The following is a 60,948-nucleotide window of genomic DNA, read 5'->3' as shown; positions in this document are numbered from 1 at the left end:
GGATCCTGGAACAGCAAACTGAGCCACATATAATGGTCAGAACCCAGTTCCCTGCAGTTCCCAACACTTTTTTTTTAACATAGTCCACTCTCCCTTAGTTTTCCCTGGCCTTATTTCCAGCATCTCGCTTAGAGATAAGCATCTATAAGGACAAAATCTCTTTTTTTCTTTCTCTTCAGGAGTCCATTTGTTCCATTCTGCCTTATGTTGACTGGCATTGGTGTACAGCGCTGTCTCCCTAGTTTGACTGTAAGCGTCCCAAAGGCAGGACTTGCATATTCCTCATAGTGAATACAAGATACTGAATAAATGTTTGTAGAAGGCAATGTAATTCCTTCTTCCAACTGCCCTGTCTCCTAATCTTCACAGAAGTTTTCCATGACCATAAGCACATTCTCAGTTTTGGTCTTTCTGACTGTCACTCCCATTTCTTTCTCCTCCAGGAGAACAAGGTATATGCAAAGTGGCAGGATGTTTTTAGGCACTTAGTTATTGTCTCCTAATCCCAAAAGGTTACTCCTTCAGCAGCATATACTGTGCCAGATCTTCCTCACCAAATCGACCTGCCTGGTGATTCTTGCCTTGCAGAAGCCTCTGTACTCATTGAAGGTTTCAGAGGCAGCGTATCTGGATTAAACAAGAAAAGACTCTCAGTAATCACTGATTCTAAGGGAAGATATGCTCTCTGCAAGGACAAAGGACTCTCATCTTATCAGATCACCAGATGGTCTGTGCTACCTAACAAGAGAGATGTGTTCAGTCATTTTTGATTCACAAGGAGGCTAAGCACCAGTTCCCACATAGAGTATTGGTGCAAGTAGGCAGTGGGACAAATGGACTATATAAGCTAACAAACTGAGCACCTCCCAGAAGTGGAAGGTACCAGAGATCTCTGTTTCTAGGGCAATGGCAACCTGCTAAGATCTCTTTTTTTTAAAGGCTATTTATTTATTTATTTTTAATTTAATTTTATTATTTGGCTGCTTTGGGTCTTGTAGCACATGGGTTCTTCATTGTGGTGAGTGGACTTCTCTAGTTGCGGTGTATGGGCTTCTCTAGTTGTGGTGTGTGGGCTCCAGAGTGTGCAGGCTCAGTAGTTGCAGCACGTGGGCTTAATTGCCACGTGGCCTGTGGGATCTTAGTTCCCTGACCAGGGGTTGAACTTGTATCCCCTACATTGGAAGGTGGATTCTTAACCAGTGGACCACCCGGAAAGTCCCGCAACCTGCTAAGATCTTCCTTGAGAAAAAGAACATATCAGCATGATATACAGTTTTGCAAATCTTTCATAAGTAGTGTAGTATAAAGTTCAACTTTCTCTACATCCCTTTATTTTTGATTCTGTTATCTCCCAGGGGAGAACCACAATATCACTCCGACCTTAGGACCCATTTCCTCACAGTTTAATTTTTGACATCATAAAGAGGAAAAGGTATGGTACCTCCACAGACCTCCTCTAAGCCCCTGTGCACACATTTTATATGGCACTGACATCACTATATTTCAATTGTTTGTTGGCAAATTGTCTTTCTCACTAAAATGTAAGTTCATTGAGAGTAGATCAGGTTAATTCAACAAGATTTATTGAATATCTTTTATATCCTAGGCACCTTGACAGATATTGAAGATATAGAAATAAAAACATCTCTGACCTTGAGAAGCTTATATCTAGTAGGAAAGACAGATGTAAACAGATATTTTTCAATACAATGGTAAGTGCAAGGATAGAGGTATGTATAAGTTGCCTTGTGCTTAGAGCGCAGTTCTTGGCTCAGTCTGAGGGGACAAAGATTTCTCAAACTGGCTACTGATCTGAATCTTGAAGTCTAAGTAGAAATTAGCTAGCAAGGCAGTTTCAGTGCAGGAGGGGTCTGAATTCTGGGAGCAGTGGGTTGCTGAGTGTCTGGGTTTAGGAATCGAAGACAGTGAGTGTAAATTATTTTTCCCAGAAGATTAGTGACAATAAAAATGATGTTGCAGGACAGTGTGTTGAACTCCTATCTTGTTCCTTACAGTGAGTGTGTTTGTTAGAAATCCTAGGAGGTCTTGATGTTTGTTGTCATAAATATTTAGTTCCAGTGATTAAAATGGAACTAAGGCTCAATAAAAATTGGCTTTCACATTTAAGTTCATCTTGTGAAGTCATCCTTCACGTATATGTTAAAGAAATAAGTAACTTCATAGGTGGTAGTCACCCAAGTGCTTCAAAATACAAATAATGATGAAATGCCTGCAACATCCATTCTCTCCAGACTTCCAACAATTTAGTACTTGCAGTAATGGCTCCTTTAAATAACTTTAAATGTAAGTTAAAGCCTAAAAATAGTCCAAACATCTGATTTAGAAGGGATTAATATTTTTAAGATTCTACTTTCCTATATCTCTTGAATGAATCTCATGGAGTAAGAGATTTCCTCCATGGCCCTTCCCCCTTTAAAAATAATTTCCCTGTTGCAGGTGTCAGTTGGCTGTCAAACAAGAAATTGCAATATTGTATTTGAAAGGAAGACCTTAACTACAATTAATGCTACTTATAATAGATAATTGATGGAAAACTATATGCTATGGGATGTAATTGACTGAGGTTCTATACAGTGGAATTTATGAAATCTGAGGTCTCATTAGAACTATATTCATTCATTTAAAGAAAGTGTGGAATTATGAGAAATGAAACCTTATTTCCTTCCCCAAACAAAGTTCTCAGACTCTCTACTAAGGAATTCTGGTGTCATTGTCTTTCCTCTAATGAGATTAACCATTAAAATATCTTGTTTGACTTGTATTTCTAATTACTGACTGTGATTATCGGTGAAACTGCAAAATCTTTATCACAACACTAATGACCTCAGGCTAATCAGACTATCTCTCAGTGTGAAAACAAAAGGATTTTCTTAAATGCCTAACTGAAAATGTTTAAGTACACTATATAAAAATCAGGAAAAGGTCAACTTTAAAATCAGTTTCAATCAATCTGATGCAATAAATATAAGAAATCAAATTCATTATATAGTAGATGAAAAACAAATCAATAGTCAATCTAAGAAAAATATGGAAAATTTTATTTGAGCCAACCTGAGGATTACAACCTGGGAAACAGTCTTTTAGAAAGCTCTGAGGACTGTTCTATCTGTTAGAGGTCAAAGTACAGTTATATAAGTTTTTGAGACAAAGGTTATATGTCAAATGATGTACAGTATTGGCAGTTGATACAATCCAAATCAGCTCATACAAAGTGAGTAGTGGATCATTTGAAAGGAAGATTAAAAGGGAAGTTTGTTTCCTAAGGAAGTCTGATTAATGCAGATGCACAACACACACTGAAGGGGAGGAAAAAGGCCCAAACAGGCAGAGGAAAATTTTACGTTCAAATTTTTCTTGTCTTGCTATAAAATATGAATTTTATTTCATCAATTTCCCCTTTTTGATCATGATTCTTTTGATGGACAGCATTAGGTGATCCCTTGATGCCAGGATGGTTGATTCTCTGCCCTGGGTCTATCATGTCCCTTGATGTTGGGACTTAATAGCCTGGTTCTTTCCTTCCTTTCAGGGGGTTGTACTACTAAGATGTCTGGCAAGAACTAATAGTAGGACTTATGCCAATTTTACCACACATATGCATGTTCTTTAATTTATTGAGAACTATGAATGTGATCATAGTTTCAAGTTGTTTAGATATCATTATCTTAGTAGAAATAGGTAATATACAGCACAAAAGGCAAGAAGCTATCACTTTATAAGTTACACAAACTGTAATCAAAATTGCCAATAGAAGTTAACAATGTCATTAAGTAAATGTTTAAGCCAAGATCCTTCTAAACCAAACCATTTTCCTAGTATTCCCCTAAAATGGGAAGACGATCATTCAGAGAAGAAATCTGATTCTTCATATGTGTGATGAGTTACATCAGAAGACACATCAGATATAAAAACCCAACATTCAGTATGCATTATATCACAACTTTCCCCTTGGGGAGCAGTTAGAATATGACCATGTGATTTTGTAGGACCACTTTCCTCATTATGGAGACTTCAGAACTGAGCAAGCTATTGGCTTGATGACTATCATTCAAAGTTTGCTCAGTAAATTTTGTTAAAACCACTATGTGATTAATGATCTTTTATTCCAAGTAAAGAAATGAATACTGGCCAAACAGTCATACCATTGGAAAATGGATCAAAATCCAACATGCTTACATCAAAAGCAGATTGTCAGGGGCTGTTTCCAAGGCTACACATAGGTGACCATGAGCCCAAAAGAAGCCAACTGTGCCTCTTCCTAACTGAACTGAGGAGACCCAAGGCCATAAACTTGTTTCATAAATCCACTGGTCCCATTAGGAGCCACCCAATATTTAACATCTAGTGAAAAGGCATATTTATGGCCAGGTTCAGAGCAGGTGTCATTAAATTGGCCAGGTAAGAAGATCCCACTTAGTAATATTGGCAGTAATGGTAGCTTGCATGGTTTCTTTCTTTTAAATTTCTAAGGACCATCCAATTAGAGTATTGGAGAGGAGAAATCTACCAAGGTAACATAGGAGTACTGGACATAGGTAATTGGCCACAAACCCAGGAACTAGGTTGATTTTTTTGAAACTTGCAAATGAGTGAGCCCAAGTAATAAATACATTTGGTTCATAAGTAAAATGTGAACAATTATCGAAGTAATTAGCATACAGTCTTGGTCCAGTATCTTGGCTCAGCTGTCTACTTCAGATGTTGTCTTCATCTCATCCTGGTCTGGCAGTGCTGGTCTGTTAGTTGAAGTTGGGTGTCAGAAACAGGAGTTACAGTTCATTAAGGAAACAAGGCCCAATATAGCCCCCCTCCAAATTGGCTATAGAGTCCTTTATCTGATGTCTTTTCTAATATGCATAATCTCCTGGATGCAGGTCATGGGACATCTGATCTTCATCCAAAGACACATTACTATGATAAACTTCAGAAACAAACTTCACAATAATGCAACACAGCAACAAGGAGCCAATTGCAAAAGTGAGTCATTGGTAGCAAATACAAAAAAACTTCAAAGACACAAGAATTTAATGTCCCCCGAAACATAATTTTTTTCCTCTCTAAAATTATCCTTATTTCTGCCAATTGTAGCCAAATTAAGACTAATTTATTTGCAAAATAAGTCTGGCTTCAATAAAATTGGCCTGATTATTTACATAAGTGTAATTGATCATATAGGCTCTTTTAAGTTGGCTGTGCTGGAAATTTTTAAGGAATCTCAAATTAAACTTTTAAAAGGCATCAAGGCTGGGAAAACCATGTCAAGGGCTTGCCATCAGATTCTGCCTGCAATATCTATAGATTCGAGTGTATTCCTCTCTTCTCAAACTCCCCAAAATATCTTGAGATTCCTGCACCTGCCAGGAGGTGGCCTTTTTTATCCACCCGATAAGGCTGCTGGGAACCTAAGAGTCTCCAATTTCTGGAGAGAACAGGTAAAAGAAAAGACAAATGTTATAATTCTACTTATAAATGTATAACTTACCAAATTGCTCTAAGTCATAATTATGAGGGGAAGGGTTTCCCTATCTGGAAAACACAGATTAAACACCATGAATACTTCAGATTAAAAAAATATACAACCATAGTCATCAGTTCCCTCAGTCCTATGTGACTAATCCTTGATCTTAATATTCTGTTAACAGTTTTATGAAGCCATCTGGTTTTCCATTAGTATTCTTTAATTTCTTACCCAATTCAGCAGTATGATCTAAAAGTCATCAGAAGTCTCTGTTTGCCAAAAAGTACTTTCTATGAATCTTCTTGAAGATAAAGCATTTTCTTTTTTTTGCTAAAGCATAAGAGTACACCAATAACTATCTATAAATGAGAAAAGACTTAAAAAGGCAAGGTTAAAGATCTGATTACAATGCAGTTGACAAAGAAAGTTGGTTACTGTTGTGGCAAACATTAGATAATAACTAGAATTATTACTGATAACATTTTACTAGGACATAGTCAACTTTTAGAAATTTCATATAATCTCTAGAATATTCATAATAATGACATTTACCCATACAATATAACCTAAAAAGGTTTATTACCACTCATTGGGCAATGTTTCCCACATAATTTAACATACCAAATAAGTCCAACTAGTTTAATATCTTTCCTTGGTAAGGAAAGAAAACAATTCTCTTGAGGTGTTCCAGGGGCCCTTTAGAAAGACTCAAAGGTAGCTAGAGGTCAAACAAACTCCAGTTGGAATTTGATCTTTGGGGAGTTTGTAAAAAATATCAAAAAGCTTTCAAAACAGTTAGTCAAATAAGATCACAGGTCGTTGTGGATCAATACCTATTTGCTTAACCAAAGTAACAATAAAAGATTTCAAAAGCTAATACAGAAAATCATAACACTACAGAAAATCATAACACATAAAAGTTAAAGAAACTTTATAATTTGTGGATCAATCTCTCATTTACATTCAATTTACTTAAAATGTTCATCATATCAAATTATTTTTCTTGTTGACAAATTTTGTAACAGGAATAATAAGATCTTATTTGACTTCCAGTTAAACCTAGGTACAATAAAAAGTATTATACTTAATATTGAGGACTCTAAAGACATGTCTGTATTAATTAAACTGACAACTTAAACTTGTTTTCATTCATTAATGATTAATCTTAGATCTTGTGATTCTGAAGTTCATTTGGTTTAGTTTTTTTTTAAATATTTCTTAGTATTTATATAAGCACAATTTCCTTTAAGCCAATTAAATAGAGCTCTTTTACAAATTAATTTTGGTAATACTACACATCTATAACACATGTATGCAGATAATGAGGTTGGGGTAAAAAAAAGTTAGGTGGGTAAAGCAGCATGCTGTGATGGCAGAGCACAGGAGAGGGAAAGGAACTGGAAGTGTATCAAGGAGTCTAGAAAAGTCATTTTGTCTATTTGGACCTCATCTGAAAAGGTAAGTTTTGGATTAAAAATCTAAGGAAGCTTTCAGTTCTACAAGCATTGCCAAATCTCCCAAATTCAGGCTTGGGTGTCCCATGTGCAGCCAAAACCAAACACTGGGACACTGGTGTGTGTAGATAAAGGTTTATCTGATTGGGCCAAAGACTAGAGAGTAAGACCTCTCTGCTCCATCTTAACAAAGAAGCTAAAGTGGGGAGTTTATGCAATTAGGGAGCAAGAGAGAGGAGGGGGTTTCAGGGAACTGAGGGGGAAATCTGTTTCTTTAGTCTCAGAAAACACCTGGTGCAAACAGACTTCTGGGTGCGAGCAGCTGGTCATATCTTCCATAAAGTCATCCATTTCTTCTGCAACACAAGCTCATTAATTCTCCTTGTGACCCTGGAGTTAATCTCCGCCTGCCTGACCAAAAGAGACTTCAGCAGCTAAAACTTATATCCTGAGAACAAGGGGTAATAGGCAGTGAGCAGGCCGTCAACACGTGTGAGCGAGCAGGCTGTCAACACGTGTGAGCAAACAAGGCCTAATCAGAATTTAAATCATTTGATTTCAGTTGCTAAAATGTTAGGGGGCACTAAAATCACAAGGGGCCTGGCCACAGCAGTCTATATTTCAGTCAAAATGGACATTTTAATAATGAAAAAAAGAAACAAGGAGTTAAATAATCTTTCCTATGAACAAACAAAACTAAAGAAAAAAGGAAACAGGATATCAGAAAAAGTATATCATGATCACTTAGATCACTAGAACAACAACAAAACCTGAAAGCAAAATAACTGACCATTCTCACAGAATGCTGGAATAGCAAACCACTTAAGGAACTATCACATTTAGTGGATATAATGATGTAGGCAGAAATGGGGAAAAAAAACTTGCCAAATGCTTTATATTTTTGCATCATGCCCAATGTTGTTTATATACATTTACCAGCCAACAGAACTGAGCAAAACGCTTCTCCATTAGCTTTGATAGGTGAATGTTTTCTACTTGTGCCTGAGGTTGAAAGAAAACTTACACTGATCAAAACAACATGTAGAGCTACTTATGTTACCTGTGCTATGCTAAGAATTTGAGAGAAAATGATGTCATGTTAGCAACTGAGTTATCTGCCAGATAAATATTAGACTGGCTCACCTCTTGAGACTTGCAGTCATTTTAGAAATATATTTAATTGTAAATTACGTGGCCCAAACACTCATTTATTTTCCCTTCCCTTAGTTCACCTTTCAGAAGGCATAACTATAGAGACAGCCTTAAAGAAAATAAAGTTTGGGTATTTTTTCCCAAATGATGTGACATTCTCTGCTCTGGATTTAAAAGATGCCAATTTAATGTGGGTTATATATAATTTAAAAAAATTTACAAATATATACTTATTGCAGAAAATTTGGAAAATACAAGATTGCAAAGAAGTAGAGAAAAAACATTCTCCAGCCAGTCAATGGAGGTTACCACTATTTACCTTTTATACTATATATACCTTATACTATATACCTACATTACCTATTACAATTTAGTCACTTTTTGTATCATGAGTATTTCCTTTGCTCATTAAATACTTGGTAGTTTTAAAGTGTCTGCACAGAATCTCATTTTATAATAATGCCATACTTTGAGATTTTTTAATTATCAAAAGTAAAATAAAGAGCAACAGCTTGTTACAAAAGACTACTTAAAGACCTGAATAGACATTTTTCCAAAGAAGACATACAGATGGCCAACTGGCACATGAAAAGATGTTCAACATCGTGAATCATCGGAGAAATACAAATCAAAACCACAGTGAGATATCCTCTCAGACCTGTCAGAATGGCTATCCATCAAAAAGACCCCAAATAATAAATGCTGGCAAGGATGTGGAGAAAAGGGATCCCTCATACACTGTTAGCGGGAATGTAAATTGGTGCATCCACTGTGGAAAACAGTATGGAGGTTTCTCAAAAAATTAAAAATAGAACTATCATATTATCCAGCAATTCCACTCCTGGGTATTTATCTCCCCAAAATGAAAACACTAATTTGAAAAGCTACATACACCCCAATGTGCATAGCACCATTATTTACAATTACCAAGCTATGGAAACAACCTAAGTGGCCACCAACAGATGGATGGATAAAAAATAAGTGGTATATATACATATATATATGTGTGTGTGTGTGTGTGTGTGTGTGTGTGTGTATATAAAATGGAATACTAGACAGCCATAAAAAAGAATGAAAATTTACCATTTGCAACAACACGGATAGACTTGGAGAATATTGTGTTAAGATTAGTCAGAGAAAGACAAATACTATAAGGTATCACTTATAAATGGAATCTAAAAAATAAAAGTACTGAATATAGCAAAAAAGAAACAGACTCACAGATATATAGAGAACAAACTAGTGGTTACCAGTGCGGAGAGGGAAAAGGAGAGGGCCAAGGTAGGCATAGGGGATTAAACGGTACAAACTACTATGTATAATAAGCTACAAGGATATGCTGTACAGCACAGGGAGTACACCTGAAACTGATATAACATTGTACATCAACTATATCCCAATTAAAAAAAAAGGATTTCTTAAAAAAATGTGCAAAAGATAAATGTGAACACAGAAAAGATGGTACAAAGTAACCTGACGACCATTAAATGGTGATAAAACAAATGAGAACAGCTCAATTAGAGGCAAGATAACAGGGTTAGCTGAGTCACATGATTTATTCTTGATGACAAAGGGTCACCCATCATGCAACCCACTTAATATTTATACTTGTACCTTGAGTGGAGGTTTTTTTTTTTTTTTAAATCAGAGAAAGTCGTGGTTTTATAACTCAAGCAAATACTGCCAACCCGTGGCTCAGGCTCTGTCGCTGTGGCGTTTTCAATGCTCCAATCCCTTCCGAGAGGACTTCGAGGTGAAACAAAAACCTGTCTGGTGCCGAAGCCACCCGCTCCTGGGCGGACAGGGATGGTCCGGACCAGGCGGGTGGGACGCGCCACCTTGAACGGCCGTCGCCATGACACCAAAGCTCTGGGCAGGTGTTGGCGAACAGAAGCTTCCGCGAGTGGAGCGAAAACGCGCCTATGGCGCAAGCGCCGAGTCCTCTTCGCCCCACCACCTCCCGCAGGACCGCGCATGCGCCAACGTAACTTCGCGCTCCGGGGATAGAGGCCCTCGCTTTGTCGTCACAGGGCAGATGATCAAGGTGCGTCCGCCTTTTCCCTGCCCCTTCTATCCTCCTCCCTTTCCCCTCCCCTCGTTCCTCAGTCTTCTCCCTCCTTCCTCTCTCCCTCCCTCCCTCTGGCATCCCCAGCCGGCTCCCGCTTCCGGTCGGCGGCAGTCTGCGGAAGGGTGTCCCGCCTCTTCCGCCTGTACAGCGGCGGTGGCGGCGGCAGCAGCGGCGCCTGCGCGTCTTCTGTCAGGGTCAGCAGGCGGGTCCCTAGGGCGGTCCACCTGCGCGTCGGGGAGCCGCGCCCTGGGGGTCGATGGCGATGAACTATAACGCGAAGGATGAAGTGGATGGTGGGCCCCCGATTGCTCCCGGGGGCACCGCTAAGAACCGGAGACCGGATAACACGGCCTTCAAACAGCAGCGGCTGCCCGCTTGGCAGCCCATCCTTACGGCTGGCACGGTGCTACCCACCTTCTTCATCATCGGCCTCATCTTTATCCCCATTGGCATCGGCATCTTCGTCACCTCCAACAACATCCGCGAGATCGAGGTGAGCGGAAGGGAAGCAGCGGCGGTGCGAGTTGGCGCCGCCGGGGAGCGGGGTCCCCTCGCCGTCCGCCTCCTTCTTCGGGTCCCGGGGTTTGGCAGGCGGGCCCTGCCCTCCCCCACCTGCTCTCTTCCTCACTTTCCTCTTTCTTTTTCTGCGGGTTTTCTGAATTTGCCTTTTTGCCCGCGCTTCCTCTAGCCACTTATCTGGTTAGAGAGGGAATGAATGTTTAATGCAGAGTGTGGGTCAGGGGAAGAACGCCCCTTTAATGGGCGGTTTGTGTGGTTTTAACTTCAGATGGAGGTTAAAAAAAAAAGACAGAAAAAGAGAAGTGGAAAGAAGTTATATGGAGATAAAACTTAAGGAGAGTTGATACGGTCAGAGTGTCATTACCTGTGTGGGGATTATCCCGGGACACGGCGATTAACACCTTGGCCGTTGTTGGGGAAAGGACCCCGAGTCATAGAGGCATTGATGATTTTTATGTAAAGAAGTTGTCGTGTTACCAGATAACATATTAGGACATACGACCGAAGTGTGTACAGTACCTTTCATTTTGAGCTAATAAATGCTTTTAGTTACAGGGCGTGCTACCGGTAAAAGGTAACGTGAAACTTCAATTCCGGTTTTGCTTTTAGGCTACATTGATTAGTAACCATGCCCTACATTCGCCCTGGTGTTTTTTCCCCCCCTCTAGACTTAAACTTAAAAAAAGTCAATGACCACAGACAGAGAATAATTTGTGAGTTGTCTACTGAACATTTTACTTTATAAGACATGATAGAGAAACTTGGGGAAGCATCTTGACTTTTGTCAGAGAAAAAATCATACTGTCTTCATCCATCTGCAGTGGTGAATATAGATTGATACAGAATGTAAGAATGTAAATACTTTGTGTAGATGTCCAGTGTTAAACATCTACTCATCCTCTTTTCTTGATTATCTAAGGGTACTTTTATCTGTTTGAGAGGGGAGGAGCTGGTACAAAGTTCTCTTGATTTCTTCTGTTTTATCAGATTATGTCATTTTTTCCCCTTCTAATTTTATTAAGTATTTTAAAATTTATGCATGCAACTTAGTAGGGCTTTCAAAGCAATTTTATTTCAGCTACAGGAATAGGCATACTTTCCAGTTTAATTCACAATGTTACCTGAAAAGCAAAATCATTATATTTTTTTAGTTGTACAGTGCGCATTTCTGTGTTAATAATAATAAGAATAGTACAATATCTACAGCATAGGTTTTAAATCTTTTACTAAACATTCATTTTCACTTTATTAACTAAAGTATCACAGTATGTTTTTTCAGCGTAAAGATTTGTTTTATCATTTTTATCTCCTAGTAGTCCTTCAGATGTAGTACTTCTTGTTCTCCCAACCATGCTAGGGTCCCACATATCAGGATATGAGCAAAGTGGTGTAATATAAATATAAGGACCATGGGCTCCAGGCAGGGGTCAGGCAGGGTTGGGTTTAAATTCCAGCTCAGCCACTAAGTAGCTCAGTTTCTTGGAAAACATAATCTCTCTGAGCCTCAGTTTCCTCGCCTGTAAAATAGGTAAATAATATCTATCTTGTGAAATGTGAGAATTAGAAACAATATAGGTAAGATTCCTGGCACTAAGTTTGTACAATAGTTAATATTATTGAGATAACTTTTAGTCAGGAGATGAGAAATGGAGTCAGAGGGGTTGGTGTTTGCTAGTAAGCTAGAAGAGTATTGTAAAATTGAAACCAAACCCAGATGTCTTGATTTTCAGTCTTAAGCTTTCACACTACACTAGGATCCTTACTGCAGTGTTAGTAATGAAGTTGAAGTAAATTTGACGTTAGAAATTTCATCATCTTATTTAAACTTCTTAGGATATTTTTAAAGGTTTTTTTTGATGTGGACCATTTTTAAAGTCTTTATTAAATTTGTTACGATATTGCTTTTGTTTTATGTTTTGGCTTTTCTACTGGGAGGCATGTGGGATCCCTGACCAGGGATTGAACCCACACCCCCTGCATTGGAAGGCAAAGTCTTAACCACTGGACCACCAGGGAGGTCCCCAAAACTTCTTAGGATAGTAAGATGAAAGTAGCAATAGTTTCAAATTTTATATGATGAGTATTTACTAAATTAAACTCAACTGCTGTCAGTATTTACTGTACTAGGAAGATAAGTGTTTACTTTCTTTAAAACTTTTGGATTCTGAAATAAAATAAATTTCTTCACACTAAGTAGTTGGTGAAATGGAAATTAAAAAAATTTTTTTTAAATTTTTATTGGAGTATAGTTGCTTTACAAATGTTGTGTTAGTTTCTGCTGTCCAGCAAAGTGAATCAGCTATACGTATACATATATCTTGTTTTTTGGATTTCCTTCCCATTTAGGTCACCACAGGGCATTGAGTAGGAAATTTCTTAAATAGTTCTCATGTATGTAATTCTAATTTCAAGTTGCCTGAAGAGTCTGCTGCAGCTTGATGGAGTTAGAAAGGCAGCAAAGTTAAGAGTCAAGGCATGAGAGTTGAAGTCCCAACTTTTATTCCCTAGTTTGTGATCTTAGGCATATTTTTGAGTCTCAGTTTTCCTTTTGCTTGAAGAGCCAAAAGATTCAGACTAGATGGTCTCTAAGAGGCTGTTCAACTCTAATATTCTATGACTTCCAACTTTTAATGTGATTTAAAGAAAAATGCATATTCAAATCGTATCACCTTTGGAACCAGAGGAAATGAAAATTAGGAATGATTAGGAATTTTGTACCAATGCTCACATACAGTTGTGCAAGTGGAATTAAATTAAAAAAAAAATTGTTGATTATGTAGAGAATTCGTTCAGAATTGGGTCTGGAGTTATTAGAAAAACCTGGAGAGTGTTCCCAAAACACACGTGCTTGTTTCTGACTGCTGTCCACCCTTTGTCCGCCACTAGTTTAGTATAAAATATGTTGAGGGTTATTAAAAGTAAATGTGTAACGAGAAGTTCTTGGCAACATTCACTTCCATACTATAAGTTGCTCACACCTCTTTAGCTTATTTCCTCATTTTTGAAAAATTTAAGAACTTTCATTGCTGTATTACATCAGATCACTAGGCGGAAGGAAACTTGTCCCATCAGTATGTTTTTTGTAATATAGCTTAAAGTGCTAAGATCAGAAATCCAGACTTTTTAGGTATAAAAATCAGAGGGTCTTCATCCTCTTCCCAGAAGCTTTATACTACAAAATTGTAAAGTGTTGGACTCTCTTAAAAAAAGTTGTAAAAAATATTATTTGGCAATTGTAGGAGTCAGGCACATCTTTCTAACACAAAGGTAATGTTTTTCTAGTTGAGGGCCCTTGTTGGTGAGGCAGAGATGTCAATTGAATAGGGCTAACTTGAAAAAGGTAGAACGTATTCTTAATTTTTGCAGTTCACACATTCATCAGTGTGAAGTTACATAGTTGTAAAGTAATGGTTAGAATCAGATGAAGACGTTATGCAGAGTGATATTCAGCATACATTTAAAACTAAACATTTATTTCAAATTAATGTTGCCAGTGTGTTCAACATACCTTCTCATTACATTGCAGTGGACTAGCACCCCCACTCCCACGCACACGTGTTTGATTGAGAAACCCCAGTTCTTCTCTTCTTCACCTTGGTATTGTTTCATTTATCACCTTTAACTATTTAATCCTGGTTATTTTCTGCTTCCCTAGTTTCTGATAAAAATATATCTTTTGCTTTTACTCTTGTGTAACTTGTATTCTCAGATTCAAAGATTTAAAGAGGATCTTCGGTATTTAATATTTGTTTATACTTAGCCTATAGCTAAGAGTCGAGGGAGAATAAGTTGTTTTATAGAAATGATTGTTAAAAATTAGGCAGTTTATGTTAAGTGTAAAGATTTTAACAGATGAATTGCAGTTGCTTAGAAGTTGACTCTTGGAAATTAAGAGGTTTGTGGTGTTAGTGTTGTTATTTGTTTCTCATGTAACTTTAGTACTTAGGGCAAGGCATGACAAAGTCAATATGGCTAGCCAGACTATTTCTGTAAAGGCTGGGAACTGAGAATGGTTTTACAGATGAACATTTGCAATTAAATTTGATGATAGCGAACACTAACTTTGAACTCCAATAATGTGAAATGTTATCTCCCCAAAATAATTTGATTCTTACTTGTAGACGTGTGTTACCAAAAAATTGTGCACAATTGTTATTATATTTTGAATTTCATCAATAAAAACTTGTGCATTTGTTTTCTCTCTGTTATATAAGAACCTACATAATATCCTCAACCTTGCCTCTTGGTTTGCAAAGCCTAAAATATTTACTTTGTGGCTCTTTATAGAAAAGAATTTCCTGCCCTTAACTTAGAGTTTTAGAGAAACTATTGGCAAATATAGCATTTGTTACAAAAATAGCAGCGTTTAGCTTATACATTCTAATCCTCAAAATCTTTTCAAAATAGGTGTAGTGATCACTGATAATTGCTTGTGTTCTACCTTCTTTGCACAAATAGACATAGAATACCTTAGCTGCATTTACCATTAGTCTTGGCGCAGATAATATCATTCTTCATTTCTTTCTCACAGTCAGATGAAGGTCAAGCAACTAAAGAAAATTGCTTTTGAAGTTTTTACTTTAGTTAACTTTTGTCTTCATTAGAGCCTCTAGAAAGGACAAATAATTCTTTTTTATTTTTATCTTTTATTTTTAAATTTTTATCTTTTAAAGATAAATTTTTTAGTGTGGAATCATTAATTCAAAGGAATACTTAAAAATGCCATTTTTAATTGAATCTAATTGATACCGAAAATGATTTACCTTATTACTCAGCACTTTGTTGCGTGACCTGTTCAGGTATTATATTGATTTTCTTTAAGACAGATTTACATTCAAAAATGGAAGTTGTCCAGTTCTTATACAGGGTAAAAATGGCATGTCCTTCAAATTCCTCCTTTCCCACCACATTAAATTCAGTCAGTTTCTTAGGAATGGGATGCATTTTTAGAGTTACTAAGAAGAATTGCCAGTTTGATTTAGGAGAACAATTACAATGGTAGCAAAACAAAGCTGAGAAATATGATAACTTTTAAACTAATCTAGTCATCTCCATCTGTTGTTCTATTTTGCCTCTGGCTCTTTGTGTTTTGAATTTAAGCTATTGGGCAGGTCTCCAGCTTTTCATTGTGTTGTGCACTGTGCCTTGTATGCTTTTGACATTTAATAGGCATTAATTTTTAAAAATAAGGGAACTGTAGTTCTTTTCCCACATGGTAGCCTCTTTCTTTCTAGGATAAGTTATGAACGATTATCTTTAGTGTAGGCTTTTTTTCCCCTACATTTATTGAGGTTACAGTTGACAAAAATTGTGTATATTTACAGTGTTCATTGTGATGGCTTGATATGTGTTTATACTGTGAAATGATCACCATAAAAAGCTAATTAACATGTCCATCACTTCCCATAGTTACTCTGTTTTTAAAAAGACAAGTGTTGGTGAGGCTGTAGGAAAAAATGAACTCTTATGGGATGTAAATTGGTGCAGCCATTATGGACAAGAGAATGGAGGTTGCTCTAAAATTAAAATATAGAACTTCCATAAGATCTAGCACTCCCACTAGGTATATAAATTTAAAGGAAATTGAATCAGTATCTCGAAGAGATATCTGCACTCCCATTTCACAAACTGTGTTTTTATACCCCCCAAAACTTTGTTTTTTATTACAATCTGGACATTAGGCCAGGCTGCCCTTGAATTTTAGCTCATGAAGGATATAGTGGTCTTTTGGTGGTAAAAACTCACAGACTGAGTTAAATTTATCAAGAGCTGTAATCAACATTAAGCATTTTCTGTATGTAAAGTGCTGCTCTGGGCATAGTGGGCTAGAGAAAAAGTGTGCGGACAGGGCGTCTTTTTTTTTTCCCCCCTCACACAGAGGATCCTTCTTAAGGAACCTGAACCTGCAGTCTTTTGGGGGGAAATGAAACATATGCATTAAAGGAAAACCAAGCATTGCTAGATGAGTGGCACAGACAGAATATGTCTTAGTAGTTCAAAGCAAGGCAAGATTACATCTGTCTCTGATAACCATGGAAAACTTTGTGGTGAAAGTGGGCTTTGAGCTGGAACTTGAAGGACAAATAGCACGTCTAAAGAGGAGGTTGGATGCATTCCAAGAAAGGAGATTTATATGAGCAAAGTTGTAATGATAGGAAATCAAAAGGTATGTAAAGTAGGAGTAAGGGTAGACAAGCTGGTTCCAGGTTGTGTATAGACTGGGTATTTGATAACAGTGAAACCGAGTAACTCATATTGGGACTTGAACCCACGGGCTGGGACTCAAACCTGGCCAAAATTCAGATTGGGACTTGAACTTGTGGTCTTTTAACTGAGATCACACACCTGGTCTCAGGACTCAATGAAGCTCAGGTTCTTGATGTCTCATCGAAGAAAGATTTCAATGAGAGGCAAAGTGATAGGTAAAAAGTGGATTTATTTAGAGAGAAACAGGCTCCACAGAATGTGGGCCATCTCAGCTGGAGAGAGGCCTTGGGAGAAACACACTGCACAGACAGAGTGGCAGCACCAGGGTATGGGGTCGTCTTCTTTTTTTTTAATATTTTATTTATTTTGGTTGTGCTGGGTCTTAGTTGTGGCTTGCTAGCTCCTTAGTTGTGGCATGCAGTCTCTTAGTTGTGGCACGTGGGATCTAGTTCCCTAATCAGGGATTGAACCCAAGCCCCTTGCATAGGGAGCGGGGAGTATTAACCACTGCACCGCCAGGGAAGTCCCTGGGGTTGTCAGTTTTTATAGGGGTGGATAATTTCATAGTCTAATGAGTGGGAGGAGTGTTCTAGCTATTTTGGGGGAAGGGGTGGGGATTTCCAGGAATTGAGCCACTTCCCACTTTTCCACCTTAATGGTTGGCCTTGGAGCTGTCATGACGCCTGTGGGTGTGTGGTTTAGCTTGCTGATGTGTTACAAGCTTGCTGATGTGTTACAATGAGCCTATACTGGCTCAAGGTCTAGTGGAAGTCGACTAGTTTGCCATCTTGGACCTATTTGGTTCTAATCAGTTTGTATTGTGTTCTGGGGCTATGTCATTCTTTTAAGGGTTGAGCCCTGCCCCGTTCCCTCAGGTTTCAGTGAGTTGATGGTGTCCATGTAGAACTGTTGCAGTGAAGAGCAGTTAGATTTAGGATGTATTATGAAAGTAGAGCTAATAGAATTTTCTCTCGGAGATGTATGGGGTGTGAGAGAAATTGTAATCAAAGATAACTCTAAGATATTTTGGCCTGCATGGGAAGGGTGGAATTGTCATTTTGTAACCAAACAAGGGCTTGTGTGCCAGGTTACAGAAAGCCAAACTCTGACAGCAAGTATTTGCAGCAAAGTGTGGGGGTTTATTTGCAGGGTGCCATATAAGGGAGTGGGAGACAAGTCTCAGATCCACTGCGACTTGGTCTTTGAGTTAGGGAAGTTTTAAAGAGGCAGAATGGTTTAGGGAATCAAGATGTCTTTGGTTTACAGTTCTCTGGTCAGGTGGCCAAGGCTTGGGGGTCTGTAGGCTCATCTTGCTCTGGAGAAACAACCTGAGTTTGTATGGTAATAATGATATCTACAGCAGCAATTTTAGTACATTAAGGATGTTATCGACAACAGTAATCTTAGTCATCTGACTGGATGATTAGTGTTCAGTTAGCACAGAATTGAGGTCAGAGGGGACAAAAGGGAATAAAGTTTTGGAGAGAGATTAATCATAAACTCTGTAAGGGAACATGGTTTTAGGGGAGCTCGACTTCAATTTATCAAGATGAGGAAGACTGTAGAAAAAGTTTCAGTGTGATAGTAGGGGGCTGAGATGTGAGAAGCTGAATAAAGAGTTCTGTTTTTAACTTGTTACATTGAGATGCCTTTGGAACATCCAAGTTGGAAATAATGAGTAGACAATTGAATATATGAGCCTGGAGTTTAGGGGGAAGGTTGAAATTGGGGTTAAAGGTAGTAAGGACTCATCAGTGTAGATGATAGATAAAGATATAAGATGGAAGGAAGTCAGAAGAGTGATTATGGGTCAAAAAAAGTGAGAACATCCAAAGAGAGCCCTGAGTCACTCCAGTGTTTATAGAAGTTGAGGAGATGAGGAGGAACTAGAAAAAGGAGACTGAAAAGGAGCAGCCAGTGAGGTAGGAGAAAAACAAGGGAAGTGTGGTGTTCTGGAAACCAGTTTCAAGGTAGAGCGTGTGAATAACCATGCCCAATGCTGCTGCTGATAGTTCATATAGGTGGAGGACTGAGAGCTGTCATTTGAGTTAACAACATGAAAAGAAACAGTCTTGCAGTGGATGGTGTCACTATCCGCATGGATTTTCAAGCCAGAAACCCTGGACTTCTACCTAAACTTATTTGTCATCGTCCCATCTGTAGGTACTAAGTTCTGTAGGTTTTATTGTCCCTATATTTTTAAAATCTGTCTTCCTATTTCCACTGCCTTTTTCTTAGTTTATGTTCTTAACATTTCTCATCTGGATTACTGCAGTAGCTCCTTTTTTTTTTTTTTCTTATAGCCTGGGATTTTCTTCATTGTTTCTTCACGTTGCTGCCAGAGTGATTTTTTTTTTTTTTAAATAAATTTATTTATTTATTTATTTTATTGGCTGTGTTGGGTCTTTTTTTGCTGTGCACAGGCTTTCTTTAGTTGCGGTGAGTAGGGGGCTACTCTTCGTTGTGGTGCTTGTTGGGCTCCTCATTGCCGTGGCATCTCTTGTTGCAGAGCATGGGTTCTAGGCGCGTGGGCTTCAGTAGTTGCAGCACATGGGCTCAGTAGTTGTGGCACACGGGCTCTAAAGCGCAGGCTCAACAGTTGTGGCGCACGGGCTTAGTTGCTCCGCAGCATGTGGGATTTTCCTGGAGCAGGGATAGAACCCGTGTCCCCTGCATTGGCAGGCGGACTCTTAACCACTGCGCCACCTAGGAAGCCCCAGAGTGATCTTTTTAAAAACCTAATCTGAACATTTCATTCTTTTGCTTAAAATTTCTTCTATGTCTCTCTGTAGCATTGAGGATAACGTTCAGAGCCCTTAACGTGGAATGTAATTTTCTTCATGATAGGTTACTTTCTGTTTCTCTGGCCTCCTCTCCTGCCGTTCCCCTGTCCTTTGCTCTAGCCATAGAAAATTGCTGTAGTTTATGGAATGTGGCATGCTGCTGCATCTACCTGAAATGTCCTTCCTTTTGTTGTTCTACCATGGTTTTCAAATTTCATTCCTGTCAGCACTATGGAAAGTCTTCCCTGACTTCTCCCCTTTCCCACCTGATATATACAGATTCTTCTCTTAGGTTTCATAAGGACTAGCTTATAGCCTGTCATAATGTTATCAAATCAAATTTTAAAATTATTGATTAAAATGACTTTCTATCCCACTAGTATGTAAATTCTTTTGTGGCATGAAAATGTAGTTTTCCATTCACATCCTGTAACATGGTTCTTGGCGTCTAAAATGCTTGAATGAATGAATGAATTAAACTCGGTATAATCAAGAAGACATTTTAAAACAGTTTATTGAGAGTTTATTGACCATCTGTATAGTATTACGGGTCTAAAGGAGTTATTAAAATTAGCCAAGAAAAGTGTTAGATATAATACTACAAGATCAAATATGTGTAACTATGCTGTCTATCCATATCTAAAGACAAAACAAATTTGCTTATTGAACAATAACTCAGAACAGTAAAAATTTCGCAAACAAGTTTTTTGGAACATTATTTTTTTTGGCAAATGTTGCAAAGCAGAAGAGGGAGTACATGAAAAATGACAGATGTTTTTGAGTCTTATTTTAGAAAGAGCTACTGTTGTGTCTTTATTAGTTCTGAAGAACAGGAACCCATAGACCAACCTCCAATTACATGGATTTGTAGTTTAATTTCTAAATCAATTAAAATATAAGAATGGTTATGTGACATTTAATAACATTGTTCATCAATATGCTAAGTTGGCTATTGTTCTAAGCTCTCAGGTCTCACATTATATGTAATTACATTTAACTGAAAAAGTTTTTAGAAATTGTTCTTACTTGATTTTTAAAAAGATAGAATGTACTTTTTTGTCTTCCTTTTAAAAAACTGGCATGAAGCCTCAAAGCTTGATTTGTACTGGAAGCAGTGAGAGTCAAATTCAAGGATACTAAGTATATTGTTAAGGAAGAATTGACAGAACTTGGGTGCTAATTCTAAAGATGATGCCAAGATTTTGAGCTTCCAATGTTGGGGACAGTGGTGGTACCATTTATTGGCATCAAGAGACCACAGTTGGGTGTGAGATTATGGGATTCCATCAGTCATCACTATTAATTTCTTTTCTTTAAGTGAAGTTTTTAGTGAAGCATAATCCACCCCCCACCCCCCACCTCCCCCGCCCAAGTAACAAATCACACATGTCTGGCTTAGTTTTGGAAAGATCACCATGGATTTGAAATAGAGATGGTAAGAGTTTCAAGTGAGAAGGAAGAAATTCAGCCAAATGAATACATCTAGGAATATAAAAATGGGCCTTGGGAAAGGAAATAAGACCAGTGATGATTTAGAGAGGAGAGTATAATGTATGAAACATGATATGAGGCACCATGAGGTTATTGTCAGAAAGTAGCACTGGAGACAAAGATAAAAGGGACTAATGTTTGAACATCAGTTATATGACTATACAAAAACAATGTTTTATATAGAAAAGACCATGTATTTCCTTAAAATAGAAGCCCTGCTTTACTCATATTAATTGCTTATCTGTTTGTTTGATCTACCCTATTATATAGATTGGAGCATAATTAGCAAAGCCTTTTTCATCAGTTCTGTCTTAGGCAGTTTTTATAACTTGATACTTTAGCAAGAGATTTAAGGGGTATACTAAAACTTCATGTTGGAATTTACTTTTTTTGTGTAGAAATGCATTAAATGCCAGGTGTAAAAACTTTGTGTATGAAAATTTATATTATAAAATTCTATTTAAAACTCTAAAAGTTAAGATGGTCCTAGAATGACATCTATGTAACATAACAAAGCTGTTTTTTTTTGATTTGTTTGGCTTTTTATTTTATTTATTTATTTTTGGCTGCCTTGGGGCTTCGTTGCTGTGCATGAGCTTTCTCTAGTTGTGGAGAGCGGGGACTACTCTTCATTGTGGTACTCGGGCTTCTCGGTGCTGTGGCTTCTCTTGCGAAGCACAGGCTTTAGGCATGTGACCTTCAGTAGTGGCTTGCAGGCTTTAGAGCGCAGGCTCAGTAGTTGTGGCGCATGGGCTTAGTTGCTCTGTGGCATATGGGATCCTCTCCGACCAAGATTCAAATCCATGTCTCCTGCATTGGCAGGTGGATTCTTAACCACTGTACCACCAGGGAAGTCCACAAAGTTGTTGTTTTTAATCTATATTTTAGGTGAAAACTCTGAAAATTTGGTAGTACTGTTTAAAACATCAGCATATTCACAAATGGCCCCAATTTTATTTTTAAAATGTCTTTTAAATTAACTTCCATGTTTCTGAATTATTGTATGGTGCATGTTATTCAGGATTAATGGGAAGCAACAGTGCAGTCTAATGGAAGGAACAGCAACTTTGGAGCTAGACAGATATGATTATGTCATTGTCACGAATTGGATTGAATTGTGTCCCCGTGAAAGATATGCTGAAATCTCAACTCCCAGTACCTGTGAACGTGACTTTATTTGGAAATAGACTCATTGCAGATGTCATCAAGATGAGGTGATTTGGGTGGGCTCCTATCCAATATGACTGGTGTCCTTATAAGAAGAGACAGGCACAGAGGGAAGTTGATGTGAAGACAGAGACATGGGGAGAATTGTGTAACAGCAGAGACAGAGGTGGTGTGATGCAGCTGCAAACCAAGGAATGCCGGCCACCGCCAGAAGCTAGCAGGAGGCAAGGACAGCTGCTCCCCAGAGTCTCAGAGGGAGAATAGCCCTGGTGACACCCTGAATTCAGACTTGTAGCCTCCAGAACTGTGAGAGAAGAAATTTCCCTTCTTCTGAGACATCCAGTTTGTGGTATTTTGTTTCACCAGCCCTAGGAAACTGATCATAGTCATATACTAACTGATTGGTTTTGAGCAGTCATTTAACCTCTGAATCTCAATTTCCTCTCTGTAAAAGATGAAATAGTTCTGGCACGGAATAGACATTTGGGAAATAATAGCTAGTTTTTCTATTGCTTTTCTTTCTTCAAAAATAGTTTACATTTATATATTACCTAATTCATTCATCATTTTCTGGTGTGAGATTGAGATTTACTGATTGAATTAGAAGTAAACACCTTTTCTGTGGTTCCCACTCAGGTTTTTTAACCTATAGAAACATGCAACAGATTTCATATGACCCGTAGAATTTTATTGGGCTATAAAGGATTTTGTCCTGTAGCTATCAGTTTAGAACTAAGCTTTTGATTTTTTTTAAAACATGCTAATTCTTACTTTTTTTTTTTTAAGTTAAGCTTGTACATTGGTATAGTTTTTTTTTTTTTTTTTTGGCTTAAAATTTTTTTTTTAGGAATTATTTTTAACATTTTATTTATTTATTTATTTTTGGCTGCATTGGGTCTTTGTTGCTGTGTGTGGGCTTTCTGTAGTTGTGCTGAGGGGAGCTACTCTTCATTGCGGTGAGTGGGCTTCTCAGTGAGGTCGTTTGTCTTGTTGCAGAGCACGGGATCTAGGCACACGGGCTTCAGTAGCTGTGGCTGGTCGACTCAGTAATTGTTGTACACGGACTTAGTTGCTCAGCAGCATGTGGGATCTTCCCGGACCAGGGCTCGAACCTGTGTCCCCTGCATTGGCAGGCGGATTCTTAACCACTGTGCCACCAGTGAAGTCCCAACCTTTTGATTTTTTTAAAACTAATCTTCAAAAATAAAATACAGTGATTGAATTAAAAAAAAATTGTTCAACTGTTAACCTTTAAGAGGCTCTAAATAATTTGAGTATGTGTCAACTGAAGAAAAACCACAACCTAAAAGTTGTGAGGTAAGTTTTGTTTGGGGATCTTCCTGAGGACTGTAGCCCAGGAGACAGCCTCTCAGCTCTGAGGAACTGCTCCCAGGAGGTAAGGGAGGAGTCAGGATACATGGGAGTTTTTTGCTGGACGAATCACGAAGAACAGACAGACACTGCAGTTTAATGATTTTAGTGCTTTTCTGTGTATGGGAAGATGCAAGAGTCTGGGCTCACTGAAATTATTCCTTAGGTGTGCATCTTAACTCTCTCGGGCCATTATCTAAAGCACAGAGTGCTTCCTGTGTTTCTGCATGCTGAATTCCCTCAGCGTGCACTGTTGGTGAGCAGCTGCAGTGGCTCATGGCCTGATGCTTTTAGAACTGGGGTGGAGGGCAGCACTCCCTCTCCGCATGTGGGTGTTTCTTTCTTTCCTCTACCCCCTTTACCTGATGAACATTTTTGAAGGGAATTTTTCTTATTGAGGTATTACCTATTTAAAAACTGAGCATTTTATTTTTAATTTTTTTTAAATAAGCATTTTAAGTCATTTTTAAAATGTTCAGTACTCTAGAATATCCTGCTCTCTTATTGTGCCCCTTTTCTCCTCTCTCTCTCTCCATTCACAGCCACCTTCTCTCCTCCTGGGGCCTGGGTTATGCACATTACATCTGCAGTTGTAGTAGTCTCTGTGGAAAACTCAGTACTGTCCCTGATTTTTGAGCCTTGAGGAAGAAGCAACGTAACTTGCATTAATTCCTCTGAGGCAAGAATGTGGACCACTGCTCAGCCTTTACTGCCTTCTCTTTTTGTTGTTCTCTCTTTGTCAAAGATCTCTCAGTAACAAAGCAGAGAATTTGGCCGCTGTAGTGTCATACCAGTGGCACTAGTATGACTCATAAATCTAAAGAATCTGCTCTGGGTACCTAGAGCATTGTTAATGTCTTGACCTTCCTGTATCCCTTAGCTCCCCTGCCCTGTCTGATGGTAACTGAACAAGCTTCCTTGTTGGGGCTGGCGTTGCTGCACCTCGTGTGTGTAGCAGTGTTGGTACGAGGGTGCTATCTCCTGAAGCTTCTGATACTGCCATTTCTAAGAATTCTAGAAGAGCCCTGGGATGGCCTTTTCCACAGCTCTATCCACATATTGTCACCTGGACTACAAAGCTACACTTCTCTAGCTTATAGTGGCTCCAGTCAAAAAAGCTATCCCTTTAGCTTTGACTCTGCAATCCAATTCCACTTTTCTGTTTTCTGAGACCTAAATTTTCCTTATTACAAATTGCCAACTGTTTTATAAATGGACACTGTAGAAAAATTAGACACTTTAACCAGAGAACCCCGATTGATTCTCAGATCTTTAACTCAGAACTTTAAGTCCTAAATTCGTGTATCTTGGGTTTGTTCATGTGCTAAGTCCTCAGTTAGAGATTGTCCCTCTTGGTACTGTCTCCCTGTACATAACCATCCACTAGTCAGCCCTCAGAGAGAAATTTGCTGGATACTGGATTAGGTATGTGTTTCCACAGTACCTCTACTTTTTTTTTTTTTTTTTTTTTTTTTACTAAACACCCATTCCGTTTCAGTGACTGTGTTCTGTAATAGGCAGTGAGCTCCATGCGGTTAGGTATTGGGCTGAAGCCCTCTTGCCTGGAACACACAGACTTTCAAGTAAATATTAAGTTAATAAATGATTCTTTCTTGACAGGGTGTTCAGGAAGAGATGAAAGTCTCATTTCTTAGACCCTTTTTTTAATCTGTTGTTATACAAGTGTTTGATTATGTTAGCCTCCTCTGTCACCATTTCCTTATTTCCTGCAGGACATTTTTAACACTCAAGATTACTTAGCTTTGTTGTCAGCAGCAGAAACCAACTCTTGGTAGCTTACAGGGGAAAGGGATTTATTGGAGGGAGATTGGTAGCTCTCACACAAAATAGATGGGAGGTCTAGAGGATCAGGTTTGGAGACCCGAGGGAGGCAAGGGAAGTTTGGAAGCAGAAACAGTGGCTCAGATGCTACAGCTGCTGTTGAGTTCCCTGTAAGATTTCTGGCTCAGCTGCTGATCTCATCACACTGGTCTCTGATTTATACGGAGCTTCAGTCCTCTACTCTCAATCAGGATTGACCTAGATCTTAGGCTTTTGTCCTGGCTCCTGGGGTTAGGGAGAAGAAGGACTCATTTACTTCCTAGGCTTCTGAAGTGGAAGCTGGAGCTGTGCCTGCCGCCAAAACTCTCCACATGGAGAATTCCCCAGTGCTTGAAAATGCGTTTGGGTGCTGGGCAGCGTAATTAACAACAAGTCACAGTTATCCCCCAGAGCTTTTTCTTCATTCTTATAATCTGGAGGCTCTGAGTTTGTATATCAGTATAACGATAATATGTTCATTGTGTAAAAGGACATAGGATGGTGGAAAGAACAGATTTTGGAGAAAGGCAGAGCTGGGTTCAAATTCTTGCTGGGTGCTCTTGGGAAAATTGCTAAACCTTCCTAAACGGCAGTTTCCTAGGTTAAAATACGGAAAATAAAAATTAACATTGAAGACTATTATACATTTTAAGGAGATGGTGTGTATTAAGTGCTTATAATGTCTGGCACTTAGTATAAACATTCGATAAGCGGTAGCCAATAAAACAAAGCGTGTAGTTATGGATCCAGTTTACCTTTTATTGTTGCCTCATTTCCGTGCAACATGAAAACTCTCCACAAATCCAGAGTGTTTATGCTTCTTGTCCTTAAATGTACCTGTGCTCTCTGCCTTCATGCTTCTCTATATGTCCCCTTTTTCCATCCTTTTTTTTTCCCCAGCTCTTTATTGGAGTATAATTGCTTTACACTGTTGTGCTAGTTTCTGCTGTATAACAAAAGTGAATCATCTGCATTTATACACATATGTCCCCATACCCCCTCCCTCTTGAGCCTCACTCCCACCCTCCCTATCCTACCCCTCCTTTTTTCCTTTTAATGGCTCAGTTCAAATTCTCTTTTCTTCTCAGTGAGAAAGTACTAGTCCATCTACTGTCCTCTTTACCGTTTGGTTTAGCACTTAATATTTATAGTCATTTTCTTTGTGTTTATGCACTTTCTTTGATAGTCCTCTGGAGGGCCAAGGGGACTGACTCTTCTTGTGAAGAAGCAGTTTAGTAGAAGGAACATTGGACTTGGAGTCAAAAATCCTTGCTTCTGGCATAGCACTAGCTATTGCTAGTCATGTATCCTAGGGCAAGTTTCTGAATGTGTTTTCTTTATATAAAATGAGGATAATACTATAGGATTTTGGTGAGGATCAGATGAAATATGTGTATAATAGAAAGGGCTGTGTAAACTGTATTGATAAGTATAAGATATGATTACTTTCGTAACTATGTTGTACTTCACATCATGCCTTGCACATAGTAAGGCTTAAAATGTTAATGATATTGTTTTTTTACTTTCCGAATTTTCTGGAATCCAAAGACATGCAATTTTTTGTACATTTAAAAAAATATAATTAAACGATTGTGACGACAGTGTTATAGCTATCTTTTGATTTTGTATAAGTAAAATTTAATATTCAGCAATAATTCTTGGTTTCAACAAATGTTCAGTTTTAAAAATACTGTAGTATAATTTATTAGATTTCACATTTCATCGTATTATTTTTGTTCATTTAAATAAAGAATATATATCTTTACTTAATCACAGCTGATGAGCTTTCTTTCCTCCTTTGCCCTAGAAACTAATTTGAAGGAGAGTGGTTTAAGGGGTTTCTGTTCAGAGGCAAACAATATGGTAATAGGCCGAGCTGGCAACTTTTTTTTTTTAATCCTTACATTAGATTTAGAAGAGAGAGAAGATGTGCAGAGATTTTTAAATTAAAAAAATTTAATATAGTTTAATACAAATTTTAAAATATAGTTCATTTTCTAAATGGTCTCATCTTTCATCTTGTCAAAATCATAAAGCTTGGCTTTTAAGTGGAATATTGTGCATGAATAAGCCCTGGGTGGAAAGCTGTGGCCCCACAGGTTTAGGGAAGAATTCTGTGTGCTTTGCCTCTCTTCATTTAGGAAATCTGTGTTTTTTAGCTTTTAATTACGTGCGTAGCTTCTCTTAGATATTTGCAGTGAATGAAAATTTTCTCTAAACAAAGTTTTATTGGTAAGTAGGCTTTGATGGAGAACATTTCAATAGGTTATATCAGAATTTGACAAAACTGAGTTTTATTAAGCAGTTTTGTAGGTTTGAAAAGCAATTAGATGTAAAATTTTAAATTATTAATTTTTAAATTTATTTATTTATTTATTATTTTATTGTCTGTGTTGGGTCTTTTTTTGCTGTGTGCGGGCTTTCTTTTTAGTTGCAGTGAGTGGGGACTACTCTTCATTGCGGTGCGCGGGCTCCTCCTTGCTGTGGCTTCTCTTGTTGCGGAGCTCAGGCTCTAGGCACGTGAGCTTCAGTAGTTGCAGCACGTGGGCTCAATAGTTGTGGCTCACAGGCTCTAAAGCGCAGGCTCAATGATTGTGGTACACGGGCTTAGTTGCTCCACGGCATGTGGGATCTTCCTGGAGCAGGGATTGAACCTGTGTCCCCTGCATTGACAGGCGGACTCTTAACCACTGTGCCACCTAGGAAGCCCCTAAATTATTTTTTAAAAAATTTTATTGGAGTATGGTTGATTTACAATGTTGTGTTAGTTTCAGGTGTACAGCAAAGTGACTCAGTTATGCTTATACATATATTCATTCTTTTTCATATTCTTTACCCATGTAGGTTATAACAGAATATTGAATAGAGTTCCCTGTGCTATACAGTAGCTACTTGTTGGTTATTTATTTTATATATCGTAGTGTGTGTATGTTAATCCCAAGCTTCTAATTTATCCCCCCCCGCCCCCATTTCCCCTTTGGTAATCATAAGTTTCTTTTCAAAATCTGTGAGTCTGTTTTGCAAATAATTTAATTTTTATCATTTTTAAAATTAGATTCCACATATGAGTGATATCACATGATGTTTGTCTTTGTCTGACTTACGTAGTATGATAATCTCTAGGTCCATCAATGTTGCTGCAAATGGCATTTTTTTAATGGCTGAATAATATTCCATTGTATATATGTACCACATTTTCTTTGTCAGTTCCTCTGTTGATGGACATTTAGGTTGCTTTCATGTCTTGGCTATTGTAAATAGTGCTGCAGTGAACATTGGGGTGTATGTGTCTTTTTGAATTCTGGTTTTCTCTGGATTTATGCCCAGGAGTGGGATTGCTGGATAATATGATAGTTCTAGTTTTAGTTTTTTAAATACTGTTCTCTATAGTGGTTATACCAATTTACATTCCCACCAACAGTGCAGGAGCATTCCGTAGATGCTGCAATTTGATGCTCTATTTTCTATTTACATATTTTAACCTTTTTTTCAATTATGAAAAGAAATTGAACATCCATATATAAAGTTTAAATGTTCAGTTTCAGAAATAAAGTTTAGCTGGCTTTTTTTTAAAACTTTATTAAAGATAATTAGGGTTGCTCATGATAAAATTCTTATTTATCAAGAGAGTGATAAGACATGTCACATTCTGGGAGAAAAAGTTGTTAAAAGGGATATCTGATAAAGGACTATTACCAAAATATACAGGGAACTCTTAATACTCAAGAAAATGGAAAACCCTATTAAAAATAGGTGGAAGACCTGAACAGATACCTCACCAAAGAAGATATACAATATCTTAGTCCGTTTAGGCTACTATAACAAAATGTCATAGACTAGGTGGCTTGATAGGTACTCATTTCTCACAGTCCTTGAGGCAGGGATGTCCACAATCATGTGGTTCAGTTCTTGGTGAGGACCCTCTTTATGGCTTGCAGTTGGCCACCTTCTCACTGTGTCCTTACCATGGCAGAGACAGAAGGAGTTCTGATTTCTTTTCCTCTTCTTATTAAAGATACTAATCCCATCATGGGGCCGCCACCCACGTGACCTCATCTAAACCCAGTTACCTTCCAGAGGCCTACCACCAAATACTATATTGGGGATTAGAGCTTCAACATATGAACTTTGGGGGGGACAAAAACATTCAGTTCATACATTCCACCCCTGTGGTCCTCAAATTCATGGGCTTCACGCATGCAAAATACTTTCATCTCATCAGCCCCCAAAGTCTCAACTGGTTCCAGCATCAACTCTGAAGTCTAAACTTCTAAATATCATTTTAATCAGATATGGGTGAGACTCAAGGTATGATTCATCCTGAGGCAAAATTTCTCTCCAGCTGTGAACCTGTGGAACCAGCTGTGCTTCCAAAATACCATGAAGGGTCACACATAGTATAGACACTCAAATTTGAAAGGGGGAAAAGTGAAAAGAAAGGGGTGATGAGTTTCCCGGCAGGTCTCCAGAGCCTAGCAAGATAAGTATCATCAGGTCTTAAGGCTTGAGAATAATCCTCTTTGGTTTAACACTGCCTTTGGGACCCCCTGGGTAGAAGTTCTGCCTCAAGGCTCTGGGTCCCTGCCATCTGGTCTGTTGAACTCCTCCCCCAGTATGAACTGAAGAGGTAGCCCTGATGGTCTTGGAATCATATTCAGGATCATTCTTCTTGTCTTGGAGAATCAGTAGCACATTCTGTAGCCGAATGGCTGTATGGGCCAGTCCTGTAGGATCTAAGCAGTCCCTCAGCTTCCCTTCATTTTGTGCCTTCAGTTCACACTGGCAGCATTTCTGCTGGAATGGCTGATTAGGTCTGTGGTTCACACCCACACTAATCTCATTATCAAATGATTGTTCAGCTACACCTTAGTATTCTTTTCAGAACAAGCTTTCTCATTTCAAGTAGTATGGATAGGTTTGAGAATTTTGCAAACCATAAGTTTTGGTCCCTTTTTGCCTAACGTTATTCCTTATTCCATTTGTTTCTCTCTTATTCCATTTTACTGGAAACACTCTTTGAACACTTTGCTTAGAAATCCACCTCCGTATCCTAAGTATCCCTCACAAGTTCTACATTCCACAAAACACTAGAGCACAGTTTAGCCACTTTATGACAAGGATCACCTTTTTTCCATTGTCCAATAGTGTTCCTCATTTCTGAGTAATACCTCAGAATGGCCTCTTACCATCTGTATTTCTGCCAGTATTCTGATCATGTCTGTTTTATTAGTTCTTTAAGGAGATGGAAGCTTTCTTTCTAACTCTCCTCATTTCTTTCTGAGATCTCACCAGAATCACCTTTAATGTTTATATTTCTAGCATGGACCTCAAATCTCCAGCCACTACCCATTTCCTAGTTCCAAAGCCACTTCTGTCTTTTGAGTGTTTGTTAAAGCACTGCCCCACTTTTCAGTACCATAACCTGTCTATAAAAAAAATAATATAGACCTGATGGCTTAAACAACAGAGATTTATTTCTCACAGTCTTGGAGGCTGGGAAGTCCAGATCAAGGTGCTGGCAGGTTCAGTTCCTTCAGATTCTTCACCCTGAAGAGGGTGAAGACCCTTTTCCTGACTTGTATTGATAAATGGCTGCCTTCTCACTTTGTCCTCATGTAGTAGCAGAGAGAGAGAGAGAGCGCGCACGAGAGCATGTGCTCTGGTCTTTTTTTCTACATCTCAGAAGGATTCTAGTCCCATCATGGAGGCCCTACCTTCATGACCTCATTTAAACCTAATCCAATGTCCCCACCTGCAAATAAATCACATTGGGAATTAGGGCTTCAACATGTGAATTGGGGGTGAGGCGGGGGGACGGGCACAAACATTTAGACCGTAATATACAGATGGCAAGTAAACATGTGAAAGATGCTTGACATTCTCGTTAGGGAGTTGCAAATTAAAACAACTATGAGATACCACTGCACACCTATTAGAATGGTGAAAACCCAAAACGTCAAGAGCACCACATGCTGGTGAGGATGTGGAGCAGCAGGAACTCGTTTATTGCCGGTGGGAATCCAAAATGGTACAGCCAATTTGGAAGACAGTTCGGCAGTCTCTTACAAGACTAAACATACTCTTACCATGCAGTCCAGCATTTCTACTCCTTGTTGTTTACGTAAATGGGCTGAAAACTTAACATCCACTCAAAAACCTGCATGTGGATGTTTATAGCAGTTTTACTTGTGATTGCCAAAATTTGGAAACAACCAAGATATCCTTCAGTAGGTGAATGGATAAATAATCTGTGGTAGATCACGACAGTGGAATAATTTTTAATGCTAAAAAGAAATGAGCTATCAAGCTGTGAAAAGACACTGAGGAACCTTAAATGTAAATTACTGAGTGAAAGAGGTAAATCCTAAAAGGCTACATACTATATGATTCCAATTATGTGACATTCTGGAAAAGGCAAAAATATGGAGACAGTAAAAAGATCCATGGTTGTCAGGGGTTAAGGGGGAGGGAGGTTAATAGGCAGAGTACAGAGGATTTTTTAGTGGAATAGTGAAACTGTTCTGTATGATACTGTGATGGTGTATATATGTCATTATGCACTTGTCAAAACCTATGGAATATACAGCACCAAGAGGGAATCTTAAGCTAAACATTGCCTTTGGGTGATAATGATGTGTCATTGTAGGGTCATCATTTGTAACAAACATATTACTCTGGTAAGGGATATTGATAATCAGGGAGGTTGTGTATGGGTAGGTACAGGGAGTATATGGGAACTCTGTAGTTTGCACTCAGTTTTGCTGTGAACCTCAAACCACTCTAAAAAATAAAATCTATTTTAAAAAATTCACATAATGGAAAAAGTTTTCTCATTTTAGCTGTTAAGTCTGGTTTTCTGACATCAGCTGGTATACTGCAGTTCAATTTTTTTTTTTAAGAATTTTTAAAAATTAATTTTTATTTATTTTATTGGCTGCGTTGGGTCTTTTTTGCTGTGTGCGGGCTTTCTTTAGTTGCGGTGAGTAGGGGCTACTCTTCGTTGTGGTACGTGGGCTCCTCATTGTCGTGGCTTCTTTTGTTGCGGAGCACAGGCTCTAGGCACGTGGACTTCAGTAGTTGCAGCACATGGGCTCAATAGTTGTGGCTCATGGGCTCTAAAGCTCAGGCTCAGTAGTTGTGGTGCATGGGCTTAGTTGCTCCGTGGCGTGTGGGATCTTCCTGGAGCAGGGATCGAACCCGTGTCCCCTGCATTGGCAGGTGGATTCTTAACCACTGTGCCACCTAGGAAGCCCTGCAGTTCAATTTTGACACTAACCACCTGAACTAGTGTCAGACTCCACAGGTATAAGGGCTTGGTCCCAACAATATGCTTCAGTACCACTCAGACACCAGCTGCAAGTCAGGCCCCCAGGCTATCCATATTTGGCCAGCTAGCTACAAATTCAGGAGTTCCCAAGTCCCCCTCCCCAAGACTGCCCTCACTTTACATGCCAGCTGCAAGTTCAGAGGTCTCCAGGCCACCTGCACTTCTGACCAACTGCCTATAAATATGGGAGGTTACTGTAACTTCTCTCAGGTTCCATAATTTGTTGGAATAACTTAGAACTCAGGCAAGTGGTAGACTTACAATTATAGTTTTATTATAAATCATATAAATTAGGACCAGCTAAACGAAGAGACACATTTGGCAAGGTCTGGGAGCATCTTGAATGTAGAGCTTCATGCCCTCTCCCTCCCTGTAGAATTGGGGCACATCAACGGGTTAACCAACCCAGGAGCTCACCTGTGCTTTGGTGGCCGGAGTTTTTATTGGGATTCCATGATGAAGGCATGATTGATTAAACATTGGCCACATACTTGAACTAAATTTCCAGCCTTCTCCCTCTTCCCAGAGTGTGGGCTGGGCCAAAGTCCCTAATCACATCTAGTCTTTCTGGGGCCCCAACCTGAGCCATCTCCTTAGCATAAACTCTAGTGTGAATCAAGGGGTTATCAAAAACAAATACATTCTTATCACCAGGGAAATTTTAAGGGATTTAGAGGCTCCCTGCCAGGAACCCAGGACAAAGATAAGACAGATTCTTAATTATCTAACACCAGGTTGTAAAAAAATGTTAGCCCTTGAGAAACCTGATTGTTTTTTGTTTTTTTAATTTAAAAATGTGCCATGGAAAGCTGAGATGATGGAAATGTTGTTTAGACTTTATAGCTATTTAACAAATCTATACATCATGCAGGTTGAGTTTTATATTTATGATTTTATGTGTAAATGTATTTCTTTTGGTAAAAAGGAGAGATGAGCCAATAGGATAACATAGGACCCTTTCTCCAGTTTTTATGACCTCACACTGTCAAAAGAAACAAGTGACCTTATAAAAAGTTTTTTCTGGGTAATGGTTGCTTCATCAGACTCATTTTTCCCTCTGATAGCAAATTATTTCAGAGTGTATTCACTTTCTCCAAGGAAGTGTGCTTAGTTATATTTTTCTTTTGCAGATTGATTATACCGGAACAGATCCTTCCAGTCCCTGCAATAAATGTTTGTCTCCAAATGTGACACCTTGTATTTGTACCATTAACTTCACACTGGAACAGTCATTTGAGGTCTGTATTCTCAAGTAATGTCTTAGAAAAGCCATGCTTTAAAAAATATTGATACTAATTTTTTTTTTACTAGTTTTTTTCTTGTTGAGATGTCGCTTTAAATTATTGGAAGTCTATATACTTTTGAGGAGGATTGTTTTCTTTAGCTATTGGATTATGTTGTTTGATAATTAAATACATTAATTTAGTAGTTTATTGTAGTTAGCACTTTATAAACTAAGTTTAAAACCTATTTTGTTCTTTTTCTGAAAATTTTATAACTGTGCAAATCACTTTTGTATCAAGTTTGTCTATATTTTCTTGTATTTAAAAAATTATTGCTCAAACTGTTTTGCCTACTTTTAATACTAAAAGTTTTACTTTGGAAAATAAATACTAATTCACCCATTATTTAATTGCATTATTTTTTCATCAGATATGATACTTTACCACAAATGCAAACACTTAGTAAAACCTGTTGACAAGCAGTTAGAATACCATCCGTACGTGTATGTGGGGGGAGTGTCTGTGTGTCTTTTGCATTCACACTCTGTCATTCTTCTTGGAAACTGATCAGATGCTAAAGGACACAGAGATTCTGAATAGGTATGGCAAGACCAGTTTGGGCTCTCCTTTATCTGGAAATTGAGCTTTAAAAAATTCTTGTTTTATTCTTCAGGTTACAAAACTGCTTTAATACATGCCAACTTTTTACTTTCTTAAAGGTAGTGATGACTTTTGAAGTCCCTAGTAGATGGTTGCCATCTAGTGGTTATGGATGCTCCTGCCCTGAAATAATGCACAGTAACGCTCCCTTTATAAAAAAATAAGAAAATAAATTAGAAAGAAGACAGGAATTTAATCACTTTACTTTGTTTTAACAGAAATAACATAAATTTAAAACATAAAAATTTGATTTTTTTAATGTGATGGACTGACTATAAAGATGCATTAAGTTCTGCTTTTGTCAGAACAGGCAGAAATAAAGACATGGAAGGGATTTGTAATGATTTAGAAGCTCTATTAGTTTCCTCCCCCATTCAAAAACACTTAGCATTTCAGAACTTTTTTTCTGCAAAGATGATCATCCTCAGATCCATTCTTTTGTGGGCTGCATATTCCTTCCCAAGCCCAAACTTTGAATTGGACTAAAGCCTTTTCAGAGAACAAAAAAACCGACCAAATGAATAAATGAAAGGTTTCTATGTAAACGTTTTCCTTATATGAAATGGGAAAGTTTGCATATTTTGGCATTTGAAAATCAAACTTTAAGTGATTATGTGTATGAAAGCAGCAAATCAAATAAAGCAAAATGTTAATGAATTCCTTTTTTTTTTCCTGAATTCCTTTTAGTTGATGATAAGGTTATAGATGATAGAGGTAGCAACCAGAAAGGAGAAAATAGCTAATGTTTTTGCCACCTCTAAAAATCGTAGGCATTCAAGATGACTTTATAGCATTTTCTAAATAATTATAGTATATGTCGGTTACCCTTATTTCCCAGGTTATTTCCAAGTTGACTCCACTGAATACATTAAAGTACTTTTCTTGATTATTGTAAAATGACTCATTATCTTAGATACTTTACTAATATTAATTTGTTCATTACTAATATTATATAGCATCCTACCGAGAAATTTACTATGTCCCAATTCAAGTTCAGAATTTATTTTGGGCAGTAAATGAAAGCTTGACCATTATCCCTTTGAAAAGTTGATGCTAATTGGGTGAAGACCAATCTGAATTAGAGAAAATTTAAAATTGAAAGTAGATCAGACTAGGCTAATAGATTCCTTGAAAGCTTTTTGTTTGTTTGTTTTAATGTAAATAGACATCTTTGAGGTCTTTCAGGGTATTTTCAAAGTTTACTTTTGGATTTTTGGAACATACCTTCTTTAACCTTATTTACAATTTGTACCATTTTAGATTGCGAAGTACTGGTGGAATTTACCCTAGTACCTGTTTTAAGTTATCACAAACTCTAAACTAGTTTAAATTACATAGCTTTTGTGTATGCATGAAACAACTTTGTACTTAATAGTTTTATATGAACATTTTTTTTCCTTTCTGTTTCTTTAGGGCAATGTGTTTATGTATTATGGACTGTCTAATTTCTATCAAAACCATCGTCGTTATGTGAAATCTCGAGATGATAGTCAACTAAATGGAGATGCTCGTGCTTTACTTGTAAGTAAAATGATGGAACATGAAACGTGGTGTCTCAGAACTAAGAACACGTGGTAATTGTTCAATTAGAAGTGTTAAATTTAATAATATTAGATGAAATTAAAATGTTTGTCATTTTTAGTTTGTTTGGTGAAGGTTTTTAGTTAAAATTTTTTCCCCTGGAATTTGCACAGATTAATGATTTCTTGCAGCCAGAGGACACGTTACTACCTGCTTGTTTCTCATAGTATCCTTGGGATTTTCACTTTGTTAATCTGTTTGTAATGGAATTTTGATGAGTCTAGCATTCTGGGAATATAATTTGTTCTGTTTGGGTTTATTCATTTATTACACTGGGTAGGAATACGTAAAAAAGCTACTTTTAATCTCTGAGATTGTGTTTTAGGATTGAACGTGTCTGCTCTGTTTTTTACCTTGTGGGAAGCCTGAGCACTAAAGTCCAGAGGTTGGGTTACTGAAAGACTGTCTGAGGAGCTTTTTGAAAATACAGATTTCAGAATTCTTCTAAGTCTCATATGTCTGTGTCTGCAGGGGTGGAGCTCTAAGATATCTATTTTTAACAAGCTCCCCTTCTGATACTCAGTCTGGTTTGGGAATCTGTGGACTAGAGGATCTTAGTTGTTGACTGTTGTTCAACTTCCCATAGTTGTGGTTGGTGCCCAAGTAATTTATATTATTGCTGCCATTGCAGCAAACCTTCAGAATCCCAGAGCAATTTAAGGATCTCATGGAAACAGTGACTCTCTTAGAATGCAATTTAGGACCATGTTTGGGACCAGAATGGTCCTGGTAGATGATATAGTTAGCCTAGGTTATCCTTCCTGGTTTTATTGCTATTTCCTGATGTTTGGGATCTTAAGAAATAATGAGTCTGTTTAAAGATTCTGGTTAGGTCTGCAATATTTTGTGGTCCATGTGGGGTTTATGTTGTGGGATCCAGTTTTAGGGACTCAGGTTCAGAGAAGGTGATGTTCTGTGAGACACACCAAGTTCTGAGAACTTGTTCATTGGGATCATAGATTGCGTGTGTTGAAAGTCCCAGAAGTGGTGGTTGATTTACAGTTCTTTTATATAGGTATACACTCTCTTCAGTGAGGGCAAAAGAAGCTGAGATTCTTTTCTTCCTAACTTCAAGCACAGCTTTTAGACTAAATCTAAGGATTGATGAATGTTTTTCTGTAAATGGCCAATAGTAAACATTTCCAGCTATGCAGGTCATATAGTCTCTTGCAGCTACACACCTCTGCCATTTTAGAATGAGTGCAGCCATAGACAGTACTTAAGTGAGTGGGTGTAGCTGTGTTGCAATAAAACTTTCTTTACAAAAACAGGTGCTTGGCTGGAATTGGCCTGCCAGCTGTCATTTATCACTCCCTGGACAAGACCAAACTATAGGACTTTAAGACCAGGTCGCTTTCAAAAATTTTAAAAGATGCAAAGAATGGACAGTTTGAAGTCCAAGTTACTTAACATTGTATGTAAAGCCCTTCACAGTCTGATGTCTATCTACCACTCCAGCCTCATTGGTTTTATACTCTATCCTTAATGTCCCTTTGACATGGCTGCCCCGGGCCAGATATGCTGTTCCCTAACCATGCCTGGTGGCACAAGTAATCTGCCCATTTGGGCATTTCTGTTTCATTTGTATAGAACGTGGTTTTTACTCTTTCCCTGGAGGTCCTCTCGTCTCAGGTCTGCTGTTTACTTTAGTGTCTTTGGATGCAAAATAACTTCTTTACATATTTACTTCATTCATACATGTTCCAAGTCATTTCTCACTTTACTTAACAAACCGTCTCCCCATATCATCCACTCTTACTCCTCCTTTCCATTCCGTTTTCTACATAGCTGCTAGAGTGATCTTTAGAAAAACATAAATACCACTTCTCTGCTTAAAATCTTTCAATGGTTTCTTTACTCAGGATGATCTGGGCTCTGCATGTCTCTCCAATCTCATCACATGTCATGTTCTTTATTCCCGTACTCTTAAGTACACTCCCTGTTTACCTTCTCAGTTCTTTCTAAATGATGTGTACTGTTCTCTCTGCTTAAAGCTCTCTTCTGCCTGCTCTTCATGTGGCTGTCTCCTACTTTCTGTAGGTCTTAACTTTCACGATACTACCTCCAGAGAAAAACGTCTCCCCTTATCATTTATTTGCTTATCTTCTGTCTTCCTAATTACACCAAGCTTATGAGAGCTGGGAGCATGACTTTTCTTTAATCACCATGTATCAAGTGCCTCTCCAGTACCTAGCACATGACAGGCATTTGAAAAATTATGTATGGAATGAATATAGACATCTTTATCATGGCGCTTATTTCATGTTATAGTTGGTTGTGTTTGGGTCTGTTTCCTTTATTATATTGCGAGCTGCCGAAAAGCGGGGGCTTTTTTTTTTGGTCATTTTTTCATTTCTCTTTTTCTAGCACCTTGCATGGTATGTGGTACATTTAAGTACTCATTAAATGGCTTTCCTAAGCCAGTTACTGCAAAGTATCTAGCATTGATTAGTTCAGTACTTTCCTTTCTTTTAAAACTTCAATAATTTAGTAGCTCGAAGATGGTTCTTCGGGACACTAGTCCACCATCTTCTCTGTCTACTGGTTTTCCAAATAAAGTTGCTATTCCTTGCCCCTCTCCCCTCCAAGTGGTTTAGTGGTTAGAATATATTTGTCCCGTTGAAAGTTTATTTACCTTTTTTTTTTTTTTCGAAATCAGTTTTCATCAAAACGTTCAAATAGCAATAAACCAGTTATACATTGTCTATCTTCATGGTCTTAGAATACTAACTTTATGAATGTAGAGGGCTTAGGGACCAAAAAGCTAAGTCAGATATTAAAGAGACTTTATGAGATTCCCTGCCACATTTCCTTAACCTTCTCCTGTCTTTTTCACTCCTGCATTTCTTTTTTCAGTGTAGACTTAGAGAATGTAGATACAAGTCCAGGTTGGTTATAGTGGAATAGCCCTAAGAGGCCTAACAGGTTCTAGTTAATTTCAAATTGAGAATATCTTGGTTTATGTGTTTTGAGAGGTGGCTTAATGTGGCCTTGGAGTCGCAGAACAACTCAGATATACACCCAGTGTCAGACTTGGTAGAATCTCTAGATTAAACCTAAAACTTCCACATTTCCTTGAGATCTTTAGTAGGAACTTATCAAAACCAAATCTGGAGGACAGGTGAAGTGCTCTTTGCCTTGCCAACATTTTTGCTTTCTTTATACCTGGATGCACAATTTAGAGAAGATTGGTGTATTCTAGAAATCTACATTAGACTTTTTTTCCCCTTCCTTCCGTCTTCCTCCCCCCCCGCACGTGGGATTTAACCCCAAATTGCAAAATTTGAAATTATCTACTTGAACATGTTTATTTTATAAGTGAGGCACAGATAAATCAAGGGACTTGCCTGAAGTCACATACTACATAGCTGGAACTAGAATCTCTAGTTTTTTTTTTTTTTAATATTTATTTATTTGGCTGTGCCGGGTCTTAGTTGTGGCACATGGGAGCCATGTGCAGGATCTTCTTTGCAGCATGAGGGATCTTTTTTTGTAGTTGTGGCATACAGGATCTTTAATTGCAGAGTGCGTGTGGGATCCAGTTCCCTGACCAGGGATTGAACCCGGGTCCCCTGCATTGGGAGTGCGGAGTCTTAACCAGTGGACCACCAGGGAAGTGCTGAAGCTCCAGTCTTCTCATTTCCAGTTTAAGATTCCTTTCATTGTGTTGCAGCTGGATTGACAATAGGACAGCTTCTTAGTTTTTCTTGGGCAGAAAACTGTAGTTATGATTTCTGTGTTGATATGAAAATTTTAAAACTGTCAATTTGACATATGCCTGTATGACAATATATGCAAAGAAAGGTTACAATGCAGTAATGTTAAGGAATATAAATTTATTTATTTAATTTATTTATTGGCTATGTTAGGTCTTCACTGCTGTGCGCGGGCTCTCTAGTTGCAGCGAGCGGGAGCTACTCCTCGTTGTGGCGCATGGGCTTCCCATTGCAGTGGCTTCTCTTTTTGCAGAGCACAGGTTCTGGGTGCGCAGGCTTCAGTAGTTGTGGCACAAGGGCTCAATAGTTGTGGCTTGTGGGCTCTAGAGGTGCAGACTCAGTAGTTGTGGCTCACGGGCTTAGTTGTTCCGTGGTATGTGGGATCTTCTTGGCCCAGGGATCAAACCAGTGTCCCCTGCATTGGCAGGTGGATTCTTAACCACTGTGCCACCAGGGAAGTCCCAAGGAATATATTTTGAGTAATTAAATATGGTATTATTTATAGTCTGTTTATAATATAATCATTTTATATGCATTGCAAGTGAGAAATATGTAAGGACTGAATTTTTAATCAGTAATTAGGGCTAACTCATAGTTCTCCCAGAGGCCTGGGTAATAATTTCTCTCTTCTTTCCTTCTAAATATCAGAATCCCAGTAAGGAATGTGAGCCTTATCGAAGAAATGAAGACAAACCAATTGCTCCTTGTGGAGCTATTGCCAACAGCATGTTTAATGGTATGATACAGAGATAAACAAGGATTTTATATGTATGTATTATACTATAGTTAGGAATATTTGTATAATCTTATAGAAACATGAATGAAGTTGAGAAATTCAACAGCTTTTTTTTTTTAAGATAAATATATGAATTAGTCATTCAGTGGGGTATTATAAAGCTTTATGACTTTCTTTTGCAAATTCTTATATTTTAAGAATGAATTTCTGTCTCTGGGAAGAAAGAAGAGGAGACATTCTGTTAAATTCCTGTTTCATACATGATAAAATAAATGCCTTTACCACCAACTTTGAGTATTTATACCATTATAAAGGGGGGCTACAGATCATTTAGAGCAGCACTGTCTGATACGAATATAATATGAACCATAAATGTGAGACGTATATAATTTTAAGTTTTCTGATGGTCACATTAAAAACAATAAAAAAGAAACAAGTGAAATTAATTTTAATAATATTTTATTAAACCAAATATGCCCCAGATATTATCATTTCAGCATGTAAGTGATATTCACTATATAAAAGTTATTAATATTTTATATACTAATTTTTTATACTAAATCTTTGATGTCTGATGTATATCATATCCTCACAAAACATATTCATTTGGACAAGCTGTGATTTCAAGGGCTCTGTAGCCAAGTAGCTAGTGATTACCATATTGGACAGTGCAGATAGAGAAACTGGTAAGCTAGAAGCTGTTTGGCAGTGCATTTTTTTTTTTTTTAAAGAATAGAAGGAGAGACAGATTTACCTTGCAGATTGGTTTATTTGGGTTAATATTAAAGCATGTGACCTTATCACATATCAGCTAGCCATGTAGGAAAATGACCTGGAACTGTATTGAGCGAAGGTAAGTTCATCTAGGATTATAAAGTTACAAGTTCATCACTTGTAAATAATCAAGAGCAAATGCACATTATGTGCCTACTTTGTCACAACCACTTTGGGGAGCAAATACCAGATCCTCATTTCTCAAAGAGCAAAGCCAGTGCTATGAATTTTCAGTAGATATTTAGCAGTATCTTCCTTTTCTTGTGTTTAGATACACTAGAATTGTTTCTGGTTGGCAATGAATCTGATCCTTCGCCTATTCCTTTGAAAAAGAAAGGTATTGCTTGGTGGACAGATAAAAATGTGAAATTCAGAAATCCCCCTGGAGACATTCCCCTAGAAGAACGATTCAAAGGTAAAATATTACTAATATCCCTTAAAACATAATATAAGCTAGGCATTTTAATGAAGTACCTAAAATTTTCTCTTTAGAATCTTAAAAAAGTCTATTTTTTTTAAAAACAACTTTTCTTAACTTCATGTCAAGTTAGCTAAAATATGTAGTATGTTCTAATGTATTGAAATTCTAAAGCACATGTACACTTTTTAATCTTGAATTTCTCTGGTATTTTCTTATAAGTGTTTTAGCTATATATAGTCTCTTAAAATTGTGACAAAGTTTATTTTAAACAAGTATTTATTTATTTATTTATTTTAATTATTATAAGTCCAAATTTCTTTTTGTTTCTAGGCCTCCTTTATTTCACAATGTAATGTTTCTTACCTTTACATCTTTGCATTAAGTCATCTGCCTTTTGGTATATACTCAACAGCCTACTTTTAGTATTCTCTTAATTGATATCAATCAGCTGTTTGTAATTATTTGTTAAGTTTTTCTGTGAGGAATTGGTTTCTCTTTAGATTTTAAGACTTCCTTACAATATGAGTATATTTCTACTTTTGAACATAAGGAGAATAGTCATATTGTATATCTTTGCTTTATTAGAGTGTGAATTTTCAGTGAAACTCTTAATAGAATTGAACATTTTGTCTACCCACCCCATACCCATCTCTCCTTTTTAAGGCACAACAAAGCCAGTAAACTGGGTTAAGCAAGTATATATGCTGGATCTTGACGAAGATAATAATGGGTTCATAAATGAGGATTTTATTGTTTGGATGCGTACTGCAGCATTACCTACTTTTCGTAAGTTATATCGTCTTATAGAGCGGACAAATGATTTACATCCAACATTACCAGCTGGACGATACTATTTGAATATCACATACAGTATCCTTTTTTGGCCATATACACAGATTCGCAGAATTTGAAAGGAGTGTAGTCCAGCCTTGTCTCAGTTATGTGGCATGCTACTTTGTGTTTTAGTGTTGCTTTCTGTATTTTTATAAGAGCATGTGTGAATGTATGAGAAAATCTCTTTTAACGTGTTTCTTCCAGAAACGTCTTTAATTTTTATATACTTTGTACTAAAGTTCAAGTATATTACTTGGTAAAATTATTTAAAAAGTAGATGCTAGATTTATTAATAAGTTAGATATTTCTACAAGAGAGATTGTAATTGAGCTTAATGCAAAGGCTTAGTGAGTATACCTAATACTTAGTAAGTGTTGGTGGTACTGGGCTGTTTTAATCTATATTTTTTTAGATATTAAAAATCAGCGAATTTGTTAGTTCGCATCAACAAAATTATTTATAATTATCGCTCTGTTTACAGTACCAAAACATTTTTATCATTAGCTATATTATTCCACCTTAGTAATTTAGGCATACTTTTCAATGCTGATAAATATCATTTGTTTCATCCTGACTGTATGTCAACGTTATACTAAGTATGAGGTGAGTCAAAAATTGTCTGCACTCTGGCTGTAGAATTTGTGGAAGTTTTAATATAACCAGAGTGCGGATAACTTTTGACTCACCCTTGCACTTTCCGTGTATTATTTTATTTATTTCAAGCATCGTGAGGCAGGTATCATCTCCATGTTATAGACAAGAATATAGGAACAGGGAGCATTTAAGTAACTTACCTGAGATTACACAGGTAATAGAAGAATCAGGGTTCATAATCAAGCTGTTGACTCCAAAGGCTGTTGACTTTACCATCAACCACCACTGCAGGCTGCATCCCTCGCTGGTTCACTCAGGTAGTCAGACCAGTCCATATTGGCCTGGATGCAAAGCCTTTCCTAAGCCAGAAATATTGGGCACTAACTTTTATTCTAAACAAAGTCCTTACATCTTTTAATCTCTAGTCCATTGCTTGTATATATCATGAATGAAAATTTCTCAAATATTAGCATTAATTGTTTGCTGATGATCTTACAGTTTTGATTTTTCATGACCCAAATTTGCTATAAGGATATAGTTTTAGCTTTATAATGGATTAATAAATGGTTAAATTAATAGACCTAATTTCAAAATAAAGATGTATTTGGATTCGTAATCTTTTGATTTTGCACCTCACACAACTGAACATGACCTGATAGTGACAGTCTGAAAGTGACCAAGTTTTTGAAACTAGGCCTACATAGCAGAAATTTTGGACAGACAGACCCAGTTTAGGTGCTGGTAGAAAGAACATTATCTTGAGGCTATAGCCAAAGTAGAGGGCAACCTGTAGCTTACAGCACAATAAACGGAAGTCTTCAGAGCACTCAGGAATTCTTAGTTGATGGATAATTTGCACCAAGAAAACTGTTAGGTGGAATGCAGGCTATTTTGAAAATCGATAAGACAGGAATTCTACCTGCAAAACATCAAGGGCTAATTATCAAAACTGGGTATAAGGTGGGAACTAGATATTAGAATTAAGGCAGAAGCCCACTTTTTAGGGTTGGGATATAGAGAGACTAGGATGGGTGATTTGATACCACGTCCCACAGAGTGTTGGGTTAGTTAGAGCTCTTATAATCATTCCTGGCTCAGTTTGGGATTGATTTAAGAACTAGTAGAGCTGAGCCTGCCATTGGAGTCACAGGGCTCATCTGCCAGGCTGGGGAGCTACAGAAGCTGGAGAAACAAATGGGAACTAACATTTGATTCAATAGATGCCTTTGAAAAAGTTGTAAACCTTTTGCATAGGGACTTAGTTCTGTCTCCTTCTTTTCCCTAACTCTTGCCAAAATCCTGTAACTGGTCCATATAGGTAGCTCATCCAATGTGTCAGTGTCCCATTTCTTAAATCTGTTTAAGGATCCACCCTTCTGTGTCACACCATGAGTTTTATCATTGCTCCAAATCAGCAATGTAAAACTTCATTGTCCTGCTTTTCAACCTTGTGCTGAGTCCTCCCGTACTCCCATAACTACACTTTTGCTACATATATACTCTTTGAGCTCACAGAGACCCCCAGTCCCTTCATTCTTCCTTTTTCTCCTGGTCTGGCAAGCTCTTTTTCTTCTATGGGTTTCATTGCTACTTATCTGAAATATGTTTTCACATTACGGGCCTTTTACCTCTCCTGTGCAATGAGAACAGAAATATCTGAGAAATGAGAAATTAAATAACCCTTAAATGTAGTTATTTTTGCTTGTAAGCTATATTGGCTTTTTACTACGAACATTTAATTTGCAAAGTCAATCCTTTAGAATAATAATTATATAATTATTTTGTGATTCAGAACATATGAGTAAGGTGTCTGTGTATTGTAGAATTATATCAATGAATTACAAGCCATTAAATGCCAACTTTTTAAGTTGTATTTTAAAAGTTAAGTAACTAGACATGGAAAAGTCTTCCTATACACTCTTCAGATTACCCTGTACATTCATTTGATGGACGGAAGCGGATGATCTTGAGCACTATTTCATGGATGGGAGGAAAAAATCCATTTTTGGGGATTGCTTACATCGCAATTGGATCCATTTCCTTCCTCCTGGGAGTTGTACTGCTAGTAATTAATCATAAATATAGAAACAGTAGTAATACTGCTGACATAACCATTTAATTTTATATTCTGAAAACAAATTTACTGCATGTGCATCAAGGCCAGTCCTGTTCAACCTAGCTTTCAAATGCTGATGTCTGGTTAGTATGTCATTTTTGAAATTGGTACATAACTTTTTTTCTTTTAAAGCAGTCTTTGTCCTTTGCTTCTTCCTTATGGATAACTTATGAAAATATATGACGGGTATAAAACAAATTAGCTATATTGATCACATCAACACTGTAACTGCTGAAGTGGCATTCTGATGTTTCCCTTTTGTTGGGACAGGCCGTATGATGCATAGAGCCTCTTTCATGTGAAATGCGTCTGCTGCTTAAATGTTTATGCTGTGTTGATAATATTATATTGAAATGTGATACTGTATATGTGTGCCTATTGTGTGAAGAAAGGGGTTACAAGATGTATGAGTATAATAACTTGCTAACCTTTCAGGATTCAGAGTTACAAAAGAATGAAGAAAGACCAAATCTAAATAAAACACTTCATCCTTTTCATGTGTCGTGTGTAAAGGCTTAAAATACCTTTAAGGTGTTGAGGTGGTTCATGTATTCAGTTTATCCAGTAGTTCTTTGTCAAGCTTAGATTTGATTTCAAAGGAGATGCTTACCTGTCTAGCATAGGAATTAATGCTCATGTCTGAGGAGGTCAGGTAGGTCTCAGGTAGGAGAATTTAAAATTCCTCTTTCCATTTGGTTAAGATGTTGCAGTCAGGAAACCCATGTCACTTGATGTTTTTACATGTGATCATTTCCCTTGAAGCTTACACTTCATAAGGGATGCAAGAATATAGGTGAGATGGGAAGACTTCTTGGCAGACCTTTATCTTTTGCTTCAACTGTAAACCAGATGTAAATGTTCAAACGAAACTGTTTTCATTCTTGTGGTATTTAACATTCAGAAATTTGCATCAGCATTGGAATTACCTCAAGCTGTTTTTATTTTGCAGGTAAGTGTTTTGATTTAAGTACTAATATTATATTGCAAAAATTTTGGAAAACAGTAACCTTCATTTCCTCTATATTTCATTCAATTTTTACATAAAGGTCAGATATGAATGTGTATGCACATTCTGTTTAGTTAAGGCACCAATTGTTTTGGTTGGTTTTTCTAAGATGTACTTTAAAATGAAGTTCTTTAAATTTCCTAATTAAATTCTGGAGATTTTGGAGTATGTACATGATAAGTTATAATATATATGCTTGAAGTTATTTTATTTTCTATTAACTGGAATTATTTTTAATATTCCTTGTTGAATAAATGCTGTAATTTGTTTGCTATGGAACTTATTCTTGAATGTGAACTTATTTTTTCACATGCATGAAATGTATGTCTTAATTAGAGGTGGCTTAATTGCATTGAAATGGCTTTTTTTTAACTAAAATAACTCATGTGTTTGTATAGAAAAATGCCTGTTTGAATCCAGAGTTTGTAATGCTTTCCTTTGCTTATATTTTAAATCAGAGTCTGGGTAATGTATCAATTTTGATTAATATATGTTTTTTTAAAAACAAAAAACAAAAAATAATGTAATGATTAATAGTAGAAATGTGCCACACTTCTTAAGTTTTGTATAATATGAGATTCAGTTAAAAGAACTTGTAGTTCATAATGACTTTAACAGATAGACTGTTCCTTGCATGAGGTACTTAATGTATGATTATCCTGAAATTTCTGAGTGCATAGGGTATTCTGTGTGTAAAATTACTCTTTGTTTTGTCAGTCGTTCAGAATATGGTCATTTATTCTGATAATTGACCCTCTTGCACATGGCAGTTTATTTTCTGGGATATATCATTGGGGGAGAGGGCTTCTCCCAGTCTTTGCAGGTTGAGTTTCTGCTGGTTAAGAAGGACTGCCATCCCGCATCTCTTTTTCTAATTGGGGGACCAGAGGCGCCACTACAGAAGAGCCCTTCCAACACTTTCTCATCTATGGTGAAGACGGAATCTTAAAATATGTTTGGAGTTTTATCTGTTTTACAAGTACATTGATGGTCTAAGTTCTCCCTTGTCTCCTGCCATTTGAGCTGTAAGGGACTCCTGTTGCTAAATATGAAGGATGTGGAGCATTCATATGGCCTCTGTGACTGGGGGAAGGAAGACATTTCTTGTGGGCTTTATGCTCGTCTTTTGGAAACACTGATGTCATACTCAACTTTCAAAGACTCATATTGCATTTTAAGACAGCCAGGTTAAGTAGAAGGAATTGAAGAATGCATTAACTTGCAGGAAATATTTTGATATAAGAAGTTCCCAATTGAAGGAATTATTTAATAGGTAAAAGCTAAGAAATTTCTTTGAAATCATAAAGCAGCTTAAAAATAAATTGGTAAAAATAACTGTACTACCTAATAGTTATTCAACCGGGAGGAGAGTCAAGTGAATATTAGTTGTTTATTGGTTAGTAACAGTATTTGCAACCTTGATTATATTGAAAGATAACTTTCTGTTAGTATGTTCTGTATTAATAAAAATGAACAAAATTAATTTTGCTATGTTTGTGTCTTGCTAAAATAACAGTGCCCCAGTGTTGTTGCTAATGTTTAGCACTAAATTTTAGCCCAAGCTCAGTGAGTCCAGATTTTAACATTTCCATGCCTAGATTTGATTGCCATATGTGTACGTATTAATCACCCTGACAGCATTAACTGCAGGATTTATCTGTATTACTGGGAAACATCTGTTCTTACCAGGAAGTGGTCAGATTGTAACCTCAGTTATAGGCAGATGGGCTAAATTTGGTATTAGGTCAAGGGAAATTTCTGGTAACTAAGAAGTGAATAACTGGTAGAGAGACAAGGATGGTGAAAATAATGAAGTGGGTGGGAACATAGGGAATAAAGCGCTGGACCAGGAAGCAGGGCAGCTGAGCAGTAAGCTTAATGACTGCTCTTCAGCCTGCTCACCTCCTGTCTTCATGGAAACACTGCCTTAGAATTATCGTGTGGTCCTTGTTGGTTAAGCTGCAAAGTTCTGTTCTTTCCGAACGTGGTTATTTTGAGGGGAGGGTGCAGGGAGTAAGGAAGTGCTGTTTCAAGAAGAATTTGGTGCATAACTGTTTGCGGTAGTATTTGAATAATCTAGTAAAGTGTATTAGAGCCTCTTTTTAGCCCGTGCCCCATTCAAAACACATAAAAATCACATTTCCCTAATGTCATTTGAAATTCCAAAATAAATATCATATCTAAAATCAAATCAGACCATGGTGACCTTTTTTTCTTTTATATATCTAAAATTTATCAAAGTAACATTGTGTACACAGTTAAAAAAAAATCTAAAGGCCTTATGATGAAAACAAGCAGTACCTGTCCCAACTTTCTTTGCCTTCTAGAGACAATCACTTTGACTTCAAATGTTGTTACTTTTGGTATTTATCTTAGTGTATCTAAATAATATGCCTGTTCTACTATTGTCCGATTTAACAGTTTTAGACATTATTGCCTTCTTGATAATATTACCTGAGGTTTTAGCTAAAACACATACATCTACTTCTCCCATTATATAGTTATATCATGATATTTAGTAAACACATTAGCTGTTGTTTAATTATGACTTTAAAAATACTGTAGAGCAAAGCAGAGCACCAAGATTCTACTTTGTGCACTTTATTTTTCCTGGAATTAATAATCACTCCACTTTTTTTAACATTTACATAACTTTCTGGAAGCCTACCTTAAAAGTTTTCCAACTCTTCTATCAGGTCCACCATGTTCTCATCACTAGTCTTTTGAGGGGTTTTTGTCCCCAAATATCTGATGACCCGATTCCCTGTTTTTGCTGAAAAGGTCTATTCTGCATTTGTCCTTCTCTGCCAATCTGTACTGGTGGTTTGTTTGGACAGCTACACGGCCATTATCCCATGCCCTCTTTTTGTCACCTACCTGTGTTGGATCTGCTGTTTCCTAGTTTACTCTCTTGTTTACTGGAGCTAATTTCAGTTTTCCTGTAGGTGACTTTCCTTGTATTTCTGGCTACTTTCAGCGATCTATCATGTATTGAGTGGACTCCAAAAACTCATTGTAAACTCTTTGTTCGTGAGCAGTGCTTGACAGGTGATGGCCTCAGTAGCACAGTGCTACTCAAAAATGCCACTCAGTGCCTTATTTGTTCCTGCTCATTATAAAGTGCTTAGACAAGTAATACATAGTTGGCAGGTCAGCAACTGTAGGTAGACTGAATTTTGGAAGCACCGCATTAGGGAATGACTGTCAGGGAGCCAGTCCTTTGGCTGGCAGCCTTTTCTTGGGACTATTCAGTTTCTCTAGGGAAGAATTCTCTAGTCTTCTGCAAAGGGAAAGGGTTGAAAGAGGGTCTCTCTCTTACTGCTTTGAATTCTGCTTCTGCCTTGTCCTCCACCTCAGCTTCTGTTTTCCACGTCACGTATTTCAGCTATACCTGTCCCTTTGCACGTGCCTTCCACCTAGTTGTCTCCCATTACTTTTTCCAGATAAAAATTCTCTTGTCTTCTACCTGTGGGAGATAGTGACCTAGGGAAGAGACTGTATTTGGCCGAGAGAGGCAGGGCAGAGATCTTAGGGATCTGACCATACTGTTGTATATGTTTTCAGCAACTCATTTTCCGGCCTGTCCCTTGACTCCGCTCTTTGCTATAACTTCTCCTTTCCCGTCTGAGCTTCTCAGGGGCTTTGGAGCCAATCAACATGCTTCTCACTGGTAACCACCCCCCTTGCAGTCCCTTTTAGATTGCGGTTTCCTCTGTCTGGCTCAGCCATGTCCCATCTGCTTTCTCTTTTCCAGAAATCTGTTGAAATGGGTTTTCTGTTTCTGTTTGTTCTACTTGCCATCCTTCTGGGCTGTCTTTTAAAGAATGTTTTTTAGACTGTCATACAGTAAACTTTACTTTTTGTGCTTGTAGTGTACAGTTCTGTGAATTTTAACACACGTATAGACTTGTGTAACCATCTTATAATACCAAGCAGTCCCAAAACCTCCCAACCTCCCTTCTACTATATACCTTTATAGTTCCCCTCTCTTCCACCCTTAAACCCAGGCAACCACTGGTCTCTTTTCTATCCCTATAGTTTTGTCTTCTGGAATGCCATAAATGGAACCATATCATATGTAACCTTTTGAAGCTGGCTTCTTGTGCTCAGCATAATGCCTTTGAGTTTCATCTAAGGTCAGTCATGTATCTAAAAATACCTCATACCCTTTCAACTCATTTTCTTTCATTTTACCGGAATGAGAGGGACGAGAGACAAACTTCTTGGGGCCAGTCTGCTATCTTAAACCGGAACCACCGTGAAGTACCTTTTGGTGATTTTATTACATTTTTTAAAACTATGTACTTTAAGTGAATTAATGGGAATTTGTCTGTATGTCACAAGCTTTTCTATGCAGGGTGATGTGGAAGAAGATTGAACTCACCATGCATCACTTTCACTGTCCAGACTGATAGGCTGCTTTGTTTCAAAGACAAGAAATGCAGAAAAAAAAAAAAGCTTTACAATTGTATGTCAAATTGCAGTTGAATCACTGGTCAGATCCAGGATCTGTCTGACTTCCAGGTTCTTAACTGTAATTTTTTTTCCTCTTTTCACTCCCAGCTAGTCCTCTCCTTTACAGGTCCTGTAGTAGATGATGCTTGATTCTAAACCTAAGTTATGAATCATGTTCTTGCCCTAAGTCTGGAATGCCTTTTAATCTTTACTCCATTTATTTTAAATCTACCAGACCATGCAAAAATCCAGTCTTTTCAAAGCCTTCCTAATGACCACAAGTCTCCTTGAGTTTCCCAGAGCGAACTTTGCTATACCAGTTACCAGAGAGTCATTTTTGTCTGTATCACGATTTACTATTGTGTGTGTATTATCTTTGTAATTAAGTTACTACATTAAAGGTCAGGGATTTACAGTTCTCCCCTGAGCGTATGGCAGGGCGTTACCTTCATAGCGGGTAGCCAAGAGATTATTGTTCAGCAAGGAGTGAACTCACTGCTGTTTCGTGAAAGTATTTTTCATAAATAAGGATTTTAGATCCAGGGATAAAGATCATTATTCCAGTCCCTATCTTTAATAAGGAAAAGACTGAGGCTTGCAATTAGATAAATCCTTTAATAAAATAATACAGCAGTTGAGACAACCAAAGTTCTCCTCATTTCTAACTATATAATCAAGAAAATATGAAATTATATTGAAATGCTATCTTTTGTCTAACTAGTAGTTTTTATACATTACACTTCCCATGAAGCTGTGCTACTACATTATTTTTGTAGAACTGTAAGTGGATTAAGGATGATTCCAGAATTAAAATACACACATCCCAATCACACAAAACTATTCTGGCTTCCCTCTGCTTTTTATTTACAGATGCTATAGGCAGGATCAAAGTAAGGGTTGTCATCCTGTTTGTTTTTTAAAGGAAAAGATTGAGTTAACTTTGTGATTTGGTAACTTTGCATCAGTAATAGTGAAATTTTTTTTTTCACTTAGTACTTCCACATCTGATGGCCATAAAGTTATCTTACAGCAAGAATCAAATAAGCCATTACCAACTTCAGATTTTCCATATATCTAAGTGGCATACTGCTGATTCTCTTAGGATGTTCCAGAGCTCCCTGAAGGAAATATTTGTCAACAAAAGAGCCATTTCTAATAATTTTCTAACATTACAAAAGAACCTCAAACTGATGTTTTGGAAAGGAACCTAGTTTGAAAATAAATATTCTGCTTCAGAGGATGAATTTACAAATCAGGTAACAAATTTCAAGTGTGCCTGGGAAGATTAAATAAAGTTTGATAGGCACCCAGGCAAATTTCAGTCATATTTTTCTGTCAGGAAAGTCACAATTTACAGAGCAAGGGGATGATGAGTGAGGAACCCTGGGACTGAAAAATGAAAAGAGAACATTAAGAAAGATTCTGTGCATTTTTGTACTCAATAAAATGAGTTCATTCTTTTGTGCAGCATACTATTCACTTACCCAATGTTTACTGAGCATTTTCTTTGTGCCAGTTACTATTCTAGGTGCTAGGGACACAGCATTGAACAAAACAGAGTTTTAAGCAGTCATTATCTAACTTAAGTCCTTAAAAGGGTCATTGCTGTGTGGAAGATGGACTGAGTGGAAGAGTAAAAGCAGGCAAACCAGTTAAACAGGCTTTTGCAGTAATGCAAGCAAGAGATGATGGCTTGGCCTGGAGTGGTGGTAGCAGTGGAGATATGAGAAGTGGTCAGATTCAGATTACATTTTGAAGGTGCAGCCAACAGGATTTTCTTATGGGTTAGTTACAAGGCATGATAGAAAACAGCCAAAGTTTGAGCTGCCTATTAGACATCTAAGTGGGGATGTCTGCAATGAAAGGGGAAAGTCAGTCTGGAGAGTTGTCTGCACACAAATGGTGTTTCATGGCATTGGATGAAATCACAAAAGGGATGAATGTAGAAAAGTAGTGGTGCTCTGAGATTTAGAAATTGAGAGGATGAGGATTTGAAAAAGGGAAGTAATAGTAGCAGCTTCTGAAATAGAACCGAAAGAGTAGTGTTTGGAAGACTCATTAAAGCGTTTCAGATTACACACACGTTATACTGTATTGCATATATAGTTTCTTTCCAAGTTAAAAATGGAAAGGATATTGTGAGGGAATGATCAACTGCATTATATGTTGCTGATAGGTGGAAAAGAGGAAAATTGATATTGACAGTTTAAAGATTAGGAGGAGTGGAAGGAAGACAGGTATAAAGAAATCTGTGTTTTATGTGGGAGAAGAGAAATGGTATGGTAACTGAACTCAAAGGAGGTTTGTTTTAATTTGGGAATGTGTTTATATGCTCATGGCATGATCCAGTAAAGAGGGGGAAATTGTAGTGACATGAATAAAAGGATCTGCATCTACTTTAGAATCTATTTTATGTGCCTCTTTGGTTGTTTTTGGACAGAACCAAAAGTGTCCTTGATCTATCACCCACTATATATCATTAAATTCATCTGTTGGTTGGCAGATTACCCCCTTTCAGTAGTCCTAGGGGAATGGTAAGAAATTCACATAATCTCTGTTCTTGAGAAGTTTACAATCCAGCTGGCTAAATGGGGAAAACATAAGAGCATATACAACTTTAGCAATTTAAAATTCTAGACAACCCATTATTAAAAAATCTCAGTGCCCCAGCTGTTGGCACCTGGTAGTTGTCCTCAAGCATTTGATTACAGTGCAGAATAGAGTGGAGGATAAACCAGGTCCTTTCAGTCCCAATCTCGGAAAGAGATGAATTGGGTATTTATAATTTATAAATAATCGGGTATTAAAATTGATGAGGAAAAGAACTTGAACTGGGAACAAGTAATTTGGTGGGTCTAACCCGAAAGATTAGAAGGATAATAATTTCAATATTACTAATTTAATCTACACATTTTACCTATGCTGAACCAATAAAGCATCAGCTTTTTATTTGAAATAACAATGCAATAACTATGAGTTTGTAAAAGGATGGATATTCATTGTAGTACAGGGTATATATGTTTATACCCGCTTGAGGGGTAAGCATTTGTAATGTGGCATTATTTAAACACAACTGATATCTGTGTAGTAACTGCCGTGGCTAACAACGCCAATCACGAAAGTGCCCCGCTAGTCTGAGACAGCAAAGACTCGAGTCCAGATTTACCATCCATTTCTGGTCCTCCAATTAAAATCTCCCCCTCTTGTCGGCGTTTTCCCAGACTCAGAGAAACGAGTGAACATCTTCCACAATTTCACGACATTGGGAGAGCTGCTTGCAAGGCGAGTTCTGCAGCATCCAAAGGTACAGAAGAGAAAAACTAGCATCCCGACGCAGCACACTCAGCAAAAGGAACAGTAACGTAGTAACGTCCCCACAACAGTGGAAAAAACTGATTGTATCCGTGTAAGAGGAGTTATCCTTTTTGTTCTGTAGTTCATCCAGCTTCACAGTTTAGAGTTCGGCCAAACCAGTGTTCTAAACAATGGCTCAAAGGTTGCTCAGAGTTTTACTCCTTCTCGTTCAAAATACTAATTTTCTTTGAGAGCCTGGTCTCTCATTAATTTTATCTAAGCTAGTTGAAAGAGTACGTAACGCCTCACTCCCTGCCTCTCAAAATCTCAAAAGTCGTTTGTTTCTCCCCAGCCTCCGCTCCCTGGGAATCCGGCCGCTCAGGAACCAGGTTGAGGCGTGGAGACGGCCCGCCGGCTAGAGCGGCCATAGCCGTCCGGCCGCTCTCTCTTTTCTTTCGCTCTCTATGGTTAGGAGCGCGAGCCCCCTCCTCCACCAGGAAATATTTAGGTTCCAGGCGCTTACGCAAGGTCAGAAGGTAGTTCCGGTTCCGGCGTGTGGGTTTTTGTTCCTGGTGTTCAGTTGTCGCGGTTGGTGGGCAGTAACTGAGCCAAGATGCTGCGGAATCTGCTGGTGAGGAGCATCTCGGCTGGCATTCGTGATGTGGGGCGGGCGGGTTGGGAGTGGAGGCTAGAGGGTCGCGACAGAAAAGCCTCCCCCGGGAGGGAAGGAGAAAGGGAGAGGGCGGTTTCTGAAGTCACCTTGGTCCGTGTCCTTTTCGCTTGACCTTTTATCCCTTGCATCCCTCTCACCCCAAGCTCTGCTGAGTAGTTGTAGGGAGTGGAGAAGTTGGGGAGGTGACCAGAGGATTGTGCGTTAGATAAGCCTTGGGTCCTTAGTCGCCACCCCTAACCTTGTGGGTCCAGGTCGGAAGTTTCTGATACCCGGAAGCATCAGACAAAAGGAGGTCTTTCTGATGCTGCGATTTGAGTTTCAGTGACTTTGAGCTTTGTGAGCATCAGAAGGCAGTTTTAAAAAGCAACCCATTCAATTTTGGCTGGGACTTGAGCGTTCATGGCGGAAGGGGCGTGTTGCTTCCATCTGGAGGTTCTGCAGTGTCCTTCACCCCTCCACCGACTTTGAGCATGTGAAATATTTCCCCCAGATTTTGAAAAAGAGAAAAAATGTAATAGTGATCGTTTTCTTTGGTAATTATCCAATAAGGCTTTACTTATCTTCTCAATATATTACTTGTTTTAGAAAGTGGGATGCATATTTGTTACTTAATTCAACTGGATATGTAATGCAAATCCCTTGTAAAAAGTTTATATCCTAATGATTTTTTGGGATAAATGTAATGAGGGAAACATTAGAATTAAGTAGGAATCATGCCAGTTTATTTTGATATCAAGTAATAGATTTTTAATAATATGGTAATTTAAATAGAAAACTTAGAGCCTCGTGCATTTTGTAACCATTCTTTACTTTTGTAATACCTATATATCAGTATGTTTTTCTCATGTAATGCTACTGGTTCAATTCAGGTAAAGATGATTTTTTTTTCCCTCAAAATCTAGATGAATTGCTTCTTAAATATGGTGTTGGCGACTTCAGAATGTAATATAAAGAGCAGTGGCCGGGCAACAAATAGGAAAACCTCAGTGCTTGTCTGTGGCTTTGTTATTGACAGATTAGATGTTTTAACTCTCAGTTTCACTTTTCTACAGTATTAAAGATTGGAAATGGTTGGTTTTGAAGGTTTCTTTAAGCCCTAAGTCTATTTAACATATATGGATTTTTTAAATTTCAGGCTCTTCGTCAGATTGGCCAGAGGACCATAAGTACTGCTTCACGCAGGCAGTTTGAAAATAAAGTTCCAGAGAAACAAAAGCTGTTTCAGGTACTAAAGTATTTTCTAGGCGATTGTTACTTGCTATGATTAGATTACCAAAAGTTGGAGATGGAGGTAAATCTGGAGATGTCTGATTGTTAGCGATCCTGCCCTATTAGCAAAAGAATAATAAGAAACTGTGTATAGATAGCTAACTGGGCATTTGCTATAACCAGGAGGCCCTTGGGGAAGCCCAGGAAATGCGGGAGGGGAGGGTAAAGGTTAAAGAGACTTTCTTTTGGAGGAGTCACATTGGATTGGCACTCTTTGGGGTAGTTGCACAGTAAGAGACAAATAGACCATAGAAGGAGCCCCAAAACAGAACACGTATATTAGTATATGTAGAAACCTGATATATGTTAAAGGTGCTGTTTCATATCAGTGGGGAATGGAAAAATTGGCTGGCTATTTTGAATAAAGTAAAGCTACATCCCTTCTATATTGTATATTAAAAGATTAATTGCAGATATAAATACATCTCCCTCAAAAAATATTAAAAGAAAATATAGGAGAATTTTTTTTTCCAGTTTTACTGAGGTATGAATGACAAGTAAAAACATGTATTTAGGTTGTACTTGATTTTTTTTTAAGGTATACAATGTGATATTTAATGTATCTGTGAATGATTACCACAATCAGGTTTAATCTTAGGGGTCATCCTAAGAAAGTCTTTACAAAGTCTAGAAGCTGTAAAAGAGAAAAATTGCAAGGTTTGGTGATATGAAAATTTTAAATGTACTTATGGTTACAAGCGATATATAACAAATTGAGAGAAAATTTTTAAAATTAACAAAATTTTTAATATTAAAAGTTAATATCCTGAGCATACAAAGAGCTCCTACAAATCAGTAAGAAATACAAATTAAAATGACAAGTTGCTACTTTTTTTCCCTGTTTGATTGTCAGAATTTTAGAATATTTAAAATAGGTTATGTTAGCCAGGTGTGGGAGATAAGTACATTCATATACAGTACATTGATACATGCTAGGTAGTAGTATTGGTATAGAAATTTTTAGAGAGTGTTTGACAGTATCATTAGAAGCAAATTACATACCCTATTATCCAGGACTCCCATTTTAAGAATCTTTCCTACAGAATAGTAGCATAAATATATAAAAATAGACTATTATTCATTATGGGAGTTTAATATCAAAAAACCCCTCAACAACCTAAATGCCCTTTAATAAAGGATTGGCCAATTTAATTATATTTTTTGCACAGTGGAATGCTATGTAGCCATTAAAAGGAACAAAGTAGGTTTAAATGGACTAGTTTTTAAGATAATATTGAGTGAAAAATAGTATGTAATAGATCATTATATAGCATAATTTCATTTTATATATTAAACAAATATGTGCATAAATTAGAAGCCATGACAATATAAGCTTTAAAAAATTAAGGATATGTATTATGCTGTTAAGAGTGATTTTCTCATGAGGGAAGACTTAGTGGGACAGAGCAGTTTACCTTTATAAGTAGTTAGGTTATCAGTGATTTTTTGTTTTATTGTGATCTCTGGTTTTTCATAAAGAAAATTTTAAGTGGTAAAAAAAGTTATGTATGCTACATAAAAATAAAATAGCTATATTTAACAGATGTATTAAATATCTCCTGTATGCCAGGTGCTGGACTGGGGGACTAGGGTTGTAAACCAAAACCCTCTCCCCTTTTTTTAAAGGAAAAAAGATCTTACCTATGACCAAATCTGAAGTGTGATGACTGTTGCTTTTTTAATAATTAAATTGAACTCAAGGAATATGTTTTTCATAGCTTTACTGTTTATATGTTCTTTGGAAAGAACATCTTTTTTAGATCTCAAATTAACTTTTAAAAGAAAGAATGTTGATTTTTAGGAGTTTTTATTTCAAAAGTAGTTGCAGTAGAGGAAAATTCAGGAAAATTGTAGTCCTTTTTAATTTTGATATTTAAAATATTTCAATTTCAGGAGTTTAAGAAGCCACTTAATTTTATACAAATGGATTAATCTTTTTCATTTAGTTGGAAACAAAGGGCACATATTAATTATTATTATTTTTTAACCTAGGAGGATAATGGAATTCCAGTGCATCTAAAGGGTGGGATAGCTGATGCCCTCCTGTATAGAGCCACCATGATTCTTACAGTTGGAGGTAAGGCATTTGGAATGCTTGCTCTATAGCAGACTTGTAGTAGGGATAACTAACAACACCATTGCTCTCTCTGTGCCAGAATTTTAACACAGCAGTCTGTCCCCAGAATCTGAGGTCTTATTGCTTCACATATAATGACTCAAGAAGGTGATTGATACATATTGTATAAGAAAATTTTAATCTTTTTAAAAAAATAAACCAATAAAGTTTGATAATTATCTTGTGATAGAGGTATCTTTTGGAATGTGCCGCTGGTGACCCTGCAGGCCTTTGGAGGGGCCAAAGATAGTGGCTCTGCCCCATCTCCTGTAACAGGGTTCTTAAATATTTTGACTGTGATTTATTAAAAGGACACACTTTACATGTAAACCCTGTACATACATATTTATGACAGAAATAAAACCTTGTACATTACAATACTTTTATTGCATGTAAAAAGTGCTGTGATATTTTTTCTGTGGATTGGGCAGGTCCATTCAGTATTAGCAGTGGAGTATCACAGATGGCCCTCTAGGAGCAGAGTTAGGAATGTGAATGATTGCTTCCTGTGGGGAGAAAGGGAAACAGTGTTAGAGTGATTACTGTGTGCTCATCCTGTTGATAGGAATGCCACGTATATGGATTTCTGTAACCCTTGTATTAAGTCTGTAGTGTATCTTCATTTTAAAGATGAAGAAATTATGGTAATTACCCAAGATAATATTGCTTCTTTGTGGAAGAGCTGATATTTGAACCCTAATTACAAAGGCCCCTTGCTTATGCCAAGGTGCCTTCTTTGGCCTGAATTGAATGCAATGAAGGAGCATTTTATGGACAACAACCGGATAGTGACATGTGGGCTTGCTTGCTTGCTTGCTTTTTTTTTTTTCAGCTCTTTATTGGAGTATAATTGCTTTACGCTGTTGTGCCAGTTTCTGCTTACAACAAAGTGAATCAGCTGTATTTATACACATTGGGCTTTTTTAAGATAAAGTCTTAAATTGGTTTTGGCAAATATGACTATTTCGTAGACATTTTGGTAATGAGTTTTAAAAATAAATTTCCAGTTATTAGAAATTTTTACTTTAAGTTTGATTATTTAAAAATTATATGTCACTCTTCCTTGGTTTTATATTGATAATACACTTCAGGGAAGGCTTTGCATATTTGACCTCTTGGCTTTTGAATCATTCTTAGCATTTCTCAGGCAATCTTAAGTTATATGATCTTAATCTTATTTTAAATTCTTTACATGTCATTAAGTTAACAAATACCTTATTGTGCTGTGTCTAACACTTTCTATACAAGTTAACTAATATTAAAACTAGATTAAATGTGTTTAGTATATGTTTATTTTAAATTTTGCCAGCACCTATCAAAACACTTCTGTATATTTCCATAAAAGTAGGCTTAATATCAATCTTGCCTCTATCTTACAACTTTTTAGCTAGAATATTGGATTTATACATTTAAACCTCAGAATTTCTTAAGTTCTTATTTTGTTTCTTTTTGTTTTTCAGGAACAGCATATGCCATATATCAGCTGGCTGTGGCTTCATTTCCCAAGAGGCAGGATTGACTTTATCCTCCCAGCAATCAGTTGGTTCAACTTCATTCAGCTCTCTGTGGACCAGTAATCTGATAACTTGAGTTCTTCTTTGGGGATCAATATTTATTGACTTGTACTAGCTGCCACCAATAAAGCAGTCTTTACCATGCTTTGTTTTATTTTATCACTTTTAGGATACATTATACCAGTAATATCAGTGCTATAAACCTTAAGTGAGGAGCAAAAAATGATTCTCTTGTCATTAGGTTTTATAAAGTACCACTGTAGTATTATTTCAGTGAAATTTTGTTTTCAGCGGCTTAGAATTACAACACAGGGTGATCTTCAGCTTTAATTGAGCTTGACCCTGGGAAACCATATTTCTTTGAGTTTTCCTCTCTTCCTCTTCCCCTGCTGTACTATCTCCTGGGATATGTTAGCACCTGGGGTTAATGGAAGCAGGTTATTTTTGGCTCATGGGGTTCAAGTTTCTTTTTTTCTCTCTTAGCTGCATGTGTTTATGTATAAGAATATTGGATGTATTCCACAGTTTAGAGTAGGCTTTAGTAGAATAGCTGTAAAATAATCTAGTGTTTTTTCTTCTTTTCACAGTCAGAATGGGCTTCTGTTATGTTAGTTTAATCTATAACATAAGGATTTATAACTAAAATACTTAGTTCATTTGTAAAAGTTATCTTCTGGGGGAAGATAGTCAGACTTTGTCATCTCTGCAAGGTGTGCATTTGTAACACTCTATAAAGGTTAAGAGTCTAGGTGCATCAGATCTAGGGGAAATCTATGAGTAAGGGTTTTATAGACTTCAATTTCTGGATAAAATTGAGAAGATTAATATATTTAGAAAATGGAGTCAAATCTGAAAGAGCCAAACTAAGTCTTTTCCTTTTAAAACATTGAGGCTTATGGTACAAATCCATCTCAAGAGGTATCTAATTAAAGGTGTTTCAACCTTGAATCTTGAAAGTTGGAAAGATCCTGGGAGCCATACATCTAACCTGCCACAGAATGCAGGAATCTGCCCAGCCTCTTACAGAATCTCATTCCTAACATCAGCAGAGAACACTGCTTTTGAAGGGAGTAGAATGAGTAGCGTAAGACATTTTTAAATGCTGAGAAAGTTCTGGAGTTGGCCTG

At 37.4% G+C, this 60,948-nt stretch overlaps 2 protein-coding genes and 1 long non-coding RNA gene across 4 annotated transcripts; 2 read left to right on the top strand and 1 right to left on the bottom strand.

Moving 5' to 3' along the window:
* Positions 1-3,038: 3,038 nt before the first annotated feature.
* Positions 3,039-10,023, bottom strand: LOC130856118 (uncharacterized). Of its 2 annotated transcripts, XR_009054438.1 has the most exons (4): positions 9,700-10,023; positions 5,711-5,809; positions 5,504-5,547; positions 3,039-4,942 (listed from the first exon to the last, which is right to left on the bottom strand). It is a non-coding gene; the product is annotated as an uncharacterized LOC130856118 (long non-coding RNA). The 2 variants fall into 2 exon arrangements; XR_009054437.1 differs by lacking the exon at positions 5,504-5,547 and having other exon boundaries at positions 3,039-5,440.
* Positions 10,024-10,356: 333 nt separating this feature from the next.
* Positions 10,357-48,698, top strand: TMEM30A (transmembrane protein 30A). Its single transcript, XM_057739648.1, has 7 exons — positions 10,357-10,646; positions 33,970-34,077; positions 36,136-36,243; positions 40,668-40,755; positions 41,801-41,944; positions 42,614-42,820; positions 45,304-48,698. The coding sequence occupies exons 1-7, from the start codon at positions 10,410-10,412 to the stop codon at positions 45,495-45,497; spliced, it is 1,086 nt and encodes a 361-aa protein (XP_057595631.1). The 5' UTR covers positions 10,357-10,409; the 3' UTR covers positions 45,498-48,698.
* Positions 48,699-54,740: 6,042 nt separating this feature from the next.
* LOC130856056 (cytochrome c oxidase subunit 7A2, mitochondrial) lies at positions 54,741-59,965 on the top strand. Its single transcript, XM_057740240.1, has 4 exons — positions 54,741-54,880; positions 56,058-56,147; positions 58,184-58,268; positions 59,768-59,965. The coding sequence occupies exons 1-4, from the start codon at positions 54,863-54,865 to the stop codon at positions 59,824-59,826; spliced, it is 252 nt and encodes an 83-aa protein (XP_057596223.1). The 5' UTR covers positions 54,741-54,862; the 3' UTR covers positions 59,827-59,965.
* Positions 59,966-60,948: the final 983 nt, after the last annotated feature.

The sequence above is a fragment of the Hippopotamus amphibius genome, chromosome 6 (genome assembly GCF_030028045.1).
Source record: "Hippopotamus amphibius kiboko isolate mHipAmp2 chromosome 6, mHipAmp2.hap2, whole genome shotgun sequence".
NCBI classification, from domain to species: Eukaryota; Metazoa; Chordata; class Mammalia; order Artiodactyla; family Hippopotamidae; genus Hippopotamus; species Hippopotamus amphibius.
This window is presented reverse-complemented; position numbering and strand designations above follow the sequence as displayed.

Bases quoted from the DNA above. Each gene is read 5' to 3' on its own strand.
- TMEM30A (XM_057739648.1), top strand. From the start codon at position 10,410: ATGGCGATGAACTATAACGCGAAGGATGAAGTGGATGGTGGGCCCCCG. The intron at 36,244-40,667 runs GTAAGTAAAATG...TCTAAATATCAG, and splicing joins GAGATGCTCGTGCTTTACTT to AATCCCAGTAAGGAATGTGA. The intron at 41,945-42,613 runs GTAAAATATTAC...CTCCTTTTTAAG, and splicing joins CCTAGAAGAACGATTCAAAG to GCACAACAAAGCCAGTAAAC.
- LOC130856056 (XM_057740240.1), top strand. The intron at 56,148-58,183 runs GTACTAAAGTAT...TTTTTAACCTAG, and splicing joins AGAAACAAAAGCTGTTTCAG to GAGGATAATGGAATTCCAGT. The intron at 58,269-59,767 runs GTAAGGCATTTG...TTTGTTTTTCAG, and splicing joins CATGATTCTTACAGTTGGAG to GAACAGCATATGCCATATAT.